General features: G+C 38.3%; 1 pseudogene; it reads left to right on the top strand.

The window, feature by feature from the left end:
- The first annotated feature begins 26,601 nt into the window (after window positions 1-26,601).
- On the top strand, window positions 26,602-60,634 carry LOC127672473 (vomeronasal type-2 receptor 116-like; annotated as a pseudogene).
- Window positions 60,635-72,089: the final 11,455 nt, after the last annotated feature.

The following is a 72,089-nucleotide window of genomic DNA, read 5'->3' as shown; positions in this document are numbered from 1 at the left end:
TGGTCAAGGTTAACTTCTTCCAGATAGCCAGGATCCTGCTCCACCTATGATGGAGTGCTCATTGTTCCTCCAGGTCTAGGAATTCCTGAATTAAGCAGGTGACCCACCCAGCTGCTGGAGCAGTCAAGACAAGGACCTCCAAGAGAAGCTAGACAACTTCCACCGGAACTCAGCCCGGAGTCTGGGGGGAAGGGTTTGCCCAAACTGTTAAAAGGTCTGGTGCCATTAAAGTTTCTGGTCTCGATCAGTGAAATATTGTCCTGGCCTTTCTTTCTTTTCGCCCCTTCCCTATCCATCCCTCAGTTTCTGTTCCAGAAACCCACTTCGTAATAGCTGCAGGCAGCTATGGAATCCAACAAGGAAGCAGCAATCACTATTCCTTAATATCTCTTAATATCAATGGACCCAATTCCCCAATAAAAAGACATAGACTAGCAGACTGGAGTCTTAAACAAGACCCAACATTGTGCTGCATACAGGAAAAGCATCTCAGTGTCAAAGACAAACACTACCTAGGAATAAAATGCTGGGAAACAGTTCTCTAAGCAAATCGTCCCAGGAAACAAGACCTAGTAGCCATTCTGATATCAGATAAAATAGTCATCAAAAAAGTCATCAAAAAAGATACAGAAGGCCACTTTATATTCATCAAAGGAAAAATCTACCAGAAAGAACTCTCAATTTTGAACATTTATTTCCAGGAGCCATCCTCACTTAGATCTCAATGCCAAGAACTCTCCATACCAGGAGTCATTCTCACTTAGATCTCCATGCCAGGAACCATTCCTATGTAAATCTCAAAACCCCCTCCTTTTGAAGTTCATCTGTGGATAGGTTACTATAGCAATCCCTTTCCACTTCACCTCCGCATAATCCCCTTTTACTATGCCAAAATTCCAGCAGCAATAACTAGCTTTACCCAGAAGGTATGAGAAACTCTTTCTTAGAAATGATGCCAACCCCTTGAGCTTGTTCCGCCTTTGCCCCTCCCAAAACTTGTAAGCTTCCCTTTATATTGACTTGTGTAAAATAAAAATTTGACAGCTTGATCAGAATTAGACTTGCTGTCGATCTCTTTGTTTCTTTTGCCCCTCACCTTCTTTTTAGGTAGTTCCAGGGACCCTGTTGACTGTCCTGCAGGTCGGGACAATCTATGCCCCAAGTACAAGGGCACCTGCATTCGTAAAGGAAACATTACTAAAGCTTAAAACATACATTGCAACCCACACAATAATTGTGGGGGACTTAAACACCCCAGTCTCTTCAATGGACAGATCAGGGAAACACAAACTAAAAAGAGTCACAGTGAAACTAACAGAAGTTTTGGACCAAATGGACTTACTAGATATCTATAGAACATTTCATCCTAATCAAAAGAATATACATTCTTCTCAGCACCTCATGGTACCTTCTCCAAAATTGACCATATAATTGGTCACAAAACAGACATCAACATCATAAGACGATCGAACTAATTCTAGGCCTCCTATTAGATCACTATGGAATAAGGGTCATCTTAAATAGCAACAAAAACAACAAAAAACCCTAATACACATGGAAGCTGAACAATTCTCTGTTCAATGTCACATTGTTCAAGGAAGAAATAAGGAAAGAAATCAAAGACTTTTTAGAACTTAATGAAAATGAAGGCACAACATACCCAAATTTATGGGACACAATGAAAGCAGTGCTAAGAGGAAAATGCATAGCTCTGAATGCCTACAAAAAGAAGCTGGAGAGAGCATACACTAGCAGTTTAACAGAACACCTGAAAGCTTTAGAACAAAATGAAGCTAATACACCCAAGAGGAGTAGAAGACAGGAAAACATAAAACTCGGGGTGAACAAAAAGAACTATAAAAAGAATCAACAAAAGTAGGATGTGGTTCTTGGAGAAAATCAGCAAGATAGATAAACCTTTAGCCAGACTAACCAGAGGGCTCAGAGACAGTACCCAAATTAACAAAATCAGAAATGAAAAGGGTGATAAAACAACAGAAACTGAGGAAATCCAAAAAATTATCATATCCTACTACAAACAGCTATACTCAACAAAACTGGAAAATCTGGATGAAATGGACACTTTCCTAGACAGATACCAATTACCAAATTTTAATCAGGATCAGATAGACCATCTAAACGGACCCATAACCCCTAAAGAAATAGAAGTGGTCATTGACAGTCTCCCAATCAATAAAAAGCACAGGACCAGATGGCTTTGGTGCAGAATTCAATCTGACAATCAAAGGGGACCTATTGCCAATACTCGTCAAACTATTACACAAAATGGAAACAGAAGGAACATTACCCAACTCATTCTAGGAAGCCACAATTTCACGGATACCAAAACCACACAAAGATCCAACAAAAAAAAAGAGAACCTTAGAGCAATTTCCCTTATGAATATCGTTGCAAAAATACTCAATAAAATTCTTCCCAAGCGAATCCAAGAACACATCAAAACAATCATTCACTACAATCAAGTAGGCTTCATCCCAGGGATGCAGAAATGGTTCAATATATGGAAATCCATCAATGTAATCCACCACATAAACAAACTCAAAGAAAAAAAACCACATGGTCATTTCATTAGATGCTGAAAAAGCATTTGATAAAATTCAGCATTCTTTCATGTTAAAAGTCTTGGAAAGAACAGGAATTCAAGGCCCATGCCTAAACATAATAAGAGCAATATATAGCAAACCAGTAGCAAACATCAAACTAAATGGAGAGAACCTTGAAGCAATCACACTACAATCAGGGACAAGACAAGGCTCCTCTCTCTCTCCATATTTATTCAATATACTACTTTAAGTTCTAGCTAGAGCAATTAGACAACACAAGAACGTCAAAGGAATACAAATTGGAAACGCTATTTGCAGATGATATGATAATATAATTAAGTGACCCAAAAACTCCACCAGAGAACTCCTACAGCTGATAAACAACTTCGGCAAGGTGGCTGGTTATAAAATTAACTAAAGCAAATCAGTAGCCTTCCTATACTCAAAGGATAAGCAGGCTGAGAAAGCAATTAGGGAAATGACACCCTTCACAATAGCCACAAACAGCACAAAGTATCTTGGGGTGACTCTAACCAAACAAGTGAAAGATCTGTATGACAGAAACTTCAAGTCTTTGAAGAAAGAAATTGAAGAAGACTTCAGAAGGTGGAAAAATCTTCCTTGCTCTTGGATTGGCAGGATTAATATAGTAAAAATGGCCATTTTGCCAAAAGCAATCTACAGATTCAATGCAATCCCTATCAAAATCCCAACTCAATTCCTCATAGACTTAGAAAGAGCAATTCTCAAAATCATCTTTAATAACAAAAAACCTAGGATAGCTAAAACTATTCTCAACATTAAATAACTTCTGGGGGAATCAGGATCTCCGACCTCAAACAGTACTACAGAGCAATTGTGGTAAAAACTGCATGGTATTGGTACAGTGACTGGCAAGTAGATCAATGGAATAGAATTGAAGATCCGGAAATGAACCCACAGAATTATGGTCACTTGATCTTTGATAAAGGAGCTACAATCATCCAGTGGAAAAAAGATAGCCTCTTCAACAAATGGTGCTGGTTCAAATGGAGGTCAGCATGCAAAAGAATGCAAATTGATCCATTCTTTTTTTTTTCTTTTCTTTTCTTTTTTTCAGTATTGCATTTTTTTCTTCTTTTTTTTATTCGATATAATTTATTTACATTTCAAATGACTTCCCCTTTTCTAGCCCCCCCACTCCCCGAAAGTCCCGTAAGCCCCCTTCTCTTCCCCTGTCCTCCCACCCACCCCTTCCCACTTCCCCGTTCTGGTTTTGCTGAGTACTGTTTCACTGAGTCTTTCCAGAACCAGGGGCCACTCCTCCTTTCTTCTTGTACCTCATTTGATGTGTGGATTATGTTTTGGGTTAATATCCCAGTTTTCTAGGTTAATATCCACTTATTAGTGAGTGCATACCATGATTCACCTTTTGAGTCTGGGTTACCTCACTTAGTATGATATTCTCTAGCTCCATCCATTTGCCTAAGAATTTCATGAATTCATTGTTTCTAATGGCTGAATAGTACTCCATTGTGTAGATATACCACATTTTTTGTATCCACTCTTCTCTTGAGGGATACCTGGGTTCTTTCCAGCATCTGGCAATTATAAATAGGGCTGCTATAAACATAGTAGAACATGTATCCTTATTACATGGTGGGGAGTCTTCTGGGTATATGCCCAGGAGTGGTATAGCAGGATCTTCTGGAAGTGAGGTGCCCAGTTTTCGGAGGAACCGCCAGATGGATTTCCAGAGTGGTTGTACCAATTTGCAACCCCACCAGCAGTGGAGGAGTGCTCCTCTTTCTCCACACCCTCTCCAACACCTGCTGTCTCCTGAATTTTTAATCTTAGCCATTCTGACTGGTGTAAAATGAAATCTTAGGGTTGTTTTGATTTGCATTTCCCTAATGACTAATGAAGTTGAGCATTTTTTAAGATGCTTCTCCGCCATCCGAAGTTCTTTAGGTGAGAATTCTTTGTTTAACTCTGTACACCATTTTTTAATAGGGTTGTTTGGTTTTCTGGAGTCTAACTTCTTGAGTTCTTTATATATATTGGATATTAGCCCTCTATCTGATGTAGGATTGGTGAAGATCTTTTCCCAATTTGTTGGTTGCCGATTTGTCCTCTTGATGGTGTCCTTTGCCTTACAGAAACTTTGTAATTTTATGAGGTCCCATTTGTCAATTCTTGCTCTTAGAGCATACGCTATTGGTGTTCTGTTCAGAAACTTTCTCCCTGTACCGATGTCCTCAAGGGTCTTCCCCAGTTTCTTTTCTATTAGCTTCAGAGTGTCTGGCTTTATGTGGAGGTCCTTGATCCATTTGGATTTGAGCTTAGTACAAGGAGACAAGGATGAATCAATTCTCATTCTTCTGCATGCTGACCACCAGTTGAACCAGCACCATTTGTTGAAAAGGCTATCTTTTTTCCATTGGATGTTTTCAGCCTCTTTGTCGAGGATCAAGTGGCCATAGGTGTGTGGGTTCATTTCTGGATCTTCAATCCTGTTCCATTGATCCTCCTGCCTGTCACTGTAACAATACCATGCAGTTTTTAACACTATTGCTCTGTAGTATTGCTTGAGGTCAGGGATACTGATACCCCCAGATTTCCTTTTGTTGCTGAGAATAGTTTTAGCTATCCTGGGTTTTTTGTTGTTCCAGATGAATTTGATAATTGCTCTTTCTAACTCTGTGAAGAATTGAGTTGGGATTTTGATGGGTATTGCATTGAATCTGTATAGTGCTTTAGGCAAAATGGCCATTTTAACTATATTGATTCTACCGATCCATGAACATGGGAGGTTTTCCCATTTTTTGAGGTCTTCTTCCATTTCCTTCTTCAGAGTCTTGAAGTTCTTGTCATACAGATCTTTCACATGTTTGGTAAGAGTCACCCAAAGATACTTTATACTGTTTGTGGCTATTGTGAAGGGGGTCATTTCCCTAATTTCTTTCTCAGCCTGCTTATCCTTTGAGTATAGGAAGGCCACTGATTTGCTTGAGTTGATTTTATAACCTGCCACTTTGCTGAAGTTGTTTATCAGCTGTAGGAGCTCTCTAGTGGAGTTCTTTGGGTCACTTAGGTAGACGATCATGTCGTCTGCAAATAATGATAGTTTGACTTCCTCCTTTCCAATTTGTATCCCCTTTGACCTCCTTATGTTGTCGAATTGCCCGAGCTAGTACCTCAAGTACAATATTGAAAAGATAAGGAGGAAAGGGGGCAGCCTTGTCCTGGTCCCTGATTTCAGTGGGATTGCTTCAAGTTTCTCTCCATTTAGTTTGATGCTGGCTACCGGTTTGCTGTATATTGCTTTTACTATGTTTAGGTATGGGCCTTGAATTCCTGTTCTCTCCAAGACTTTAAGCATGAAGAGATGCTGAATTTTGTCAAATGCTTTTTCAGCATCCAATGAAATGACCATGTGGTTTTGTTCTTTGAGTTTGTTTATGTAGTGGATTGTATTGATGGATTTCCGTATATTGAACCAACCCTGCATTCCCGGGATAAAGCCTACTTGATCATGGTGGATGATCGTTTTGATGTGTTCTTGGATTCGGTTGGCAAGAATTTTATTGAGTATTTTTGCATCGATGTTCATAAGGGAAATTGGTCTGAAGTTCTCTTTCTTTGTTGGATCTTTGTGTGGCTTTGGTATCAGCGTAATTGTGGCTTCGTAGAAGGAATTGGGTAGTGTTCCTTCTGTTTCTATTTTGTGGAATAGTTTGAAGAGTATTGGTGTTAACTCTTCTTTGAAGGTCTGGTAGAATTCTGCACTGAAGCCATCTGGTCCTGTGCTTTTTTTGGTTGGAAGACTTTCTATGACTCCTTCTATTTCTTTAGGCATTATGGGACTGTTTAGATGGTCTAGTTGGTCCTGATTTAATTTTGGTATTTGGTATCTGTCAAGGAAATTGTCCATTTCCTCCAGATTCTCCAGTTGTGTTGAGTATAGGCTCTTGTAGTAGGATCTGATGATTTTTTGGATTTCCTCAGTTTCCGTTGTTATATCTCCCTTTTCATTTCTAAGTTTGTTAATTTGGATACTTTCTCTGTGCCCTTTGGTCATTCTGGCTAAGGGTTTATCTATCTTGTTGATTTTCTCAAAGAACCAGCTCCTGGTATTGTTGATTTTTTGTATGGTTCTCTTTGTTTCTACTTGATTGATTTCGGCCCTGAGTTTGATGATTTCCTGCCTTCTACTCCTCCTGGGCGAAATAGCTTCTTTTTGTTCTAGGGCTTTCAGGTGTGTCATTAAGCTGGTAATGTATGCTCTCTCCATTTTCTTTTTGGAGGCACTCAGGGCTATGAGTTTTCCTCTTAGCACTGCTTTCATTGTGTCCCATAGATTTGGGTATGTTGTGTTTTCATTTTCATTGTGTTCTAAAAAGTCTTTAATTTCTTTCTTTATTTCTTCCTTGACCAAGGTATCATTGAGTAGAGTATTGTTCAGTTTCCACGTGTATGTGGGCTTTCTGTTGTTTCTGTTGCTATTGAAGACCACTTTTACTCCATAGTGATCAGATAGGAGGCATAGGATTAGTTCGATCTTCTTATATTTGTTGAGGTCTGTCTTGTGACCAATTATATGGTCGATTTTGGAGAAGGTACCATGAGGTGCTGAGAAAAAGGTATATTCTTTTGTTTTAGGATAGAATGTTCTATATATATCTGTTAAATCTAATTGGTCCAAAGCTTCAATTAGTTTCATTGTGTCCCTGTTTAATTTCTGTTTTCCTGATCGGTCCATTGAGGAAAGTGCAGTGTTGAAGTCACCCACAATTATTGTGTTAGGTGCAATGTGTGCTTTTAGTTTTAATAAAGTGTCTTTTACGAAAGAGGGTGCCCTTGCATTTGGGGCATAGATGTTCAGGATTGACAGTTCTTCTTTTTGTATTTTTCCTTTGACCAGCAAGAAGTGTCCCTCAGGGTCTCTTTTGATGACTTTGGGTTGAAAGTCAATTTTATCTGATATTAAAATGGCTACTCCAGCTTGTTTCCTGACACCATTTGCTTGTAAAATTGTCTTCCAGCCTTTTACTCTAAGGTAGTGTTTGTCTTTGACCCTGAGGTGTGTTTCCTGTAAGCAGCAAAATGTAGGGTCCTGTTTACGTATCCATTCAGTTAGTCTGTGTCTTTTTATTGGGGCATTAAGTCCATTGATGTTAAGAGATATTAAGGAATAGTGATTGTTACTTCCTATCATTTTTGACGTTATTTTTTAAATTTGAATGCTTAACTTCTTTTGGGTTTGATGAAAGGTTACTATCTTGCTTTTTCCAGGGTGAAGTTTCCCTCCTCGTATTGGTGTTGTCCTCCTATTATCCTTTTTAGGGCCGGGTTTGTGGATAGATATTGGGTAAACTTGGTTTTGTCATGAAATATCTTAGTTTCTCCATCTATGGTGATTGAGAGTTTTGCTGGATATAGTAGTTTTGGTTGGCATTTGTGTTCTCTTAGAGTCTGCATGAGATCTGTCCAGGACCTTCTAGCCTTCATAATCTCAGGTGAAATGTCTGCTGTGATTCTGATAGGTCTTCCTTTATATGTTACTTGGCCTTTTTCTCTTACTGCCTTTAGTATTCTTTCTTTGTTTAGAACATTTGGTGTTTTGATTATTATGTGGCGGGAAGTATTTCTGTTCTGGTCTAGTCTGTTTGGAGTTCTGTAGGCTTCTTGTATATTCATGGGCATCTCTCTCTTTAGGTTAGGGAAGTTTTCTTCCATAATTTTATTGAAGATGTTTGCTGGCCCTTTAAGTTGTAAATCTTCACTCTCATCTATGCCTATAATCCTTAGGTTTGGTCTTCTCATTGTGTCCTGGATTTCCTGGATATTTTGGGTTACAAGCTTTTTGCATTTTGCATTTTCTTTAACTGTTGAGTCCATGGTTTCTATGGAATCTTCAGCATCTGAGATTCTTTCTTCTATCTCTTGTATTCTGTTGTTGATATTTGCATCTCTGTCCCCTGATTTCTTCCCAAGGCTTTCTATCTCCAAAGTTGTCTCCCTTTGAGTTTTCTTAGTTGTTTCTAATTCTGATTTTAGATCCTGGATGGTTTTGCTTAGCTCCTTCACTTGCATGTTTGTGTTTTCCTGTAATTCTTTAAGAGATTTTTGTGTTTTGTCTTTCATGACCTCAGCCTGTTGACCAAAGTTCTCCTGTATTTCTTTAAGTGTTTTTTGCATTTCCTCCTTGTTGGCTTTTGTATTCTCCTGGATTTCTTTCAATGATTTTTGTGTTTCCCTTGCAAGGGCTTCTAACTTTTGATCCATTTTCTCCTGAATTTCTTTATGTATTTCCTTCATGTGTTCCTGTACCAGCATCATGACCAGTGATTTTAAATCCAAATCTTGTTTTACTGGTGTGATGGGGTATCCAGGACATGTTGGTAGAGGAGAATTTGGTTCAGATGTTGCCATATTGCCTTGATTTCTGTTAGTGACGTTCCTGCGTTTGCCTTTTGCCATCTAGTTCTCACTGGTGTTAGTTTATCTTGTCAGTGCTGGACTCACCAGTGCAAGCTGCCCCTTCCCAGTTGGCCTCTGGTGCACAGCTTACCTCCTGCACTGCTTGTAGACAGTGTGCTGCTGCCCAGGCTGTTCAGATCCCAAAGCAGGCACCCAAAGGCTCCCGCTGGGGCCCGCTGGATTCACTGGAGCACACTGACTTCTCCCAGCTGGCCGCCCGGAAGCCTGGCTAGCCACTTGCAGGACTTGGAGATGTAATGCTGCCGCCCAGACTGATCTGGATCCAGAAGCGGAGAGAGTAGAGCTAAGGGCTTCTGCCTGAGGCCTTGCCCCAGATTGTGTCTGTGTACCAGATGGAGCCTGTGTGCACCCCCAGGGAGTGCCGACGGTGTATGCTACTGTGACCTCCCCTGTGTTCCGCTCACTCTGCTGGGCAGCCGATCCGCCAACCGGGCTGTCGCACACAAGGTTAGCCTGGCCGCCCAGTCCCTGAGTCCAGGCACAAGCCTGGGAGGCCAAGGTCCGAGCAAAGTTCCCCTAGGGCTATGACTGTAAATTGGGTCTGCCAGGTGACTAGGATGGCGGGCGTGCGCGCCCGCACTCCCTGAAAGCGCCGGGAGAGTCTGCTTTGCTAACAATCACCTGGGCGGGTTGACTCACAGATGGCCCACGAAGCCGCCCAGTTCTTGGGGTCAGTCCTGTGCCTTTTGGGGCCTGGACCCCCGCTTTGTTAGCCTTAGGCTATGCCTGTTACAGGTCTGCCCGCCTGAGCTCTCTGTCGTCCTGCAGGCAAAATGGCGGCGGCGCACTCGCAGGCCTGGGCAAAAAACCTCCTGGCTGGGTTGGCACCCCGATGGCCCCCCAACCCACCCAGGCCACCGCGGTGTTGGCCTCGGATTATGTTTGTGTACCTCAGTCTGTCCGATCCCTGGAGTACGGAACCAAGATGGATACACCTCTCCTGACTGGTGGGAGGCCGAGTTCTGAAGTGGCCTCCGTGCAGGAAAGGCGCCGCACAACTGCAGCTGCTTGCTGCCCGGCTGGTCAGCGAAGGTCAGTGGTCGTGGGCGCAGGGCCTAACTGGTCCCTGTGATGCCTTGGTTCCACTGCTGATGGCCCTTCAGCTGGAGCAGCCACTCTGGAGTCTAACTTCTTGAGTTCTTTATATATATTGGATATTAGCCCTCTATCTGATGTAGGATTGGTGAAGATCTTTTCCCAATTTGTTGGTTGCCGATTTGTCCTCTTGATGGTGTCCTTTGCCTTACAGAAACTTTGTAATTTTATGAGATCCCATTTGTCAATTCTTGCTCTTAGAGCATACACTATTGGTGTTCTGTTCAGAAACTTTCTCCCTGTACCGATGTCCTCAAGGGTCTTCCCCAGTTTCTTTTCTATTAGCTTCAGAGTGTCTGGCTTTATGTGGAGGTCCTTGATTCATTTGGATTTGAGCTTAGTACAAGGAGACAAGGATGGATCAATTCGCATTCTTCTGCATGCTGACCTCCAGTTGAACCAGCACCATTTGTTGAAAAGGCTATCTTTTTTCCATTGGTTATTTCATTGGATGCTGAAAAAGCATTTGACAAAATTCAGCATCCCTTCATGCTTAAAGTCTTGGAGAGAACAGGAATTCAAGGCCCATACCTAAACATAGTAAAAGCAATATACAGCAAACCGGTAGCCAGCATCAAACTAAATGGAGAGAAACTTGAAGCAATCCCACTGAAATCAGGGACCAGACAAGGCTGCCCCCTTTCTCCTTATCTTTTCAATATTGTACTTGAGGTACTAGCTCAGGCAATTCGACAACATAAGGAGGTCAAAGGGATACAAATTGGAAAGGAAGAAGTCAAACTATCATTATTTGCAGACGACATGATCGTCTACCTAAGTGACCCAAAGAACTCCACTAGAGAGCTCCTACAGCTGATAAACAACTTCAGCAAAGTGGCAGGTTATAAAATCAACTCCAGCAAATCAGTGGCCTTCCTATACTCAAAGGATAAGCAGGCTGAGAAAGAAATTAGGGAAATGACCCCCTTCACAATAGCCACAAACAGTATAAAGTATCTTGGGGTGACTCTTACCAAACATGTGAAAGATCTGTATGACAAGAACTTCAAGACTCTGAAGAAGGAAATGGAAGAAGACCTCAAAAAATGGGAAAACCTGCCATGCTCATGGATCGGTAGAATCAATATAGTTAAAATGGCCATTTTGCCTAAAGCACTATACAGATTCAATGCAATACCCATCAAAATCCCAACTCAATTCTTCACAGAGTTAGAAAGAGCAATTATCAAATTCATCTGGAACAACAAAAAACCCAGGATAGCTAAAACTATTCTCAGCAACAAAAGAAAATCTGGGGGAATCAGTATCCCTGACCTCAAGCAATACTACAGAGCAATAGTGTTAAAAACTGCATGGTATTGGTACAGTGACAGGCAGGAGGATCAATGGAACAGGATTGAAGATCCAGAAATGAACCCACACACCTATGGCCACTTGATCCTCGACAAAGAGGCTGAAATTGATCCATTCTTATCTCCTTGTACTTAGTGCAAGTCCAAGTGGATCAAGAACCTCCACGTAAGACCAGACACACTGAAAATAATAGAAAAGAAATTGGGAAGACCTTTGAGGTCATGGATACAGGGGGAAATTTCCTCAATATAACACCAATCGCTTATGCTCTAAGACCAAGAATTGAAAAATGGGACCTCATAAAACAACATAGTTTCTGTAAAGCAAAGGACATTGTCAAAAGGACAAAACATCAACCAACAAATTGGGAAAAGATCTTTGCCAACACCACATCCGACAGAGGGCTGGTAGACTACAGAGAGCCAAATATCCCCCTTAAAGTGGGGTACAGAGCTAAACAAATAATTTTCACCTGAGGAATATCGAATGGTTGAGAGGCACCTAAAGAAATGTTCAACAGCCTTAGTCATCAGGGAAATGCAAATCAAAACAACCCTGAGATTTCACCTCACACCAGTCAGAAGGGCTAAGATCAAAAAGTCAGGGAAAACAGGTGCTGGCAAGGATGTGAAGAAAGAGGAACACTCCTCCACTGATGGTGGGGTTGCAAACTGGTACTACCACTCTGGAAGTCAATATGGCGTTTCCTCAGAAAACTGGGAATGATACTTTCAGAGGACCTGGATATACAACTCCTGAGCATATACCTAGAGGATTCCCCAGCATGTAACAACAATACATGCTCCACTATGTTCATAGCAGCCCTATTTATACTAGCCAGAAGCTGGAAAGAACCCAGATGGCCTTCAACAAAGAAATGGATACAGAAAATGTGGTATATATACACAATGGAATACTATTCAGCCATTAGAAAAAATGAATTCATGAAATTCTTAGACAAATGGATGGAACTGGAGAACATCATCCTAAGGGAGGTAACCCAGTCTCAAAAGAACACTCATGGTATGTACCCACTGATAAATGGATATAAGCCTAGAAGCTTGGAATAGCCAAGACACAATGCACATATCAAATGCTGCCCAAGAAGAGGGAAGGAGTGGCCCCCGGTCCTGGAAAAGCTCAGTGCAGCAGTGTTGAGGAATACCAGGACTGGGAAATGGGAAGAGCTGAATTGGAGAACAGGAGGAGAGAAGAGGGCTTATGGGACTTTCAGGTAGGGGGGATCCAGGAAAGGGAAAATCACATGAAATGTAAATAAAGAATATATCGAATAAAAAATCTACAAAAAACTATAATAATGCTCAAAGCACACATTGCAATCCCCACAATAATAGTAGGAGACTTCAACCCCCCCCACTCTCAAATATGTAGAAATCATGGAATCAGAAGTGAAACAGAGATACAGTGAAACAGTCTGAAGCTATGGATCAAATGGATCTAACAGATATTTATAGAACATTCCACCCTAAAGCAAAGCAAAATGCCTTCTTCTCAGCACCCCTTGGTTCCTTCTCAAAAATTGACCATATAATTGGTCACAAAACAGGCCTCAACAGATACAGAAATATTGAAATTATTCTATGTATTTTTTTCAGTTCATCACTGCCTAAGGCTGGTCTTAAGCTCAAACAAAAGCAATGGAAAACACACATACACATGGACCTTGAAAACTGCTCTCCTCAATGATAGCATGGTCAAGGAAGAAATAAAAAAAAAAGTAAAAACTTTTTAGTATTTAATGAAAATGAAGACACATCATACCAGATTTATGGGACACAATGAAAGCAGTGCTAAGAGGAAAATTCATTACTCTGAGTGCCTCCAAAAAGAGACTGGGGAGAGATTACACTAACAGCTTGACAGTGCACTTGAAAGCGCTAGAACAAAAGGAAGCAAATACCCCCAAGAGGAGTAGATGGCAGGAAATAATCAAACCTAGGGCTGATTCAACCAAAGAGAAACAAAAAGAACTATATAAAGAATCAAGAAAACAAGGAGCTGGTTCTCTGAAAAAATCAACAAGATAGATAAACCCTGAGACAGACTAATCAGAGGGCACAGAGACAGTATTCAAATTAATGAAATCAGAAATGAAAAGGGAGACATAACAGAAACTGTGGAAATTCAAAAAAAATCATCAGATCCTACTACAAGAGCTTATACTCAACAAGGTTTGAAAACCTGGATGAATTGGACATCTTTCTAGATACTTACTAGGTGCCAACGTTAAACAGGATCAGATATATCATCTAAATAGTCACATAAGTCCTGAGGAAATATAAGCAATCATTAATAGTCTCCCATCAAAAAACAAAACAAAACAAAAAAACAAAACACCCAGGACCTTATGGGTTTAGCGGGGAATTTTATCAGATCTTCAAAGAAGAGTTAAAAGCAATACTCTTCAAACATTTCCATTAAATAGAAACTCAAGGGACACCACCTAACTCATTCTATTAAGCCACAATAATGCTTATACCTAAACCAAACAAGGAAGGAGAACTTCAGAACAATCTCCCTCATGACATTGATGCAAAAATATTGAACAAAATCCTGGACAACTGAATCCAAGAATGCATCAAAACTATAATTCACCACAATCAGGTAGGCTTCATCCAAGGGATGCAGGGATGGTTCAATATACAGAAATCTGTCAATGTACTCCACTACATAAACAAACTAAAGGATAAAAACCACATAGTCATTTCATTAGATGTAAAAAGGCTTTTGACAAAATCCAGCATCCCCTTAATGATAAAAGTCTTGGAGAGATTGGGAATACAAGGCCCATAACTAAACATATACATTGCAAACCAGTTGCCAACATCAAGGTAAATGGAGAGAAACTTGATGCAATCACACTAAAATCGGGGACCAGACAAGGCTGCCCACTCTCTCCCTATCTATTCAATATAGTACTTGAAGTCCTTGCCAGAGCAATCAGGCAACAAAAGGATGTCAAAGTTATACAAATTGGAAAGGAAGAAGTCAAACTACCACTAATTGCAGATGATATGATAGTATACTTAAGCGACTACAAGACTTCCACCAGAGAACTCCTAAAGTTGATAAACAACTTTAGCAAAGTGGCTAGATATGAAATTAACTCAAGCAAATCAGTGGCCTTCTTCTACTCAAAGGATAAACAAGAGGAGAAAGAAATTAGCAAAATTACACTCTTCACAATACTCCCAAATAATATGTCATACCTAGGTGTGACCTTAACAAAGCAAGTGAAAGATCTATATGACAAGAACTTTAAGTCTCTGAAGAAAGAAGTCAAAGAAAGTTTCAGAAGGTGGAAAGATCTCCCATGTTCATGGATTCGTAGAATCAATATACTAACAATGGCCATGTCACCAAAAGAAATCTACAGAATTATTGCAATCCCCATCAAAATCCAAAATCAATTCTTCATAGATATAGAAGGAACAAATCTCAAATTCATCTGGGATAACAAAAAACCCAGGATAGCAAAAACTATTCTCCACAACAAAAGATCTTCTGGAGGAATAACCATCCCTGATCTCAAGCTCTACTACAGAGCAGTAGTGATAAAAAACTGTTTGGTATTGGTATGCAGACAGGCAGGAAGATCAATGGAATACTACTAAAGACCCAGAAATGAAGCCACACATTTACGGTCACTTGATATTTGACAAAGAAGCCAAAAACATCCAGTGGAAAATGATAGCATTTGTAACAAAGGGTGCTGAATCAACTGGAGATCTGCTTGCAGAAAAATGCAAATCGACCCATTCTTATGTCCTTGTATAAAGCTCAAGTTCAAATGGATGAAAGATCTACACATAAAACCAGATACACTGAAGCTTATAGAGGAGAAATCTTGAACACGTGGGCACAGGGGAAAAGTTACTGAATAGAACACCAATGGCTTATTCTCTAAGAACAACAATCAACAAATGGGACATCCTAAAACTGCAAAGCTTCTATAGAGCAAAGGACACAGTTAATATGACAAAACAGCAACCAACAAATTGGGAAAATATCTTTACCAACCTTAATTCCGATAGAGGGTTAATATTCAATGTATACAATGAACTCAAGTAGTTAGTCTCCAGAGAGTCAAATAAATCTATTAACAAATGGGATACAGAGCTAAATAGGGAATTCTCAAATGAGGAAACTCAAATGGCTCTAAAGCACCTAAAGAAATGGTCAGCATCCTTAGTTATCAGGGAAATGCAAATCAAAACAATACTGAGATTCTACCTTACACCAGTTAGAATAGCTAAGATGAAAAACTCAGGGTACAGCAGTTTCTGGAGAGGATGGGGGGGGGAAGGAATACTTCTCCATTGTTGTTGGGATTTCAAGCTGGTAAAACCACTCTGGAAATCAGTTTGGCAGTTCCTCAGAAAATTAGACATAGTACTACCAGCGGACCCGAATATACCACCCCTGGGCATATGCCCATAAGATGCTCCTACATGTAATAAGGACACATGCTACACTATGTTCATAGCTGCCTTATTTATAATGGCCAGAATATGGAAAGAACTCAGATGTCTCTAAACAGAGGAATGGATATATATATATATATATATATATATATATATATATATATATACACACACACACACACACACACACACACACACACTCAATGGAGTACTATTCAGCTATTAAGAACAATGAATTCATGAAATTCTTAGGCAAATGGATGGCACTAGAAAGTGTTATCCTGAGCCAGGCAACCCAATCACAAAAGAACACACATGGTATGCACTCACTAATAAGCGGATGTTAACCCAAAAGCTCAAAATAAACAAGTTACAATTCACCAGTCTCAAGAAGGAGGACTTATGTGAGAGTGCTTCGGTTCCTCTAAGAAAGGGAACAAAATAGTCACAGGAGCAATAAGGGAGACAATGTGTGGAGCAGAGACTGAAGTAAAGGCCACCCAGAGACTGCCCTACGTGGAGATTGAGGTATTCTGAGCTATCACATGGTGGGTTGAATATGTGAGCTCTTATATATTTTATGAAAATGAAAATGTTTGATTAAATATGTTGCATTGTATGTGAAACATAAATAGGGTATTAAGCTATTTAAATGGATATATAGGGATGAATAAAGATTTTATAGTGAGTTCACCATTGGAATTAAAAAAAGAAAAATCAGCACAGTATTTCAGAGTTCACAGTATGGTAAATGAATACCATAATCTACACATTGTTACTAGGGTGTTCATTTAGAATTCATGAATTCAATATATTTGCTATTAAGGATTGATTCATAGCATTTTTGGTAATCAAGGAAGACAGTGGAGGAATACTGGTTTTCAAAGAGGGGTAATTGATAGGGAATGTGTTTTAAGACTCCTCCACTAGATGACAAGTTAGACAGGACTAGGCAATAATCAGATTTAGAGAACAGGATGGTCTACTTATTTTAACTGCATAATTTCTGGTTCTTAGGTTTTGTGCTGGTTTTCCATCTCAAAGTCTGTGACACCCTCTTCCTGAAGACGTTTGAACAATTCCAAGTCAGTCACAGTTGAATATCAAAATTATGCCTCTCTCTTTTAGACAAGTCTAAACCCAATTAATTGTTGCATGTAATGATTATGGTACTGAATTGTGGACATGTCTCCTCAAGAGGAGTTGTCCCTGGTGTCTTGCTGTCTATCCTCTTAGATAAAATCCACAAATGTAATGGATAAAATCCACAAATGTGTTTTGAAACGTGTTTATAGCTGAATATATGTTCTCAGGTGAGAAGTCTGAGTGAAGAACATTTTGAGAGTTCTCTAGAGAGTAGAAGAGTATTGCCTAAAAATAAGTGATTAAAGTGATGACTTCACTCACCAAGAATATTACAAACACCTGAGCTGAGAACCACAGGAGCTGTGTATATAACTGATGGCCACCTGCAGATCTACGTAGGCACACTTACTCTCTTCTAGACACTTCTATTTTATGATGTTCTCACAGGTATTTATACTCTGGATCCTACAGATTCTTAGAGTTTTGTGCAACTTTAACAAGGATGAGTGCGTTTTTAAAGCAGAAGGGAAACGACACAGTGAAGGAAATGTGATGATTGCTGCATTTGTTCCTTTTCTTAATATTTTCCTGAGTCAAATGAACGATTATATTCATAAAGAAAAATTTGACAGCAAGTAAGTGTTTTTTAAACCATCATTCATTTTATGAACTTAGTTTTTAATTGTCTTCAATTAACATTGTATGTACAGAAAGGTAAATTTTATATTCTATTAAGGTGAGATTCTCTACTGGAAACATAACTATTTTACATGTTTGTTTTCCTCTTCACTCATTTTCTCTCTTAATGAAAGAAAACCAGTTGGATCTAATTAATGTTCTTTACATATTTTTTGCTCTGAGCCTCTCTACCTGGCTTTCTCTAGACCTTAGCTGCTAGTGCTGAAATACATCATGGTTTTCTCTCCAAAATCAATGTTGCAAAAGAAAAATGGATACATTGCTCTGGAAAATTTTTCAAGGGCTGTTTTTCCATGAGAAATAATGCCAATGATTTCAGTATCTAAATACATGATGGCCTTTGAAAGCTGCTGCTGATTTCAGATCCCAGCTATCATGAATAGAATAATTTGGAATTTAGACTTCTTTTTCAAAATGCTCTCAGATAACTTACATATTTATTTTTCTTACAAATTTTATAGGCTCTATTAATTTAGCCTCATTCTCTCCTTGATGCCTTTTTCTAAGTATCTGAACATGGATAGAGTTCTGTACGGTATGAAAGACACATGAGGTTGATGGTTGAAATTGAGAGTGGTTTTTTACTTTAACACCTATAGGATTAGAGAACAGTGTCAGAACAATTGACAGAATTACCTGGACTCTTTTGAAGAAAACACCTATGTAATAATCTTTGCAGAGGAGGCAAAATTTATTTCATGCAGTCAATCCTATACCTATAGAAACTTTGTACTGGCAACTGAGATAGAAATTACTGAAATAAGAATGCTAATTTGATGCTAATTCCATTTATTTATTACCAGCTTAAATGATAGCTACTTTTGAATTTCCTTCAAATATTAATAGTTTAATAAGACAATAATTTGTCTACTATAAACCTTATTTGCAAAGCAGACTTGCTAAAATATTCTATATGGTTTGAGTTTTTACTCTTTTTTTTTGTTTTATTTGTATTTTTTGATTTGCATTTCCCTAATGACTAATGATGTTGAACATTTCATAAGGTGATTCTCAGCCATCCCAAGTTCTTCAGATGAAAATTGTTTGTTTAGCTCTGTATCCCATTTTTATAGGATTATTTGGTTTTCTGGGGTCTAACTTCTTGAGTTCTTTGTATATATTGGATATTATCATTCTTTCAGATGTGGGATTGGTGAAGATCTTTTCTCAATTTGTTGGTTGCCCATTTCTCCTTTTAACGTGTCCTTTGCCTTACAGAAACTTTGTGATTTTATGAGGTCCCATTTGTCATTTCTTGATCTTAGCGCAAAAGCTATTGGTGTTCTGTTCAGGAACTTTCCCCCACAAAGCAACTGTGCCGATGTCCTCAAGAGTCTTCCCCGGTTGCTTTTCTATTAGTTTCAGTGTGTCTGGCTTTATGTGGAGGTCCTTGATCCACTTGGAGTTGAGCTTAGTACAAGGAAATAAGAATGAATCAATTCACACTCTTCTGCATGCTGACCTCCAAGTGAACCAGCACCATTTGTTGAAAAGGCTATCTTTTTTCAGTGTCTGTTAACTCCTGCGGTCCCAGGTTATTTTACTCTTGGGTCCTCTTGTGTTACTCTTGTCCCCTCCAACTTGATCCCTGCTGTGGATTTCTAATGGAAATCATATAATTCAGGAAATATTAAAGGATCTACAGCAGTTATTTCTGCTCTTCCTTGTTTTCCATTGATGTATATGTGTAACTTTTATCATTATTGCTCTGTTCAACATCCTAGAAATATTCAGTTCTTAAGAGTTTTAGTTTTGCTTTTACCTTATGATTGGGAAGTTTGAAAACATATAAAAACTTTTAAAACATTTTAAAAACTTGGTGGTTGTTTTAGCCTTTTTTTTCCTATACTTTATGTCCTTGAGATTATTCTATTTTGGATTGGCTTTTCTAATAGCTTCTTGTAAAATCTCTATTAATTGAAAATTTTGTAATTGATCTACTGTTTAAACAATAATAAAAAAAGGTTTGCTATTATCCTCTGATGCTCTAAGGAAAGTTTGCTGTGGAGAAAATGTTTTCAAATTTAAACCTTTGATACTTCGAGCTAATTTGTGGGATATTTAAGTCCTTTTCAGTACGTACTGGCCTAGATTGATATCTTGAGAAGTCTCTGTTGAATGTTTCTTCGGCAATTTCAGAGTCCCTTATTCTATGTTAAAGGCTCTTAACCATTTTTTTTTTATTCAATCCTATACAATTTTAAGTATTGTGATTTGACCTTTAGCAGGTCTACTTATTGTATAGGCCTCTGTCCTTACCTGACTTTACCATATATGACTCTTTACATTTTACCTGCCTGTACAAATTTAAAATAAATTATAAGTATTTACTAATGCCACCTGACCTGTGGGTAATAACTATTGTCCTAAAATATAGCCAAAGTACTTCAGATTCTTCTAGGAAAGAAAAATCTTTATATTCTGTTGGTGGGCATGAAAACTTATTAGTATAATATAAAAAATAATTTTGGAGGATAATAAAATGTGAACAGGAAAGAAAATACTATATGACCCATTTATTCTACTGCTGTCTTCATCCTTACTAAACTCCAAATCATGCTGTGAATATTATCTAATGTTGTGAATGAAGGTAATTATAGGGGTTTTTTTATTATAAAATGTTTCAAATTCATTTCACTGATAATTTCAGTATGTTAATTTTTTAATCTCAATGTATTTACATGACTAGGGACAGATTTCTGCAAGTTTTAACCATGTATTTGTGTTAAAAACATTTTAGTGTTCTTTACTAGTTCTTTAGATGCCTAGTTCTTTTGTAGAATGTTTGTGTCATATGACATAGCATAATTTTCTTAGGTACTTTGGAGCAAGTACAGAGTTCCAAGCATATTATTACTTCTTCTCTTTATGTATATGGTATCAATTTAATTATTTTGTTCCATAATATGACTTATTCTCTATATTTCAAATATATTTACTTTTGTGTGCATTAATCACCAATAGATACCTTCAGCTTTTGCTTTAAACATGGAGTTTAAAGACCCTGATAAGATTAATAGTTTGTAATTTCTGATTACTGTCTCCAAAGTTCTGTCGTGGGTCACAAGTGCCACATAATTTATGCTTAGTACTTTGCCTATAACTCTATGTTGTAAAAGTTGGAACAAAAAGAAAAAATAAGAAAAATCTTAGATATATTTTTATTTACATTTCAAATGTTATCCAGTTTCTTGGTCCCTGCCTCCCAGAATACACGTATCCCCTACCCTCCTTCCTTGCTTCTGTGAGGGTGTTCTACCACCCACACAATTACCTGCCCTTGAATTCTCCTACAGTGAGACATCAAGCCTTCACAGAACCAAGGGCTTCTCATCCCATTGATGCCCGACAAAGCAAACCTCTACCACATATACAGCTGAAGCCATGGTCCTGCATGTGTATTCCTTGGTTGGTTGGTTGTTCACTCTCTGGGATTTCTGTGGGGTCTGGTTGGTTGATATTGTTGCTCTTCCTATCGGGTTGCAAACCCCATCAGCTCCTTCAGTCCTTTCTCTAACTCCTCCATTGGAGAGCCCTTTCTCAGTATGATGGTGTGCTGCAAGCATCTGCTTCTGTGTTTGTCAGGCTCTGGCACAGTCTCTCAGGAGACAGTGATATTAAGCTCCCTCCTATCAGCATGCACTTTTTGGCATCCACAATAGAGTCTGGGCTTGGTGACTATACAAGGAATGGATCCCCCGGTAGGGCGGTCTCTGAATGGCCTTTGCTCCAGTCTCCACTCCACGTTTTGTCTCTGTATTTGTTCCTGTAAATCTTTTGTTCCCCTTTCTAAGAAGGACCCAAGCATGCACACTTTGGTTTTCTTTTATATTGAGTTTCTGTGTGGTCTGTGAATTGAATTTTGGATATACCAAGCTTTTAGGTTAATGTTTACTCATCAGTGACTCCATATCATGTGTGTTCTTTGTGATTGGGTTACTCCAAGTAGGATGATAGTTTATAGTTCTTTCCATTTGCCAAGAATTACATGAATTCACTGTTTGATAACTGAGTAGTACTCCATTGAATAAATGTACCACATTTTCTGTATCTATTACTCTGTTGAAGGACTTCCGGATTATTTCCAACTTCTGGCTGTTATAAATAGGGGTGCTATGAACATAGTGGAGAAAGTATCCTTGATATGTGTTGGAGAATATTTTGGGTATATGCCCAGGAGTAGTATAGCTGGGTCCTCAGATAATACTTTGTCCAATTTTCTGAGGAATGGTCATACTGATTTCCAGAGTAGTTGTACCAGCTTGCAATCCCAACCACAATGGAGGAGTGATCCTCTTTCTCCACATCCTCATCAGTTTATGCTCACCTGAGATTTTGATCTTAGCCATTCTGACAGGTATGAGGTTGAATCTCAGGGGAGTTTTGATTTGAATTTCCCTGATGACAGAAGATGTTGAATATTTCCTTAGGTGTCTCTATGCCAGTCAGTGCTCCACAGTTGAAAATTCTTTGTTTAGTTTTGTACCCCATTTTAAAAGTGTTATTTAATTGTCTAAAGTCTAACTTCCTGAGTTCTTTGTATATACTGGACACTAGCCCTCTGTTGGAGGGAGGATTAGTAAAGATCTTTTCGCAATCTGTTGGTTGCAATTTTTTTAACTTTTTTTTTATTATTCGATATAATTTATTTACATTTCAAATGATGTCCCCTTTTCTAGCCCCCCCACTCCCCGAAAGTCCCGCAAGCCCCCTTCTCTTCCCCTGTCCTCCCACCCACCCCTTCCCACTTCCCCGTTCTGGTTTTGCTGAATACTGTTTCACTGAGTCTTTCCAGAATCAGGGGCCACTCCTCCTTTCTTCTTGTACCTCATTTGATGTGTGGATTATGTTTTGGGTATTCCAGTTTTCTAGGTTAATATCCACTTATTAGTGAGTGCATACCATGATTCACCTTTTGAGTCTGGGTTACCTCACTTAGTATGATATTCTCTAGCTCCATCCATTTACCTAAGAATTTCATGAATTCATTGTTTCTAATGGCTGAATAGTACTCCATTGTGTAGATATACCACATTTTTTGCATCCACTCTTCTGTTGAGGGATACCTGGGTTCTTTCCAGCATCTGGCAATTACAAATAGGGCTGCTATGAACATAGTGGAGCATGTATCCTTATTACATGGTGGGGAGTCTTCTAGGTATATGCCCAGGAGTGGTATAGCAGGATCTTCTGGAAGTGAGGTGCCCAGTTTTCGGAGGAACCGCCAGACTGATTTCCAGAGTGGTTGTACCAAGTTGCAACCCCACCAGCAGTGGAGGAGTGTTCCTCTTTCTCCATACCCTCTCCAACACCTGCTGTCTCCTGAATTTTTAATCTTAGCCATTCTGACTGGTGTAAGATGAAATCTTAGGGTTGTTTTGATTTGCATTTCCCTAATGACTAATGAAGTTGAGCATTTTTTAAGATGCTTCTCCGCCATCCGAAGTTCTTCAGGTGAGAATTCTTTGTTTAACTCTGTACCCCATTTTTTAATAGGGTTGTTTGGTTTTCTGGAGTCTAACTTCTTGAGTTCTTTATATATACTGGATATTAGCCCTCTATCTGATGTAGGATTGCTGAAGATCTTTTCCCAATTTGTTGGTTGCCGATTTGTCCTCTTGATGGTGTCCTTTGCCTTACAGAAACTTTGTAATTTTATGAGGTCCCATTTGTCAATTCTTGCTCTTAGAGCATACGCTATTGGTGTTCTGTTCAGAAACTTTCTCCCTGTACCGATGTCCTCAAGTGTCTTCCCCAGTTTTTTTTTTCTATTAGCTTCAGAGTGTCTGGCTTTATGTGGAGGTCCTTGATCCATTTGGATTTGAGCTTAGTACAAGGAGACAAGGATGGATCAATTCGCATTCTTCTGCATGCTGACCTCCAGTTGAACCAGCACCATTTGTTGAAAAGGCTATCTTTTTTCCATTGGATGTTTTCAGCCTCTTTGTCGAGGATCAAGTGGCCATAGGTGTGTGGGTTCATTTCTGGATCTTCAATCCTGTTCCATTGATCCTCCTGCCTGTCACTGTACCAATACCATGCAGTTTTTAACACTATTGCTCTGTAGTATTGCTTGAGGTCAGGGATACTGATTCCCCCAGATTTCCTTTTGTTGCTGAGAATAGTTTTAGCTATCCTGGGTTTTTTGTTGTTCCAGATGAATTTGATAATTGCTCTTTCTAACTCTGTGAAGAATTGAGTTGGGATTTTGATGGGTATTGCATTGAATCTGTATAGTGCTTTAGGCAAAATGGCCATTTTAACTATATTGATTCTACCGATCCAGGAGCATGGGAGGTTTTCCCATTTTTTGAGGTCTTCTTCCATTTCCTTCTTCAGAGTCTTGAAGTTCTTGTCATACAGATCTTTCACATGTTTGGTAAGAGTCACCCCAAGATACTTTATACTGTTTGTGGCTATTGTGAAGGGGGTCATTTCCCTAATTTCTTTCTCAGCCTGCTTATCCTTTGAGTATAGGAAGGCCACTGATTTGCTTGAGTTGACTTTATAACCTGCCACTTTGCTGAAGTTGTTTATCAGCTGTAGGAGCTCTCTAGTGGAGTTCTTTGGGTCACTTAGGTAGACGATCATGTCGTCTGCAAATAATGATAGTTTGACTTCTTCCTTTCCAATTTGTATCCCTTTGACCTCCTTATGTTGTCGAATTGCCCGAGCTAGTACCTCAAGTACAATATTGAAAAGATAAGGAGAAAGGGGGCAGCCTTGTCTGGTCCCTGATTTCAGTGGGATTGCTTCAAGTTTCTCTCCATTTAGTTTGATGCTGGCTACCGGTTTGCTGTATATTGCTTTTACTATGTTTAGGTATGGACCTTGAATTCCTGTTCTCTACAAGACTTTAAGCATGAAGGGATGCTGAATTTTGTCAAATGCTTTTTCAGCATCCAATGAAATGACCATGTGGTTTTGTTCTTTGAGTTTGTTTATGTAGTGGATTGTATTGATGGATTTCCGGAAGTATATTGAACCAACCCTGCATTCCCGGGATAAAGCCTACTTGATCATGGTGGATGATCGTTTTGATGTGTTCTTGGATTCGGTTGGCAAGAATTTTATTGAGTATTTTTGCATCGATGTTCATAAGGGAAATTGGTCTGAAGTTCTCTTTCTTTGTTGGATCTTTGTGTGGCTTTGGTATCAGCGTAATTGTGGCTTCGTAGACGGAATTGGGTAGTGTTCCTTCTGTTTCGTACTATTGACAGTTTCCTTTACCTTACAGAAACTTTGCAATTTTATGAGGTCCCATTTGTCGATTCTTGAACATAGAGAATAAGGCAGGAAATTCTCCCGTGAGAACATATGTTCGTGGCTCTTCCACACTATCTCCTCTATTAGTCTCTCTGTATCTGGTTTTATGTGGAGGTCCTTGATCCATGTGCACTTATGCTCTACACAAGGAGAAAAGGATCAATTTTGTGTTCTTCTACATGCCAACCTCCAGGTGAACCAGCACCATTTGTTGAAAGTGCTAACTTTTTTATACTGAATAGTTTTACCAGCTCTCTCAAAGATTAAGTTACCATAAGATCATGGATTCATTTCTGGGTCTTCAATTCTATTACCTTGATCTTCCTGTGGATCTCTGTACCAATAAAATGCAGTTTTTATCTCTATTGCTCTGTAATATATCTTGAGGTCAGGAATGGTGGTGATTCCCCCAGACTTTTCATTTTGAGAATTATTTTTGCTAACCTGGGTTTTTAGTTATTCCAGGTGAATTTTCAGATTGAAAATTCCTTCTAACTCTATGAAGTATTAGAGTTGAAATTTTAATAGGAATTCCTTTGAATCTGTAGATTCCTGTCATCAAGATGGCCATTTTTACTGTATTAATCCTGCCAATCCTAGAGCATGGGAGATCTTTCCATCCACTGAGGTCTTCTATGATTTCTTGTTTCAGAGATTTGAAGTGCTTGTCATACACGTCTTTCACACTCTTGGTTAGAGTCACACCAAGATATGTTTTATTATTTGTGACTATTGTGAAGGATAACATTTCCCAAATATCTTTCTCAGCCTGCTTATTCTTTGAGTAGAGGAAGGCTACTGATTTGTTTGAGTTAATTTTATATCTAGCACATTGCTGAAGTTGTTTTTCAGCTGTAGGGCTTTCCAGCTCTGGTGGAATTTTTGGGATCACTTAAATCATATCATCTGCAAATAGTGATATCTTGACTTAAAACATATCATCTGCAAATAGTGATATCTTGACTTCTTCCAATCCAATTTGTATGACTTCCTTTTGTTGTCTAATTGCTGAATTTAGTGAGATTTCTTCAAGAAAACTTTATACAAAATTAAATCAGTTTGCAGTCAACCTGATTTACATTTTATCAATAAAAATAGTCATTGAGAACAGCAAATAGACAATATCCAGGACTCCCCCAATTGCAATTGTCAGTTTTGTGACACTAGTTTTCATGCTTATCTCTGGGAATCTAAATGCTTAAAGTCTTGGTGGTTCTCTTCTTTTTCATATTTATTGGCCAGTGTTGTCCTCGAAGGTACAGTAATGATTTTCATACTCAAATATACTAAATATTGTGATGTTACAAACAATCTTTATACCTATTCTGTTTTGAACCAAATTTCTCATTATATAAATTCCATAGGCATCTTAAACTCATACAAAAGAAAAGAACACTAATTCACAGCACATCTCATGTCAGTTTATGTGTTAATTGGGTGAGTACCTGACAATGAAGAGACATTTATCATGAGAAAAATCTTTTATATGTGTGCTTGGGCATGAGTATGAGTGTACGTTTGGAGGTATTCATATACTCATTTGTTCCTAGGATCAGGATCGATATAACAAGACAAATCACAGGGCAGATATACCACAGCCACATATATTAATCTGTAGTATTAGAAGCTACCATTGGTCACCATGCTCAATGGATTTGCATAAAATCACATACCTCAGAGACTATCAGATCCCATCATCTTATCAGGCTCTCTTCAATGACCTTTCGATGGAGATCAGGAAAACTGGTTGTGACGGAAATGAAAAATACGTGAGCTACATTCCTAACTCAATATTTCATTATGAGATGCTAAAACTTAAGAAATTTTTCAATCCTTGCTTTCAGCTTTTTTGGTAATTATTATTTGACAGGTTTCTATTTTCATATTTTTCACTATGAAGGGGTAACTTAACATAGATATCCTTAGTATACATAGTTTTACCTTTGGCACTAAGTAGGAGCATGAAATAAAATGGTGCCCCCCCTCCATTTTACATGTGCTACATGGTCACATGAAGCATGTGTGTATTGGAGTCATAGGTTACATGTTCTTTTTATATCATTATGTAAAATTGCCACCAAGTCCCATGGTGACTTCTGTGTTGAGTATCTCCAAGTGAAGCATACAGCAAATAAAACAGTTGTTTACTGTTTTATGTGACCTCAGCCCATAGAAAAAAAGACATATTTTTCATCATGAAATTCGAGTGTCATGTGCAATCTGATTTCTTTGGAGTAGTAAAGTACTGTGAGAGAGAAAGAAAAAAGAAATATAAATGAGGAAAAATAGACAAACTGATCTCACACAGAACAGCAAACACCAGAGGATTCAAGTCATGACTGTAGACTGTAAATCCGGATAAGCTCCCTCTGCTATCATGTTCTCAATTATATGGGTCTGCAAAAAGAGAATATGGCAGTGGGATTGAAGAAAATCCATTCAGAGTAGTATGCTATCATTGGATATTACAAATTCACCAGAATCACATCCTCATGTTGATTTGGTATTTATGTATATATACATGAATAAAAGACACAGGGAGATGTTACCAGAAGCAGCATTGTGTGTTAATTAAAAAAAAACTGACAGAAATAAGTTTTTCTAGGTAAGTGCTTTTGAAAGGAACGCATGGGGGAGGGGGAGCACTGTGGCTTTAGAGTACAATGCATTAAGGATTTGGTGAATCCCAAATTCAGATTCTTTAAAACTTCAGAGGAGAGATGGATGCAAATAAAGTGTGTGAGGCGTTTCTAAAAATGATGCCAAGAAATTTGAATGGCTTTGATTATAGATCCATAGATACTATCCAGCTAATCATGACATCAGCTGCATATTTTGTTATTATTCATAATGGCACTGAATCTTTACCTCTTATGATTTGAAATCAGATAAAATAGTAAATAACATGGAAAATACGATTCGTATTTCACAATGGTATGTAAGCTGTGGTACAGATGATTTTATGTTTGGTTCTAGAAGATACAATTTGCTGATTACTTCCTTTCAGCTGAAAATTCTAGTAGATACACAATATGAATCTATTCATGAAGATTCCACAGATTCTATTGACCCAATAAATAGGTCCTCTTCAGAATTATAAATTTACCAGAATTTGCAAAATTAACTATCATTTGCTTAATATGAGGGCCATTTTAAATTTAACCAATAATGTGAAGAAATTATTTATTTTAAAAAGATGGCATTGAAATTTTAAAAGTCATCACATTGAACTTTAAGATAGTATGGTATGATTCATTGTCATCCATGTTGAACAATTTTTTTCGGTAGGTTCAGTTTCAAAATCTACCTATATTTGTTGGCCTTCATATTTGCCATTGAAGAGATAATTAGGAACCCACATCTTTTATCCAACACATCTCTAGGATTTGAACTTTATATTGACCAAAGAAGGAAAGAGATTATTATTCTGCAAGCTTTGACTTGGCTCACAGGAATGGGAATAAACATTCCAAATTATTCCTATCAAAGGAAGAACAAGGCTGTTGCTGTACTAACAGGAACATCCTGGACAACATCTGCAAATATTGGGAGACTGCTGGGTCTCTACAAATATCCACAGGTGAGAAACAGAGGTCTGAGAAAATAGAAAACCATATTAAACTTTTGATATTAAAGATGATTTGTAATGGAAGGGAACAAGACCAAACTATCATCAACCAGAGAGAAGTGAGGCATTTGTTCATGTAGTCTTTGTTTAGGATAAAGAAGAAAAATTTGGAAGCTACACTGAATATTTTCAAATGTTTTATCTTGTCAAAAATTTCTCAATAAATTTGACCAGGATGATAAGAGAATTTAAACACAAAAAAACACCATTCCAAATATTCCTTCAAGTCTATTATTGGTCCTATATTAATGTATTCATTCCTGTTTCTGATTCAGCTTGATTTTGGGCCTTTTCAGATGACCCTAACTGATAGAAGCCAGTTCTCCTCTCTTTACCAGACACCCACAAAGGACACATTACTTGCATTTGGCGTTGCATCTTTGACGCTTCATTTCAGCTGGACCTGGGTTGGACTCATCCTCACAGATAACAGTAAAGGAACACAGATTCTCTCAGACTTCAGAAGAGAGATGGACAGAAATGGAGTGTGTGTGGCTTTTCTAAAAATTATGCCAGAAATCTTGACATCCTTTAACGTAGGATCTGGAGAGACTCTAAAGATAATCATTAAATCAACTGAAAAGATTGTTGTTGTTTATGATGACACTGAATCTTCTTATATTAAAATGCTTAGTCAGTTTATGCTGTTATTAACATGGAAAGTATGGGTCATGAATTCACAATGGAATATAGGCCTTGTAGCAAATTATTTTCTGTTTGATTCTTTGCATGGGACCCTCCTTTTTGTACAACATCGTGACAAGATACATGATTTTCAAACGTTTGTCAGGAACTATAACCCTTCCAAATACCCAGAAGACCATTTTCTTGCTGTTCTTTGGTATAAAAATTTCAATTGCTCTATCTCTGTGCCTGATTGTAAAATATTGGGAAACTGTCAACACAATATTTCTTTGGAATATCTGCCTGTAAATATTTGGCTCATGGAAGTGACTGAGGGGTGTTACAATGTATACAATTCTGTGTATGCTGTGGCTCACAGTCTCCATGAAATGACTCTCCAGCAAACACAATTTTATTCTCATCAAATCTCAGAGAAGAATGCATATCCATGGGAGGTAATTTCTCTTGCTCTGCCTTTTAACTATAGCACTGTGCTGTATGTAGTCTACATAAATTACTCAATATACTATAATACTTTCTAGAAGATATTACAAATAGCAAAATGAGTTTGTATGCAATTACTTTTCTAAATTTATTGCATACACTTGTGCTATTTTCCATGATTTATGGAGGAAAATAATAAGAAATTGATGCATGATGTCAAAAAACTATTGTATTACAAATAATCACCTTGTTTTCTCATCAGAAAATATTCAACTTGAAATCCACTTATATCTATGAATATTTCAGAAAAAACTAGATTATTGACTCTAAATTGACCAATGATAATAGACCCTTAATTTTCAAATACTGAAGTGATGCCTGTATTACCTAACTGATCATTTTATTACACTTTGGAAATGCAAACCAAAATGTACAAATTGAATCTGACTATCATCTCAAGATTATAAACATTTATCTCATACAATATTGCTTTGATAAATCTGGTGTCGTGTGTGTGTGTTTGTGTGTGTGTGTGTGTGTGTGTGTGTGTGTGTGTGTGTGTGTGTGTGTGAGAGAGAGAGAGAGAGAGAGAGAGAGAGAGAGAGAGAGAGAGAGAGAGAGAGAGAGAGAGAGGAGATTTTTTTGATGCTGACAGCCAGGTTTGAAACATTATGATACTGTTAATTTGGGGACATCTGTCATAATAACAAGTAATAGCTTCCTTTAGCTTACATTTCTAATGAGGGATTATTGTCAATAAGAAACATTTTTTCATTCATATTCTTTTTTTTTTATTCGATGGATTCTTTATTTACATTTCAAATGATTTCCCATTTTCTGGGTCCCCACTCCCCGCAAGTCCCATAAGCCCTCTTCCCTCCCCCTGTTCCTCCATCAACTCCTTTTCATTTCCCTGTTCTGTTATTCCCCTATACTGTTGCATTGAGTCTTTCCAGAACCAGGGGCCACTCCTCTGTTCTTAATCTGTTCTTTTTTGACATCATTTAATATGTGGATTATTTCTTGGGTATTCCAAGTTTCTAGGTTATTATCCACTTATCAGTGAGTGCACACCATGACTGATCTTTTGAGACTGAGTTACCTCACTTAGTATGATGTTCTCCAGCTCCATCCATTTGTCTACGAATTTCATGAATTCATTGTTTCTGATGGCTGAATAGTACTCCATTGTGTAAATATACCCCATTTTTTTTGTATCCATTCCTCTGTTGAGGGACACCTGGGTTGTTTCCAGTTTCTGGCTACTACAAATAGGGCTGCTATGAACATACTGGAGCATGTGTCCTTCTTACATGCTGGGGAATCCTCTGGGTATATGCCCAGGAGTGGTATAACAGGGTCCTCTGGAAGTGCCATGTTTTCTGAGGAGCCGCCAGACTGATTTTCAAAGTGGTTGCACCATCTTACAATCCCACCAGCAGTGGAGGAGTGTTCCTTTTTCTCCACATCCTCGCCAGCACCTGCTGTCTCCTGAGTTTTTGTCCTTAACCATTCTGATTGGTGTGAAGTGAAATCTCAGAGTTGTTTTGATTTGCATTTCCCTAATGATTAATGATGTCGAACATTTCTTAAGGTGTTTCTCAGCCCTCCGAAGTTCTTCATGTGAAAAATCTTTGTTTAGTTCGGTACCCCACTTTTTAATGGGGTTATTTGGTTCTCTATTTGGTTCTTCTTGAGTTCTCTGTATATATTAGATATTAGTCCTCTGTCAGATTTATGGTTGGTAAAGATCCTTTCCCAATCTGTTGGTTGACGTTTTGTCCTTCTGAGAGTGTCCTTTGCCTTAGAGAAACTTTGTAGTTTTATGAGGTCCCATTTGTCAATTCTTGATCTTAGAGCATAAGCTATTGGTGTTCTATTCAGGAACTTTTCCCATGTGCCCATGTCCTCAAGGGTCTTCCCCAGTTTCGTCTCTATTAGTTTCAGTGTGTGAGGTTTTATGTGGAGGTCCTTGATCCATTTGGAGTTGAGCTTAGTACAAGGAGAGAAGAATGGATCAATTCGCATTCTTCTGCATGCTGACCTCCAATTGAACCAGCACCATTTGTTGAAAAGACTATCTTTTTTTCCACTGGATACTTTCAGCTCCTTTGTCAAAGATCAAGTGACCATAGGTATGTGGGTTCATTTCTGGGCCTTCAATCCTATTCCATTGATCCATTTGCCTGACATTGTACCAATACCGTGCAGTTTTTTTTTTTTTTCACTATTGCTCTGTAGTAAAGTTTGAGGTCTGGGATACTGAATCCCCATGAAGTTCTTTTACTGTTGAGAATAGTTTTAGCTATCCTGGGTTTTTGTTATTCCAGATGAATTTGAGCATTGCTCTTTCTAGCTCTATGAAGAACTGGGTTGGGATTTTGATGGGGATTGCATTGAATCTGTAGATTGCCTTTGGCAATATGGCCATTTTAACTATATTAATCCTGCCAATCCATGAGCATGGAAGATTTTTCCATTTTCTGAGGTCTTATTCGATTTCCTTCTTCAGAGATCTGAAGTTCTTGTCATATAGGTCTTTCACTTGTTTAGTTAGAGTCACCCCAAGGTACTTTATGCTGTTTGTGGCTATTGTGAAGGGTGTCATTTCCCTAATTTCTTTCTCAGTCTGTTTATCCTTTGAGTATGTAAAGGCTACTGATTTGCTTGAGTTGATTTTGTAGCAAGCCACTTTGCTGAAGTTCTTTATCAGCTGTAGGAGTTCTCTAGCAGATTTTTGGGTCACTTAAGTGTACTATCATATCATCTGCAAATAGTGATAGTTTGACTTCTTCCTTTCCAATTTGTATCCCTTTGATCTCCTTATGTTGTCTAATTTCTCTAGCTAGGACTTCAAGAACTATATTGAAAAGATATGGACAGAGGGGACAGCCTTGTCTAGTCCCTGATTTTAGTGGGGTTGTATCAAGTTTCTCTCCATTTAGTTTGATGCTGGCTACCGGTTTGCTGTATATTGCTTTTACTATGTTTAGGTATGGGCCTTGAATTCCTGTTCTTTCCAAGACTTTTAGCATGAAAGGATGCTGAATTTTGTCAAATGCCTTTTCAGCATCTAATGAAATGATCATGTGGTTTTTTTCTTTGAGATTGTTTATGTAGTGGATTGCATTGATGGATTTCCTTATATTGAACGATCCCTGCATCCATAGAATAAAGCCTACTTGATCATGGTTGATGATCATTTTTATGTGTACTTGGATTCGGTGTGCAAGAATTTTATTGAGTAATTTTGCATCGATATTCATAAGGGAAATTGGCCTGAAATTCTCTTTCTTAGTTGGATCTTTGTGTGGTTTTGGTATCAGTGTAATTGTGGCTTCATAGAAGGAGTTGGGTAGTGTCCCTTCTGTTTCTATTTGGTGGAATAGTTTGAAGAGTATTAGTATTAAGTCTTCTTTGAAGGTCTGTTAGAATTCTGCACTGAAACCATTTGGTCCTGTGCTTTTTTTGTTGGAAGGCTATCTATGACCCCTTCTATTTCTTTAGGGGTTATGGGTCTGTTTAGATGATCTATTTGATCCTGGATTAATTTTGGTATTTGGTATCTGCCTAATATTGTCCATTTCCTCCAGATTCTCCAGTTGTGTTGAGTACAGGCTTTTGTAGTAGGATCTGATGTTTTTTGAATTTCCTCAGTTTCTGTTGTAATATCTCCCTTTTCATTTCTAATTTTGTTAATTTGGATACTTTCTCTGTGCCCTTTGGTTAGTCTGGCTAAGCGTTTATCTATCTTGTTGATTTTTTCAAAACACCAGCTCCTGGTTTTGTTGATTCTTTGTATGGTTCTCTTGGTTTCTATTTGATTGATTTCAGCTCTGAGTTTGATGATTTCCTGTCTTCTCCTCCTCCTGGGTGAATTAGCTTCTTTTTGTTCCAGGGCTTTCAATTGTTCCGTTAATCTTCTAGTGTATGCTCTCTCGAATTTCTTTTTGGAGGCACTTAAAGCTATGAATTTTCCTCTTAGCACTGCTTTCATTGTGTCCCATAGATTTGTGTATGTTGTGCCTTCAATTTCGTTAAATTCTAAAAAACATCTTTGATTTCTTTATTTCTTCCTTTACCAAGGTATCATTGAGTAGAGTATTGTTCAGTTTCCATGTATATGTGGGCTTTCTGTTGTTTTTATTGTTATTAAATACCACTTTTACTCCATAGTGATCTGATAGGAGGCATGGGATTATTTCAATCATCTTATATTTGTTGAGGTCTCTCTTGTGACCAACTATATGATCGATTTTGGAGAAGGTACCATGAAGTGCTGAGAAAAAGGTATAATCTTTTGCTTTGGGATGAAAAATTTATATATATATATATATATATATATATATATATATATATATATATATATATATATATATAAAATCCAATTGGTCCAAAGCTTCAATTAGGTTCACTGTCTCCTTGTTTAGTTTCTGTTTTCCTGATCTATCCATTGATGAGAGTGGAGTGTTGAAGTTACCCACAATTATTGTGTTAGGTGCAATGTGTGCTTTGAGCTTTAGTAAAGTTTCTTTTATGAATGAGGGAGCCCTTGTATTTGGGGCATAGATGTTCAGGATTGAGAGTTCTTCTTGGTGTATTTTTCCTTTGACCAGCAAGAAGTGACCTTCCATGTCTCTTTTGATGACATTAGGTTGAAGGTCAATTTTATCTGATATTAGAATGGCAACTCCAGCTTGTTTCCTGAGACCATTTGCTTGTAGAATTATCTTCCAGCCTTTTACTCTAAGGTAGTTTTTGTCTTTGACACTGAGTTGTGTTTCCTGTATCGAGCAAAATGTAGGGTCCTGTTTACGTAACCAGTTTGTTAGTATATGTCTTTTTATTGGGGAATTGAGTTCATTGATGTTAAGAAATATTAAGGAGTAGTGGTTATTGCTTCCCATCATTTTTTGATGTTAATTTTATACTAGTGTGGTTATCTTCTTTTGGGTTTGATGAAAGAAGCTTAATATCCTGCTTTTTATAGTTTCCCTCATTATAATGGTGTTTTCCCCCTATTATCCTTTGTAGGGCTGGGTTTGTGGAAAGATATTGTGTAAATTTGGTCTTGTCATGGAATATCTTGGTTTCTCCTTCTATAGTGATTGAGAGTTTCACCTGGTATAGTAGTCTTGGCTGGCATTTGTGTTCTCTTAGAGTCTGCATTAGCTCTGCCCAGGATCTTCTAGCTTTCATGGTCTCTGGTGAGAAGTCTGGTGTAATTCTGATAGGTCTTCCTTTATATGTTACTTGCCCTTTTTCTCTTACTGCCCTAAGTACTCTCTCTTGGTTTAGTACATTTGGGGTTTTGATTATTATGTGACGGGAGGTATTTCTGTTCTGGTCCAGTCTGTTTGGAGTTCTGTAGGCTTCTTGTATATTCATAGGCATCTCTCTCTTTAGGTTAGAGAAGTTTTCTTCCATAATTTTGTTGAAGATATTTGCTGGCCCTTTAAGTTGTGAATCTTCACTCTCATCAATGCCTATAATCCTTAAATTTGGCTTTCTCATTGTTTCCTGGATTTCCTGGATGTTTTGGGTTACAAGCTTTTTGCATTTTGCATTTTCTTTGACTGTTGAGTCCATGGTTTCTATGGCATCTTCGGCATCTGAGATTCTTTCTTCTATCTCTTGTATTCTGTTGTTGATATTTGCATCTATGGTCCCTGATTTCTTCCCAAGGTTTTCTATCTCCAAAGATGTCTCCCTTTGTGCTTTCTTAGTTGTTTCTACTTCTGTTTTCAGATCCTGGAAGTTTTTGATCAGTTCTGTCATTTGTTTGTTTGTGTTTTCCCCTAATACTTTGAGAGATTTTTGTGTTTCCTCTTTCATGACTTCTGCCTGTTGATCAAACTTCTCCTGTATTTTTTAAGTGAATTTTGCATTTCCTCCTTATTGGCTACAAACTTCTGACCCATATTTTCCTGAATTTCTTTAAGTGATTTTTGTGTTTCCCTTGTAAGGGCTTCTAGCTTTTGATCATTTTTCTCCTGAATTTCTTTAAGAGATTTATGTCCTTCATGTGTTCCTCTAACAGCATCCTTACCAGTGCTTTTAAATCCAACTCTTGTTTTTCTTGTATGTTGGGGTATCCAGGACTTGCTATTGTTGGGGAATTGGGTTCAGATGCTGCCATAATGCCTTGGTTTCTGTTAGCAATGTTCCTATACTTGCCTTTAGCCATCTAGTTCTCACTGGTGTTAGATGGTCTTATTGTCACTGACTAGTGCCACAACCTATTGTGGACCTTTAGGGCTATTTCTGAGACACTGGATGACTATGTTTCCTCTGGCACAAATTACTGATATGCTGCCTTTCTCTTTTGTGCCTTTGGAGCCCTGCTCAGTCTTGCCTCAGGAAATGTTATACTTGGGTTTTCAAGGTGAACCAGGTGTTCTCAGACTGCTCTGTTATAGAACAAAGATGGTGAGTGGGGGGGTCACTCCCTCTGTATATTCTTTTTAAAAAATGATTCTATTGAATATTTACTGGGAATAATTCTACTAGAATGCTTTGCATCTATTTTAGCTCAACCCTTTTCTCCAGAATGTCAATTTTAAAAGTGGTGATGGAAGTCAAGTGGAAATTAGATGCAGAATATGAAATTTTTAATTTTGTTAATTTTCCAAATGTCCTCAGAAAAAAGATTAAAATTGGAGTCTTTTCTCCCAAAGGTCCACAATGGCAACAACTGTCTTTCTTTGATGACATGATATAATGGGCTACAGGATTTACAGAGGTATGTTGGATCTTATATCATTGGACTGACTGCTGCATAAATAAACACTTGTGAATGAAATGAATACTGGTCCCTTATGCAGTGTCCATTAATACAAACAAAAACAAGAAGCCTGTCAATAGAAAGTCTTTGTTGCCTCATAATGAACAATCACTTTTTTCATACATTTCTCCATGGTTAATATGTATGATATCTGTTTATTACTAACTAAGGTATTACTATGACTTCCAGAGTAGAAAATGTCAGTCAGTGCATTGCCATTTGACTTTTAGTGTTCTTGCACAGGGAAATGCACAGCAGCATGGAGATGCATGTGCATGTGTTATCTGCATGTGTTCCTGCTGAAAGAGGAAACAATTGCTCAGAAAAACAAAGTTTACTTGTACCTCATGACATGGAACAAGTCTTTCAATATTTAAGTAATCATGGATACAGGCACCTAAGAAATTCACCTTGCTTTTTCTGTCAATTGGAAAATAGATTGAAGTGTATAGTGGTGTTTGCAACCCTTACTGTTTTACATTCTGTTCAAGATAAAAAAAACCAATAAAATGGAATTGTCAGCTTTTAGAGTAAGTTTTGCTTCTTCAAGAAACTTGGTGTCGGTTCTTTTTCACCTGAAGGTCTAAAGAATTGTTTGTATTGTAAATCTGAACCTTACAAGGTTATATTCAAACAGATATTAACTACCACTATTATGAAAACTCTTATCTGGCCCATGATAACAAAACACACAGTTGGAAATGGTTGTCACTCTAGATACTATTGTAGATATGGACTCAGGTGACCTAATGGCCTCTTATTTTGCCCTATGTCTTACACTTCCACAATTGTTCAGAGATATGTTTTCACTAGATGATGGTTTTAACACACTGAATTTTGGAAAGAATACCATTTAAAAGGAGGAGTGAAAAATCTACATTTTGAAATTATAAATATAAAATATGCTCTTATTATTAATTATTTTATTATATTTTTAGTGGCTTAAAACTGTGCAAACTGAATATTTTCTTTTGGGCATTTAATTCTCAGATTCCTCATTTTTGTGCAGTGAGAGCTGTGTTCCTGAATTCAGAAAATCCCCCCAGGAGGGTAAGGCTGCCTGTTGTTATAAATGTACTCCCTTTGCTAAAAATGAGGTTTCCAATGAAACAGGTAAATATCACTGTGGTATTAGCACCTATCCATAGTGTTCTGTGAAGTATGTGTACATTGAAACCTTTGATGAAACAACAGCAGTTATGAGTTTTGTTCACCTTTTATTTAGATGTAAAAATAATTATATTTATTATGTTATCATGTTAAATGGCTCCTGGCCTTTAAAACTTATGCTTGATCTTTGATGCTTTGTTCTTGGAAGACATTGTTAGCTGTATAGAATCTCCTTATTCATCTAAGAATATAATACTTCAATTTATCATGAAATTGAACTCATAGAGAATAAGTTATCAACTTTGCATGGTTTTGAACACATAGTTCACAAATTAGCACAAAATAGTCATTGAATCCTTACCAATTCTCCTTTTATAATTACTGTCATGATTCTAGATTCATCAAAAATGACCTAAAAGGAATTTGATTTATACTTGGAAGTTTTTAAATGTTGTAAATAAGATTTATTCACTTTATTTTGTCTGTGAGTATTTGCCTACATGCATGTATGTGAACCATTGGTTGGTATGATCCACATCAAAGTTAAAAGGCATCAGATTCCCTGGATGTGGATAACAGACAGCATTGACACGCTATGTGGCTTCTTACAACAAAATATGGGTTTTCATTTAGGATAATACTTGTTGATTACCAAAGAACCATTACTCTCATCTACAATAAATAACGGGTAGCACTCCTTTAAGGAAAAATTCTGCTACACCTCCCAGTTTTCTCTAGTATCCCTCTGTATACAAGTGCCATCATGGATTGGCATTGGCAGAGTTAGATTTTACATATTTCTATATTTATTTCTGTTTGTATTTTGGTATTTATTTATGCAATTATTTATTTATTCATTCATTCATTTACAAACCAAACTCTCCCACCTGCCAGTTCCCCCTCACAGAGTACCTTCTTTTTTCTCTCATTCTCCTCTGAAAGGATGCTCCCTTGGTATCTCCCCCCCCCCCCACCCCCCATCTAACAGATAAATTCTCTGTAGCTTTAGCTGTATTTCTACCATCAAGGCCAAACCAGGCGAAACTGCTGGGAATGGAATTCAAAATCAAGCTGCAGTTTTCAAGGCAGATGCTACTCCAGTTGTTGGTGAACCCTTATGGAGACAGAATTGCACACCTGCTACATATATGACTGGGCCATCGGACCAACTTGTGTATGCTCTCTGCTTGGAGTCTTAGTCTCTTAGAGCACCCAGGTATTCAGATTAGTTGACTCTGTTTGGTCTTCCTATGGAGTTTCTATCAATGTCAGGGCCATCAATCCTTCCAACTCTTCCATAAGAGTTCTCCAACTCCATCCAATAAATGTCTATGGGTATCTTCATCTCTTTCAGTCAGCCCCTGGGTAGAGTCTTTCAAAGGTCAGTTATGCTAGGCTCATGTATTCAAGAAAATGGAGTATTATTAATAGTGTCTGGGATTTGTGCTTGCCCATGTGATGGGTCACAATTTGGATTGGTTATTGGTTTTTACTTTAATCTCTGTTCAAAATTTATCCCTGAATTTCTTTTAGAAAAGAAAGTTTTTGGGTCACCAGTTTTGTGGGTGGGATAGAGTCCTTATTCCTAAACTTGGGTTCATGCATGTCTACACAGGGTGGAATCTTCAGGTTCCATATCCACACTACTATGTTACTCAGCAAGGGTCACCCAAATTGTGTCTCCTGTGAGACTACCCCCCCATCTCAAGTCTCTGGAACTGACTAGTTAGTCCTGCTACACTGCAACTCAGGCACCTTCAGATTTTGATTCATGCTCCTTGCCTTTCTCCTTTCTTTCCCACACCTGATTCTGACTTCCTTATTCCCATAACCATCCCTATGACCACACATTCTGTCCTTCTTCCTTCCTCCTAAGACTATTTTATTGCCCTGTCTAAGTGAGATTCAGTGATCTGCTCTTGGAATTTCCCTCTACTATAACATCTTATAGCCTGAGTGATGTATCATGGGTATATTGCAGTTTATATTTAATAACCACTTATCTGTGTGTACATATCCATTTTCTTTGCATCTGAGTTCCCTCACTCAGGATGATATGTTCTAGTTCCATCATTTTACCTGCAAAATTTATGATGCTCTTTTTTTTTATTCGATATATTTTTATTTACATTTCAAAGGATTTCCCCTTTTCTGGACCCCCACTCCCTGAAAGTCCCATCAGTCCCCTTCCCTACCCCTGTTTTCCCACACAAAACTTCCCATTTCCCTGTTCTGGTTTGTCCTATACTGCTTCACTGAGTCTTTCCAGAACAAGGGGCCACTCCTCCATTCTTCTTGTACCTCATTTGATGTGTGGATTATGTTTTGGTTATTCCAGTTTTCTAGGTTAACACCCACTTATCAGTGAGGGCATACCATGACTCATCTTTTGAGTCTGGGTTACCTCACTTAGTATGATGCTCTCCAGCTCCATCCATTTGCCTAAGAATTTGATGAATTCATTGTTTCTAATGGCTGAATAGTACTCCATTGTGTATATATGCCACATTTTTTGCATCCACTCTTCTGTTGAGGGATATCTGGGATCTTTCCAACTTCTGGCAATTATAAATAGGGCTGCTATGAACATAGTGGAACATGTAACCTTATTACATGCTGGGGAATCTTCTGGGTATATGCCCAGGAGTGGTATAGCAGGATCTTCTGGAATTGAGGTGCCCAGTTTTCGGAGGAACCACCAGACTTATTTCCAGAGTGGTTGTACCAATTTGCAATCCCACCAGCAGTGGAGAAGTGTTCCTCTTTCTCCACATCCTCACCAACACCTGCTGTCTCCTGAATTTTTAATCTTGGCCATTCTGACTGGTGTAAGGTGAAATCTCAGGGTTGTTTTGATTTGCATTTCCCTAATGACTAATGAAGTTGAGCATTTTTTAAGATGCTTCTCCGCCATCCGAAGTTCTTCAGGTGAGAATTCTTTGTTTAACTCTGTACTCCATTTTTTAATAGGGTTGTTTGGTTTTCTGGAGTCTAACTTCTTGAGTTCTTTATATATACTGGATATTAGCCCTCTATCTGATGTAGGATTGGTGAAGATCTTTTCCCAATTTGTTGGTTGCCGATTTGCCCTCTTGATGGTATCCTTTGCCTTACAGAAACTTTGTAATTTTATGAGGTCCCATCTGTCAATTCTTGATCTTAGAGCATATGCTATTGGTGTTCTGTTCAGGAACTTTCCCCCTGTACCAATGTCCTCAAGGGTCTTCCCCAGTTTCTTTTCTATTAGCTTCAGAGTGTCTGGCTTTATGTGGAGGTCCTTGATCCATTTAGAGTTGAGCTTAGTACAAGGAGACAAGGATAGATCAATTCCAATTCTTCTGCATGTTGACATCCAGTTGAACCAGCACCATTTGTTGAACAGGCTATCTTTTTTCCATTGGATGTTTTCTGCCCCTTTGTCGAGGATCAAGTGGGCATACGTGTGTGGGTTCATTTCTGGATCTTCAATCCTGTTCCATTGATCCGCCTGTCTGTCACTGTACCAATACCATGCAGTTTTTAACACTATTTCTCTGTAATATTGCTTGAGGTCTGGGATACTGATACCCCCAGAATTCCTTTTATTGTTGAGAATAGTTTTAGCTATCCTGGGTTTTTTGTTGTTCCAGATGAACTTGAGGATTTCTCTTTCTAACTCTGTGAAGAATTGAGTTGGGATTTTGATGGGTATTGCGTTGAATCTGTATATTGCTTTTGGCAAAATGGCCATTTTAACTATATTAATCCTGCCGATCCATGAGCATGAGAGGTTTTTCCATTTTTCGAGGTCTTCTTCCATTTCCTTCTTCATAGACTTGAAGTTCTTGTCATACAGACCTTTCACATGTTTGGTAAGAGTCACCGCAAGGTACTTTATACTGTTTGTGGCTATTGTGAAGGGGTTCATTTCTCTAATTGCTTTCTCAGCCTGCTTATCCTTTGAGTATAGGAAGGCTACTGATTTGCTTGAGTTGATTTTATAACCTGCCACTTTGCTGAAGTTGTTTATCAGCTGTAGGAGTTCTCTAGTGGAGTTTTTTGGGTCACTTAGGTAGACTATCATATGATCTGCAAATAGTGATAGCTTGACTTCTTCCTTTCCAATTTGTATCCCTTTGACGTGCTTATGTTGTCTAATTGCTCTAGCTGATACCTCAAGTACAATATTGAAAAGATAAGGAGAAAGTGGGCAGCCTGGTCTAGTCCCTGATTTTAGTGGGATTGCTTCAAGTTTCTCTCCATTTAATTTGATGCTGGCTACCGGTGTGTTGTATATTGCTTTAATGATGTTTAGGTATGGGCCTTGAATTCCTTTTCTTTCCAAGACTTTAAGCATGAAAGGATGCTGAATTTTGTCAAATGCTTTTTCAGCATCCAATGAAATGACCATGTGGTTTTTTTCTTTGAGTTTGTTTATGTAGTGGATTGCATTGATGGATTTCCGTATATTGAACCAACCCTGCATTCCCGGGATAAAGCCTACTTGATCATGGTGGATGATCATTTTGATGTGTTCTTGGATTCGGTTGGCAAGAATTTTATTGAGTATTTTTGCATCGATGTTCATAAGGGAAATTGGTCTGAAGTTCTCTTTCTTTGTTGGATTTTTGTGTGGTTTTGCTATTAGTGTAATTGTGGCTTCATAGAAGGAATTGGGTAGTGTCTCTTCTGTTTCTATTTTGTGGAATAGTTTGAAGAGTATTGGTGTTAGGTCTTCTTTGAAGGTCTGATAGAATTCTGCACTGAAACCATCTTGTCCTGTGCTTTTTTTGGTTGGAAGACTTTCTATGACCCCTTCTATTTCTTTAGGGGTTATGGGACTGTTTAGATGATCTATTTGGTCCTGATTTAATTTTGGTATTTGGTATCTGTCAATGAAATTGTCCATTTCCTCCAGATTCTCCAGTTGTGTTGAGTATAGGGTTTTGTAGTAGGATCTGATCATTTTTTGTATTTCCTCAGTTTCTGTTGTAATATCTCCCTTTTCATTTCTAATTTTGTTAATTTGGATACTTTCTCTGTGCCCTTTGGTCAGTCTGGCTAAGGGTTTATCTATCTTGTTGATTTTCTCAAAGATCCAGCTCCTGGATTTGTTGATTCTTTGTATGGTTCTCTTTGTTTCCACTTGATTGATTTCAGCCCTGAGTTTGATGATTTCCTATCTTCTACTCCTCCTGGGTGAAATAGCTTCTTTTTGTTCCAGGTCTTTCAGGTGGGTCGTTAAGCTGCTAGTGTATGCTCTCTCCATTTTCTTTTTAGAGGCACTCAGGGCTATGAGTTTTCCCCTTAGCACTGCTTTCATTGTGTCCCAAAGATTTGGGTATGTTGTGCCTTCATTTTCATTAAATTCAAAAAGTCTCTGATTTCTTTCTTTATTTCTTCTTTGGCCAAGGTGTCATTGAGTAGAGTGTTGTTCAGCCTCCATGTGTATGTGGGCTTTCTCTTGTTTTTGTTGCTATTGAAAACCACTCTTACACCATAGTGATCTGTTAGGAGGCATGGGATTAGTTCGATCTTCTTGTATTTGTTGAGGTCTGTCTTGTGACCAATTATATGGTTGATTTTGGAGAAGGTACCATAAGGTGCTGAGAAAAAGGTATATTCTTTTGCTTTAGGGTGAAATGTTCTATAAATATCAGTCAAATCCAATTGGTCCAAAGCTTCAATTAGTTTTACTGTGTCCCTGTTTAGTTTCTGTTTTCCTGACTGGTCCATTGAGGAGAGTGGAGTGTTGAAGTCCCCCACAATTATTGTGTTAGGTGCAATGTGTGCTTTGAGCTTTAGTAAAGTTTCTTTTATGTATGAGGGGGCCCTTGCATTTGGCGCATAGATGTTCAGAATTGAAAGTTCTTCTTGGTGGATTTTTCCTTTTACCAGCAAGAAGTGTCCCTCAGTGTCTCTTTTGATGACTTTAGGTTGAAAGTCAATTTTATCTGATATGAGAATGGCTACTCTGGCTCGTTTCCTGAGACCATTGGCTTGTAAAATTGTCTTCCAGCCTTTTACTCTAAGGTAGTTTTTGTCTTTTACCCTGAGGTCTGTTTCCTGTATGCATCAAAATGTAGGGTCCTGTTTCCTTATCCAGTCTGTTAGTCTATGTCTTTTTGTTGGGGAATTGAGTCCATTGAAGTTAAGAGATATTAAGAAATAGTGATTATTACTTCCTGTCATTTTTGATGTTATTTTTATTTTTGAGTGGTAATCTTCTTTTGGGTTTGATGAAGGAAGGTTACTATCTTGCTTTTTCCAGGGTGTAGTTTCCCTCCTTGCATTGGAGTTTTCCTCCTATTATTCTTTGCAGAGCTGGGTTTGTGGAAAGATATTGTGTAAATTTGGTTTTGTCATGGAATGTCTTGGTTTCTCCATCTCTTGTGATTGAGAGTTTTGTTGGGTATAGTAATCTTGACTGACATTTGTGTTCACTCAGAGTCTGCATGAGATCTGCCCAGGATCTTCTAGCTTTCATGGTCTCTGGTGAGAAGTCTGGTGTGATTCTGATAGGTCTTCCTTTATATGCTACTTGCCCTTTTTCTCTTACTGCCTTTAATATTCTTTCTTTGTTTAGTGCATTTGGGGTTGTAATTATTATGTGGCGAGAGCTATTTCTGCTCAGATCCAGTCTTTTTGGAGTTCTGTAGGCTTCTTGTATATTCATAGGCATCTCTCTCTTTAAGTTGGGAAAGTTTTCTTCCATAATTTTGTTGAAGATATTTGCTGGCCCTTTCAGTTGTAAATCTTCACTATCATCTATACCTATAATCCTTAGGTTTGGTCTTCTCATTGTATCCTGGAATTCCTGGATGTTCTGGGCTACCAGCTTTTTGCATTTTGCATTTTCTTTGTTGAGTCAATGGTTTCTATGGTATCTTCGGCATCTGAAATTCTTTCTTCCATCTCTTATATTCTGTTTTTTATATTTGCATCTATGGCCCCTGATTTCTTCTCAAGGTTTTCTATCTCCAAAGTTGTCTCCCTTTGTGATTTCTTAGTTGTTTCTACTTCTGTTTTTAGATCCAGGATGGTTTTGCTCATTTCTATCATTTGTTTGTTTGTGTTTTCCTGTAATTCTTTAAGAGATTTTTGTGTTTCCTCTTTCATGACTTCTGCCTCTTGACTCAAGTTCTCCTGAATTTCTTTAAGGTTTTGTGTGTGTGTGTGTTTCTTCTGTATTGGCTTCTATCTCTTGAGCCTTATTCTCCTGCATTTCTTTAAGTGATTTTTGTGTTTCCATTATACGGGTTTCTAGCTTATTCATGTTCCCCTGTATTTCTTTAAAAGATTCATTTATGTCCTTTTTGTGTTCTTCTAGCAGCATCATGACCAGTGATTTTAAATCCAAATCTTGTTTCTCTGGTGTGTTGGCATAACCAGGACTTGCTGATGTTGGAGTGTTTGGTTCAGATGCTGCCATATTGCCTAGATTTCTGTTAGTAGCATTCCTGCGTTTGCTCTTTGTCATCTTGTTCTCTGGAGTTAATTGGTCTTGTTTCTGGCTGGTGTTTGGGCCTCCTGAGGGGCTCTGGGGCTATTTCTGCAACACTGGATGGCTGGGTTTCCCCTGTAGCAGATTGCTGATGTGCTGTCCTCCTCTTGGGTGCCCTTGCAGCCCTAGTGTGCTTTGCCCCAGATTGTGTCTGTGAACCAGATGGTGCCCATTTGCACCTTTAGGGAGTGCTGATGGTTGTATGCTGCCGGGACCTTTTCCGTGTGCTGATCACTCTGCTGGTCAGCCGATCTCCCAACTGGGTTGGTGCACCTAAGGCTAGCCTAGCTGCTCAGGCCCTGAGTCTTGGCAAAAGCCAGGGAGGCCAAGGTCTGAGCAAAGTCCCACGCCCCCACCCCCTAACCCCGGGCTCTGACTGTTAATTGGTTCTGTCAGGTGGCCAGGATGGTGGGCATGTGCACATGCTCCCTGAAAGTGCTGGGAGAGTCTTCTGGGCTAACAACCTCCTGGGTGGGTTGACACATAGATGGCCCACTGAGCAGCCCAGTTCTTGGGGTCAGTTCAGGGCCTGTTGGGGCCTAGACTCCTGCTATGTTAGCCTCAGGCTATGCTAGAGCTGCTAGAGCTCTCTGGCATCCTGTAGGCAAAATGGCGGCACGCGCACCGGGCCCAGGCAAAAAACTCCTGGCTGGGTTGGCACCCTGATGGCCCCCCCTGAACAGCCCAGGGCCTGGGTGCAGGCCAACGCCTGTTGGCCTTAGACCCCTGCGATGTTGGCCTCGGGTTATATTTGCGTACCTCAGTCTGTCTGATCTCTCTGGAGTCCCAGAACCAAGATGGAGGCGAGTCTCTCGTGACTGGTGGGAGGCAGAGTTCTGAAGTGGCTTCTGTGCAGTGAAAGGCACCATAAATCTGCTGCTGCTTGCAGCCCGGCTGGCCTGCGAAGGTCAGTGGTCATGGGCACAGGGCCTAACTGGACCCTGTGTCACCTTGGTTCCACTGCTGATGGCCCTTCAGCTGGACCAGCCACTGCTGTACTGCCACCGCCATGGCCGTCGCCGCAGCCCTCGCTCGATGCTCTTGTTTTTAAGGGTTGAATTATATTCCATTGGGGGGGAAATAGAGTTTCTGTATCCATTCTTCAGTTGAGGAACATCTAGTTTGTTTCCAGGTTCTGGCTATTTTGAATAAAGCTGCTATGGAACAGTGGAACATATGTCTTTGTGGTATGGTCTAGCACCTTTTGCCTATTGGTCAGGAAATCATAGAGTTGACTGGGCAGTAATAAGCATTTCCTATTTTCTAATCAAACCCCAGATTGATTTCCAGAGTGGTTATATAAATTTGAACTATCACCTACATTGAAGGAGTATACCCCCATCCTCACCCTTCCAGCATGCTCTGTTCCTTGAGTTCTTGATCTTTGCAATTGTAATTGGTATGTGGTAGAATCTCAAAATCAGTTTGATTTGCATTTCCCAGATAAATAAACTGGTAGAACATATCTTTAAGTTTTCCTTGGCCATTCAAGATTCTGTTGAGATATCTCTATTTAGTTATGTACACCATTTTTTAATTGTGTTATTTGATTTTTGGGAATGATTTTTTCTATATTATGAATATTGGCTCTCTGTGCAATTGAGGACTAATAAAGATATTTCTCAATCTGAAGGTTCTCATTTTATCCTATTGACAGTGTACTTTACCTTACAGAAGCCTTTCATTTTCATGTGGTACCCTTTATCAATTGTTGATCTTAGACCCTGAACCATTGTGTTATGTTCAGGAAATTGCTTCCATTACCAATGAGTTCAAGGCTATTTTCCACTTTCCCTTATATTATATTAAGTGTGTCTTGATTTATTTTGAGATCCTTGTTCCATGTCTACTTGATTTTTATACAGGGAGATATAGATCTACTTACATTCTTCTACATGCAAACATCCAGTTAGACAAGCACCATTTGTTGAAGATATTTTCTTTTCTGAGTTACATTGTTTTTGAATCCTTTGTCAGACAGCAAGTGTCATTTCTTGGTCTTAAATTTGTTTCCATACTAGTAGTATCATGTGTTATCACTATCACGCTGCAGAGCAGTTTGATATCAGGAATAAGCATCCTCTAGAAGTTCTTTAACATTTTAGGACTGTTTTAACTACATTGATTTTTTTTTGTTAATTTTGTTTTCCAAATCAAGTTGGGAATTGCCCTTTCACATCCTGTGTAAGGAATGTTGGTAATTTCTTGGAAATTGCCTTGAATCTGTAGATGGCTTTTGGTAAGGTGACCATGTTAACTATGTCAACACTACTGATCCATGAACATGGAATATCTTCCATCTTCTGATGTCTTCTTCAATTTCTTTTTTTCAGGGACTTGATGTTATTGACATACAGGTCTTTCAGTTACTTAATCATGTTACAAGAGGAGATTTTATATAGTTTGCAGCTACAGGGAAGTGTGTTGTTTCCCTAATGTCTTTGCCAAACTGCTGATCTTTAGTATAAAAAAGGTCTACTGTTTTCTTTGATTTAATTTTGTATTCAGCTACTTTTCTGTAGTAGTTTATCAGTTGTAGTTCTCTGTTAGAGTTTTGGGAGGGCTTATGTATATTATTATATCATCTATGAATAGGAATATCTTGACTTCTTCCTTTTCAATTTTTATCCTTTTAATCGGTTTTCATTGTCTTATTGTTCTATCTAGAATTCACAGTACTGTATTGAAGAGGTACAAAGAGTGACAACCTTACCTTGTCTCTCACTTTAGTGGAAATGATTTAAGTTTCTCTACATTTAATTTTATATTGGCTATTGACTTGCTATATGTTGCTTTCATTATGTTTAGGTATGTGCCTTACATGTATTATCTCTGCAAGACTTTTGACATAAATAGATGTTGAATTTTGTCAATGTTTTTCAACATCTAATGAGATGCTCGTGTGATAATTTCTTCCATTCACTTTGCTTAAATGGAGGAATACACTGACTCATCTAATATCATGACTGGATCTCCATGATGATGTCTACTTCATGTTGATTAAAGTTTTTGTTGTGTTTTTGGATTTGACTTGCAAGTATTTTAATGAGCAGTGTGTGGGTGTTGTGGTGTGTGTGTGTGTGTGTGTGTGTTTCCATGGTCATAAGCTAACTTGGATTGGAGTTCTCTTTTTTATATTCCTTTTTTATTAGTTATATTTTTTACTTACATTTCAAATGTTGTCCTCTTTCCTGGTTCCCCCCTCCCCCAAAATTCCTGTAAGCCATCTCCCCTTCCCCAATCAACCCACCCCTGCTTCCCTGTCCTGGTATTCCTCTACACTATGGCATCAAGTCTTTCCAGGACCAAGGGCCTCTCTTCCTTTTGGTGCCTAACAAGACCATCCTCTTCTGTCAATGTGTCTCAAGCCATAGATAACACCATGTGCACTCTTTGATTGATGGTTTTGTCCCTGGGAGCTCTGGGAGTACTGGGTGACTCATATTGTTGTTCCTCCTGTGGCACTGCAAACCCCTTCAACTCCTTGGGTCCTTTCTCTAGCTCCTCCACTGGAGACCCTCTGCTCAGTTCAATGGCTGACTGAGAGTGTCCCCTCTGAATTTGTCATGTACTGGCAGAGTCTCCTATATACAATTACAAAACCCAGGCACTATTGTGGGTGCCCACATGTGCTGTCTGACTGGGGCCAGATATAGCTATCACCTGGGAGGCTCTCCTAGTGGGTTTCTCTTTCTTAGCAGAATATGTGTATGGGTTGGTTTCCAGGGTGACTGTGGCTCATAAGTTCCTTACGTTGATATTTTGTGGAATAGTTTGAGCTTACCTTTTGTTTATATTTTGTGGAATTGATTTTAATTTTTCTTTGAATCCTGCCTTAAAACCAATTTACCCCATACTTTTTGGATTGGGAGGATTTAATGATTGCTTCTGTTGCTTTACTGGTTATAAGAAAGTTCAGATAGTTTGCCTAATTTTGATTTAATTTTGGTAAGTGGTATCTTCTAGAAAATCATCCATTACACTTAAATTTTGTAGTATGGGGTATGGTCTTTTGAAGTAGAACCTTTGAATTTTCCTCAGTTTCTATTTCTATGTTGTCCTTTTTATTAAATTGGATACTGTCTCTGGGTCTTTTAGATAGTTTGGCTAAGGTTATTGTTTCTTGTAAATTTTTGCAAGAATCAGCTATTGATTTGTTGATTTTTTGTATTGTTCCTTTTGATTTTCTTGAAAGATATCAAACCCTGAGTTTACCTATTTAGCTTTTAGGTGTGCAGTTAATTTGTTATTATGTGATCTCTCCAATTTCTTTTTTCTCTGTTTTGCTTTTCTTTTTTATTGATATATTTTTTATTTACATTTCAAATGATTTCCCTTTTTTTCTTCATTAAGAATTAGTGGGACGAATTTTTCTCTTTCTATTCCTTTTATTGTGTTGCATAAATTTATATATATTGTGCCTTAATTTTCATTAAGTTTAGAAAGTTTTTAATTGCTTTCTTTATTTCTTCATTGACCAAGGGATTACTCACAAGAGACATGTCCATATTCCATGAGCATTTGAGCTTTCTCTTGGTTCTGTTGTTGTTGAAGTCTAATATTTTCCATGGTGATCTGATAATATGAATGGTGTTATTTCAATTGTCTTGTACTTATTGTGGTTTACTTTGTGCCCAATTATATTCTCAATATTTTGAGAAGTTTCTGTGAGGTTTTGAGAAGAAGGAATATTTTTTTTTTTTTTTGGTTTTGTGGAGGAATGTTTGTAAATACTATATATCTTTATGCTGAGGTATTGTTTATTTTTGTTGCTGACTTGTCTTTTTTGTATGCATCAGAATGATGGAGCCTCTTTACATTTCATATCTGTTAATGCCTGTGTTTTTATTGGTGAATTATGGTCACTGATGTTGAAGTATATAATGTTCAATGATTCTTACTTTGTATTATGTTGATTATGGTGTTGGTACTCTCTCTCCTCTGTCTCTCTGTCCCTCTCTGTCTCTTTGTCTGTGTGTGTGTGTCTGTGTGTGTGTGTGTGTGTGTGTGTGTGTGTGAGAGAGAGAGAGAGAGAGAGAGAGAGATACTCTTCTTTTGATTTCATTATGAGATGACTAATTTCTTGTGTTATGGGGCTGTAGTTTCCTTGTATTGAAGTTTTTTTACCTAGTATCCTCTGCAGGATTGAATTAGATTAGCAGAAAGACTATTTAGATTGTGTTTTGTCATTGAATATCTTGGTTTCTATATCTACACTGATCAAGGTTTTGGGGGTACAGTATTCTGGGCTGGAATTTCTGATCTTTCTCCAGGAATTTCTGACTTTTGGATTCTCTGTTGAGTAGTCAGGTGTAACACAGATGACCAACATTTATTTCTTACATGGTAATTTCCCATGCAATTTTTAAAATTCTTTATTTCTTTGGGTACTCGGTGTTTCAATTATTATGGGGCAGGTAGACTTTCTTTGCTGGTCCGATAGATATGATGTCTGTAAGCTTCATGAACTTTTTACACGCATCTCGTTTTTTCTTTATTGATCATTTTCTTCTATGATTTTACAGAAGATATTTTACACCCTATGAATTGAGACAGTTCACTCTCTTTTATTTGTATTATTTTTAGGTTTCATTTATTCACAGTGTACCAAATTTCCTGGATGTTTGAGTTAAAAACATTTACGTTTGTCATTTGCTATGACTGATGCATTAATTTCTTCTGTGGTATCTTTTACCTCTCCTGCAATTCTCTATTCTGTCTCACCCATTTTGTTGGCAATGCTTGCATCTCTAGTTCTTGTTCTCTTTCCTAATTTTTCTATCTCCAGTGTTGCCTCTATTTTTGTTTTATTTATTGCTCCCATTTTTCTTAGACCATTTTATTCATTTCGTTCACAAATTTGATTATATTTTCCTTTGTTTCTTTAGTGTTATATTTGTTACTTTTTAAAGGACTTCTTCCTCTAAGATTGCGTTTTCATTAGTTGATTTATGTCCTCTTTAAAGGCCCCCATCATCTTTATAAGATGATATTTAAGGTCTTAATATTATTTTCAGGCATATTAAGATATCCAGGACTTCATTTAAAAGAAGAGCTACTTGAAGATGGTGCATTTTGCATTAGCTTCTATTGTTTATGTTCTTCCACTTACCTTTAGCCATGAGGTTGTCTCACGTGTTGGCTGGCCTGGAATTAGAAATCCTCTGAAACTCATTGTTCTAGATTGTTGCAAAGATCACAAAAGATAGACAGGTCTTTGGTATAGGATGTGGGGTACACACATTTGATTGCAGGTGGAGGATGGACTGGAAGGTGGATTGCCCTGTGTATTTCAGGATTGAGATGGCCTACTTTGGGGGTGGGGAGGGCATTGCAATGTTCATGTTAGAGTGGTGTTTCAATGATTACAAGTAGGATGTGGACTTGTAGGATGATGAAGCTCTGATAGGATGGTATAGGATACACAGATGCTAAACTGACTGAGGTCCTAGCAGGATGTGGGATGCAGCTCAGGAATCTTACCTGGATGTTCTGCTTTAGACGTGCCCTCCCAGGAGGCAGGCAGAGCTATGGGGTAGGGATCAGGTGCCAATTCTCAATTTCAGATATATAAAAGAGATTATAAATTCCTAAATATTTTCTGGTCTACAAAATATACTTACTTAAATCTCTATAATATATTGACATGTTTTATATACCACACATGTTTCTGGTAAGTATGACCTGGTAGGTATCATGGATGAAAAGAATCCATAATCATTTAGAAAATACAGAAAGAAAATACATGGAAAACTGATGTAAAAGATTGCCTTGAGCTTGAGACAGTGGCTTGAAAACACATATCAAAAGAATACTCCATAACAAAAAAGACTAAAACATGGACTGTTTTTTCAATGTTAAATGTACCTCTGCTTTCTACAAACTCCTAAACATATCACAAAGGAATCTCGTCGACTTGTCAAGAACCAAATAAGACTCATTTAGTATTGACGTTCTAAGAATAAAGACACAAGAAATGCAATGAATATCATGAAAATAGGCAATTGCAGGGAGACCTGTGCCACATCTGACAGGGAGAGGACACCACTTCCTGATGCTCTCTAGAGAACCGACAGGAGCAGTGTATTCTGCTCCCTCTACCCCTCCTTCCTCCCCCATTGCCACCCCTTGCCCTTGGAGGTGGGAGACCTGCACCACATCTGGCATGGAGAGGACACCGCTTCCTGATGGTCTCAAGAGAACCAACAGTAGCTGGGTATTAGAGAACCTACAGGAGCAGGGCATTCGAGAATTGGCAGGAGCCGGCATTTGACCCTTGCCAAGTCTGCTACAGGGGAGATACCATTGCCTGATACTTCCTGGAGAATCAGCTGTTTGCAGGGCATTGGACAGAAAGAGAATCCCAGGAATACAGAAACACAGGTTGGCAAGATAGAGAACATAGTGTCAGCAAGACCATCTAACACAAGAAATAACGAGATGGCCAAAGGCAAATGCAAGATCATTACCACTAGAAACCAATGCAACATGGCACCATCAGAACCCAGGTCTCCCACAACAGCAAATCCTGCATACTCTATCACATCAGAAAAGCAAAAACCAGATTTGAAATCACATCTCATATCACTGATGGAGGACTTCAAGAAGGACATAAATAACTCCCTTAAAGAAATACAAGAGAATATGGGTCAACAGGTAGAAGCACAAAAATCCCTTAAAGAAGACAAGAGAATATGGATCAAAAGGTAGAAACCCTTAAAGAGGAAATACAAAACTCTCTTTAAAAAATACGGGATAGGGTTGTTAGGTTTTCTAGAGTCTAACTTCTTGAGTTCTTTATATATATTGGATATTAGCCCTCTATCTGATGTAGGATTGGTGAAGATCCTTTCCCAATTTGTTGGTTGCCTATTTGTCCTCTTGATGGTGTCCTTTGCCTTACAGAAACTCTGTAATTTTATGAGGTCCCATTTGTCAATTCTTGATCTTAGAAAACTGGAATACCCAAAACATAATCCACACATCAAATGAGGTACAAGAAGAAAGGAAAAGTGGTCCCCTGTTCTGGAAAGACTCAGTGAAGCAGTATTTGGCAAAACCACAATGGGGAAGTGGGAAGGGGTGTGTGGGAGGACAGGGGGAGAGAAGGGGGCTTGCGGGACTTTCTGGGAGTGGGGGGCTAGAAAAGGGGAAATCATTTGAAATGTAAATTTAAAAAATGCTATAACACGGAAAAAAATACAGGATAATATGGGTCAACAGGTTGAAACCCTTAAAGAGGCAATATAAAAATCCAATAGGGAATTATGGGAGAACATGGGTAAACGTGCAAAACCCCATAAAGAGGAATCACAAAAATCCCTAAAAGAAACACAGGAGAACATGGATCAACAGGTAGAACCCCTAAAAGATGTAACACAAAAATTCCTTAAAGAATTTCAGGAAAAAGCAAACAAGTGAAGGAAATGAACAAAACTATCGAGGATCTAAACCTGGAAATAGAATCAACAAAGAAATCACAAAGTGAGACATCTCTGAAAATAGAAAACCTTAGAAAGAATTCAGGAATCATAGATGCAAGCATCAACAACAGAATACAAGAGATAGAAGAAAGAATCTCAGATGCTGAAGATTCCATAGAAATCATTGACTCAACAGTCAAAGAAAATGCAAAATGCAAAAACTTGTAACCCAAAACATCCAAGAACTCCAGGACACAATGAAAAGACCAAACCTAAGGATTATAGGAATAGAAGAAAGTGAGGATTTACATCTTAAAGGCCCAATAAATATCTTCAATGGAATTATAGAAAAAAACTCCTCTAACCTAAAGAAAGAGATGCCCATGAACATACAGGAAGCCTACAGAACTCTAAATGGATTGGAGCAGAGCAGAAACTCCTCCCATCACATAATAATCAAAACACCAAATTCACTAAACAAAGGAATAATATTGAAAGCAGTGAGAGAAAAAGGTCAAGTAATATATAAAGGCAGACCTATCAGAATTATACCAGACTTCTTACCAGAGACTATGAATGCCAGAAGAGCCTGGGCAGATGTCATACAGACCCTAAGAGAAAATAAATGTCAGCCCAGACTACTATACCCAGCAAAACTTTCAGTTACAATAGATGGTGAAAACAAGACATTCCATGACAAAAGCAAATTTACACAGTATCTTTCCACAAATCCAGCTCTGCAAAGGATAATGGGTGGAAAATACCAACACAAGACAGCGAACCATACTGTAGAAAAAAATCAATAAGGTAATCTTTCATCAAACCCAATAGAAGATAGCTACACAACCAGAATGTCAACTTTAACTAAGAAGATAACAGTAAGAAACAATCACTTTTCCTTAATATCTCTTAATATCAATGGTCTCAATTCCCCAATAAAAAGACATAGACTAATGGACTGGATATGTAAACAGGACCCAACATTTTGCTACAGACAAGAAACCCACCTCAGTGACAAAGTCAGGCACTATTTAAGAGTCAAAGGATGGAAAACAATTTTCCAAGCAAATGGTCCCAAGAAACAAGCTGGAGTGGCCATTCTTATATAGGATAAAACTGATGTTCAACCAAAAGTTGTCAAAAAAGATAAGGAGGGACACTTCATACTGGTCAAAGGAAAAGTCTACCAAGATGAACTCTCAATTCTGAATCTATGTTCCAAATGCAAGGGGACCCACATTGATAAAAGAAACTTTAATAGAGCTCAAAGCACACATTGCACCCCACACAATAAGAGTGGGAGACTTCAACACCCCACTGTTGGGGTGGACAAGTCATGGAACCAGAAATTAAACAGAGGTACAGTGAAACTAACTGAAGTTATGGACCAATTGAATCTAACAGATATTTATAGAACATTCTACCATAAAGCAAGAGAATATGCCTTCTTCTCAGTACCTCATGGTACCTTCTCCAAAACTGATCATATAACTGGTCACAAAACAGGCCTCAACAGATATAGAAATATTGAAATTATCCCAAGTATCTTATCATAATACCACGGCCTAAGGCTGGTCTTAAGCTCAAACAAAAGCAATGGAAAACACACATACACATGGACTTTGGACAATGCTCTTCTGAATGATAGCTTGGTCAAAGAAGAATAAAGAAAGAAATTAAAGACTTTTTAGAATTCAATGAAAATGAAGACACATCATACCAAAATGTATGGGACACAATGAAAGCAGTGCCAAGAGGAAAACTCATAGCTCTGTGTGCCTCCAAAAAGAGAATGGAGAGAGCTAACAGTTTGACAGTGCACTTGAAGGCTCTAAAAGAAAAGGAAGCAAATACCCCCAAGAGGAGTAGACAGCAGGAAATAATCAAACTTAGAGCCGAAATCAACCAAGCAGAAACAAAAAGAGCTATACAAAGAATCAACAAAGCAAGGAGCTGGTTCTTTGAAAAAATCAACAAGATAGATAAACACTCAGAAAGACTAACCAGGGGGCACAAAAACAGTATCCAAATTAATAAAATCAGAAATAAAAAGGGAGACATAACAATGGAAACTGTGGGAATTCAAAAAATCATCAGATCCTACTACAAGAGCTTATACTCAACAAAGTTTGAAAACCTGGATGAAATGGAAAACTTTCTAGATACATACCAGGTGCCAATGTTAAAATAGGATCAGATAAACCATCTAAATCGTCCCATAGGCCATGAGGAAATAGAAGCAGTCATTAATAGTCTCCCATCAAAAAAAACCCAGAAACAGATGGGTTTGGCTGGGAATTCTATCAGATGTTCAAAGAAGAGTTAATACGGATACTCTTCAAACTTTTCCATGAAATAGAAACTCAAGGAACACTACCCAGCTCATTCTATGAAGCCACAATCATGCTTATACCTAAACTAAACAAAGATCAAACAAGGAAGGAGAACTTCAGACCAATCTCCCTCATGACCATTGATGCAAAATTACTGGACAAAATCCTGGCCAATCGAATCCAAGAATACATCAGAACTATAATTCACCATGATCAGGTAGGCTTCATCCCAGGGATGCAGGGATGGTTCAACATACAAAAATCTGTCAATGTACTTCACTACATAAACAAACTAAAGGAAAAAAACCACATGGTCATTTCCTTAGATGCTGAAAAGGCTTTTGACAAAATTCAGCATCCATTCATGATAAAAGTCTTGGAGAGATCGGGAATCCAAGGCCCATACCTAAACATAGTCAAAGAAATATACTGCAAACCGGTAGCCAACATCAAACTAAATGGAGAGAAACTTGAGGCAATCCCACTAAAATCGGGGACCAGACAAGGCTGCCCACTCTCTCCCTATCTATTCAATATAGTACTTGAAGTCCTAGGCAGAGCAATCAGGCAGCAAAAAGAGTTCAAAGGAATACAAATGGGAAAGGGAGAAGTCAAACTATCACTATTTGAAAATGATATGATACTATACTTAAGCAACCCCAAGACTTCTACCAAAGAACTCCTAAAGTTGATAAACAACTTCAGCAAAGTGGCTGGATATAAAATTAACTCAAGCAAATCACTAGCCTTCCTCTACTCAAAGGATAAACAAGAGGAGAAAGAAATTAGGGAAATGATACCCTTCACAATAGTCCCAAGTAATATTTCATACCTAGGTGTGACCTTGACAAAACAAGTGAAGGGTCTATATGATAAGAACATTAAGCCTCTGAAGAAAGAAATCGATGCAAGTCTCAGAAGATGGTAAGATCTCCCCCTGCTCATGGATTGGCAGGATCAATACAGTAAAAATGGCCATCTTGACAAAAGCAATTTACAGATTCAATGCAATCCCCATCAAAATTCCAAATCAATTCTTCAGAGATCTAGAAAGAGAAATTCTCAAATTCATCTGGAATAAGAAAAAACCCAGGATAGCAAAAACTATTCTCCACAACAAAAGATATTCTGGGGGAAATCACCATCTCTGGCCTCAAGCTCTACTACAGAGCAATAGTGATAAAATACTGTTTGGTATTGGTATGCAGACAGGCAGGAAGATCAATGGAATAGAATTGAAGATCCAGAAAAAAACCCACACATGTACGGTCACTTGATATTTTACAAAGGAGCTAAAAAAAAATCCAGTGGAAAAAAGACAGCATTTTTAACAAATGGTGCTGGATCAACTGGAGGTCTGCATGCAGAAAAATGCAAATCGACCCATTCTTATCTCCTTGTACAAGCTCAAGTCCAATTGGATCGAAGATCTACACATAAAATCAGACACACTGAATCTAATAGAGGAGAAAGTGGGGACAAATCTTGAACACATGAGCACAGGGGAAAAGTTTCTGAACAGAACACCAATGGCTTAAGCTCTAAGAACAAGAATCAACAAATGGGACCTCATAAAACTGCAAAGATTCTGTAAGGCAAAGGACATAGTCAATAGGACAAAACAGCAACCAACAAATTGGGAAAAGATCTTTACTAACCCTACATCCGATAGAGGGCTAATATCCAACCTAAACAAAGAACTCAAGGAGTTAGTCTCCAGAGAATTAAATAACCCTATTAAAAATGGGGTACACATCAAAATCATAACTCAATTCTTCATAGAGTTAGAAAGAGCAATTCTCAAATTCATCTGGAATAACAAAAAACCCAGGACTGCTAAAACTATTCTCAACAACAAAAGAAATTCTGGGGGAATCAGTATCCCTGTCCTCAAGCAATACTACCGAGCAATAGTGTTAAAAACTGCATGGTATTGGTACAGTGACAGGCAGGCTGATCAATGGAACAGGATTGAAAATCCAGAAATGGGTGGGTGGGAGAACAGGGGCAGGGAAGGGGGCTTATGTGACTTTCAGGGAGGGGGGCAGAAGGGGGAAATCATTTGAAATGTAAATAAAAATATATTAAATAAAAAATGGGGAGCAGAGCTAAACAGGGAATTCTCAACTGAGGAAACTCAAATGGCTCTAAAGCACCTAAATAAATGTTCAGCATCCTTAGTTATCAGGGAAATGCAAATCAAAACAACACTGAGATTCTACCTTACACCAGTCAGAATGGCTAAGTTGGAAAACTCAGGTGATAGCAGATGCGGGAGAGGATGTGGGGAAAGAGGAACACTTCTCCATTGTTGTTGGGATTTCAAGCTAGTAAAACCACTCTGGAAATCAGTTTGGCAATTCCTCGGAAAATTAGACATAGTACTACCTGTGGACTCAGCTATGCCACTCCTGAGCATATACCCAGAAAGTGTTCCTACATGTAATAAGGACACATGCTCCACTATGTTCATAGCTGCCTTATTTATAATAGCCCGAAGCTGGAAAGAACCCAGATGTCCCTCAACAGAGGAATGGATACAGAAACTGTGGTATATATACACAATGGAGTACTATTCAGCTATTAAAAACAATGAATTCATGAAATTCTTAGGCAAATGGATTGAACTAGAAAGTGTCATCCTGAGCGAGGTAACCCAGTCACAAAAGAACGCACATGGTATTCAGTCACTAATAAGCAGATGCTAGTTCAAAAGCTCAAAGTAAAACAAGTTACAATTCACCCAGCACATGAAGTTCAAGGACGACTTAAGTGAGGGTGCTATGGTTCCTCTGAGAAAGGGAACAAAATGCTCACAGAAGCAACAAAGGAGGCAATGTGTGGAGCAGAGTCTGAAGTAAAGGCCACCCAGTGAGTGCCCTACCTGGGAATTCATCCTATAAATAGTCAGCAAACCACAACACTACAACGTGAAGCATGTACCAAAAGGAGCATGCCACGGCTGTCTCCAGAGGGGCCCTGCCAGAGCTTTACAAATTCAGAGGCAGAAACTAGCAACCAACTATTGGACTGAGCTTGGGGTCCCCAATGGAGGATCTGGAGTGTGATCCAGAGGAGTTGAAGGTGTATATAGCCCCATGGGAAGAAAAATGATTTCAGACACCCAGACACCCCAAGACTCCAAGGGACTAAAACATCAACCAAGGGGTATAAATGGTTCCAGCCAAAAATGTGGCAGAAGAATGCCCAGGTAAAGGCTCAATAGAGGCTACAACGAAGGGAAACAGATGGGGGGAGTTGGGGGGAAGCGGGAATGTGTCGGGTAGAGGGTCATATACATGGAAGCAGGGGGTGGGAGGAAGGCTAGGGAATCATTGGGGAGGGAAGCTTTTGGGAGGGGGGAAATTGAGAAAGGTTTTACCATTGGCATTGTAAATGAAGACGATACTCAATAAAAAAAGTAAAAAAAAAAAAAAGAAAGATAATAGGCAACTGTGGGAGCAATAACTAAGAACAACAGTAATTTAACAGTAATTTGAAAATATATTCTCCTCCTTGTCTTGAACTCACATACACAGTGTATACTTGAAGTTTTTCAAAAAGAGCATATCCTAGGACCATGAACTTTTATAGAAATTTAAATTTTTCATGAATTTAAAAATGTATGACTATATACATAAGGAAAATTATCACTTAAATACAAGAATGTTTATGTACATGTATGATGAAAATAAACCCCTTCCTTGAAGTCCGTTTAAAGACAATGTAAAGAATATATTTGTAATTATTGATTAGAAAATATTTTGGCATTTATACTATTGAGCACTAATTTTCTTGACTCTGAAATAACAAAGAATGAGATGAACTTACATCACAGGCCAGAAATGTGAAGATAAAACTGACTTGGGATAACAATTGCTGCCTAACCTTAGATTCATGAGCATTTTCATTCTTAAACAGATGTGGATAACTGTGTAAAATGTCCAGAGAGTCACTATGCAAACAGACAGCAGAACCACTGTCTCCAGAAAGCTGAGACATTTCTGGGTTATGAAGACCCCTTGGGGATGGTGCTCACATGCTTGTCTCTGAGCTTCACTGTCATCACAGCTGGTGTCCTTGGAGTTTTTGTAAAGTATCATAACACTCCCATTGTCAAGGCCAATAATCGGGCTCTAACTTATATCTTGCTCATCACTCTGATCTGCTGCTTTCTCTGTCCCTTGCTCTTCATTGGATATCCCAACACAGCCACATGTATCCTACAGCAGAGCATATATGAAGGTCTGTTCACAGTGGCACTCTCCACAGTCTTGGCTAAAACTCTTACTGTGGTTCTTGCCTTCAAGATCACACTTCCAGGGATAGTGCTGAGATGGTTTATGTTGTCAAGGGCCCCTAACTTCACCATTTCCATTTGTATCCTCATCCATGTTGTGCTCTGTGGAATTTGGCTGAGCACTTCTTCTCCCTTTGTAGATTCAGGTCCACACTCTGAACATGGACACATCATCATTGTGTGCAACAAGGCCTCAGTTATTGCCTTCTACTGTGTCCTGGGATACCTCTGCTGCTTAGCACTTGGGAGTTACATTATGGCCTACTTCTCCATGAATCTGCCTGACACATACAATGAAGCCAGGTTCTTGACATTTAGAATGTTGGTATTCTTCAGTGTCTGGGTCACATTCTTCCCTGTCTACCATAGCACCAATGGAAAGGTCATGGTGGCCATGGAAATCTCCATTTTGGCTTCCAGTGTAGGGCTGCTGAGCTGCATCTTTGCCCCCAAGTGCTACATTATTTTGTTCAGAGCAGATAGGAACTCACTTCACTGCATCACGGACAAAATACATTCTAGTGGAAATTTCATCTTACAGACTAGGTTATAAATTCTTAATTACATAGAAATCTTCAAACATATTCACCAACATATTCATGTATCTGTTGTCATTGACAGATCAAATAAATACATTGTGCTTTCATTTCAATTGTGCTTTTTTTCTGAAGAAAAATACCTTGTAAACATGGATGAAATATTTTGCAAACTAATTGCACAGTGAGGTGCATACTATAGGAGAATAAATATAAATTTAAAATTTTATAAATAAAACAAATTTGATAGCCAACAACTAGGATTCCATTTCTGGTGGCTAGCTGTATTCAGTTCATCAGAACCTGTATTCCTGTCTCTACTAGGTTGTAATTACATTGGATATTTTGCAATTGCACATGTAAAGATTTTTTGTTTTGGAACTCTCTATTTTGGATCCATTATATTAGTATATTCAATTACATACATATCAAAAAATTGACATTTTCTCATTTCTTTTCTAAATGCTCCATTTTACTCACATGGGCCATGAACTATTTTCCATCTACATAACATAACTTTTCTATATAGTACTTTTAATATCTTTAACAGTTACAGGTACTTTCTTGCAAATTTTCCAACAATTTTAAACTCACCAGGTTTGACCCAGGATTAATGAATTATCTATTTATTTTTATAAGTTCTTTGAGATTGCTGTACGGTGGATTTAAAGACTTTAACAGCTTTCATCAACTGACTCTAAGATTATACCCATTGAACACTCTTCTATATTTTTCAAAAATCTAGTAAAATGAGTCTTCTCAACATTTCCCTAGAAATATTCTTTCTCTGGAACCTAGATGCAATGCTATAATAATCAATCTTGAAGAAACTTGTCTGCATCTTCTGCCAAACTGATTTCCAGAGTGGTTTTACCAGCTTGCAATTCCACCAGCAATGGAGGAATGTTCCTCTTTCTACACATCCTCTCCAGCAATTGCTGTTCCCTGAGTCTTTGATCTTGGCCACTCTTTTGGGTGTGAGGTAGAATCTCAGGGTTGTTTTGATTTGCACTTCCCTGATGATTAAGGATGTTGAACATTTCTTTAGGTGTTTCACATATATCTTGTATTCCTCAGTTGAGAATTCTTTATTCAGCTCTGAACAGCATTTTAATAGGGTTACTTGGTTCTCTGGAGTCTAACTTATTCAGTTCTTTGTGCATACTGGATATTAGTCCTCCATCAGATATAGGATTGGTAAAGATCTTTTCCCAATGTTTTGGCTGCTGTTTTGTCCTATGGACAATGTCCTTTGCCTAACAGAAGCTTTGCAATTTTATGAAGACCCATTTGTCAATTCTTGATGATAGAGCATAAGCCATCGGGGTTCTACTCAGGAAATTTTCCCCTGTACCCTGGTGTTCAGTGTATCTGGTTTTATGTGTAGGTCTTAGTTATACATGGAATTGAGTTTGTACAAAGAGATAGGAATGGGTAAATTTACATTTTTTAAAATGCTGACCACCAGTTGAACCAGCACCATTTCTTAAAAATGCTGGCATTTTCCCACTGGATGGTTATTAGCTCTTTTATCAAATATCAAGTGATCATTGGTGTGTGGATTCATTGCTGGGTCTTCAATTCTATTCCTTTGATTTTCCTGACTATCTGAGTAATAATACCATACAGTTTTTGTCCCTATTGCTTTGTAATATAGCTTGAGGTCAGGGATGGTGATTCCCCCAGAAGTTCTTTTATTGTTGAGAATAGTTTTCACTCTCCTGTGTTTTGTATTATTCCAAATGAATTAGCAAATTGCATTTTCTAACACTCTAAACAATTGATTTGGAATTTTGATGGGTATTGCATTGAATCTCTAGATTGCTTTCAGCAAGATGTTCATTATTACTGTATTAATCCTACCATTCCAAGAGCATGGGTGTTCTTTCCATTTACTGAGTTCTTTGATTTCTTTCTTCAGAGACTTGAAGTTCTTCTCATACATATCTGTTACTTGCTTGGTTAAAGTGACACCAAGTTATATAATATTATTTATGAATATTGCAAAGTGTATCTTTTCCCTGATATCCTTTTCAGCTTGTTTATTCTTTGAGTACAGGAAGGCTGCTGATTTCTTTGAGGTAATTTTTTATCCAGCCGCTTTGCTGAAGTTTTTATCAGTTTTACAAGTTCTCTGGTGGAATTTTTTGGGATCACCTAATTATATAATATCTTCTGCAAATAGTGATATTTTGACTTCTTTCCAATTTGTATCCCTTTGACCTCCTTTTGTTGTTTAATTGCTCTAGCTAAAACATCAAGTACTATATTGAATAAATATGGAGACAGAGGGGAACCTTCTCTAGTTCCTGATTTTAAAGGGATTGCTACAATTTTCTCTGCATTCAGTTCAATGTTGGCTACTGGTTTGCTATATATTGCCCTTAGTATTCTTAGGTGTGGGCCTTGAATTCCTAACCTTTCCACACTTTTAACCTAAAGGTATGCTGAATTTTGTGAAATGTTTTTCAGCATCTAAAGAAATACTCATGTGGTTTTTCTATTTCAGTTTGTTTATGTAGTGGATTACATTGAGGGATTCTTTTTATTGAACCATCCCAGCATCCTGAAGATGAAACCTACTTGATCATAATGAATGATCTTTTTGATGTGTTCTTGGATTTGGTCAGCAAGAATTGTATTGAGTTGTTTAGCCTCAATGTTTATAAGGGAAATTGGTCTTAAGCTCTTTCTTTGTTTGGTCATTGTCCAGTTCAGATATAGGCATAATTGTGGCTTTGTAGAACTAATTAGGTAGTGTTCCTTCTTTTTCTATGTTGCAGAATACTTGAAAGGGTATTGGTATTGGATCTTCTTTGCGGGTCTGATACAATTCTGCACTAAACCCATCTGGTCCTGGGCTTTTTTTTTTTTTTTTTTTTTGATTGGGAGACTGTTTATGACTGCTTCTATTGCTTTACCTGATATTGGACTGTTTAGATTATTTATCTGATCCTGTTTTAACTTTGGCAGCTGAAAAGTGTCTAGAAAATTGTCCATTTCATTCATATTTTCTAGTTTTGTTTAGTATAAGCTTTCGTATAGGGATCTGATGGTTTTTTTTTTTTTAATTTGCTGAGATTATGTTGTTATGTCTCCCTTTACATTTTCTGATTTTATTAATTTGGATACAGTTTTCCATGCCCTCTGGTTTATGCCCTTTGGATACAGATTTTGGGCCATCTATCATGTTGATTTTCTCAAAGAAACAATTCCTAATTTTGTTGATTCTTTGTATAGTTATTTTGATTTCTACTTGGTTGTTTTCAGCCCTGAGCTTGAATATTACCTGGTTGTCTATTCCTTATGAGTATATTTGCTTCTTTTTTTTCTAGAGCTTCCAAATGTGCTATTAAGCTGCTAGTGTACGATCTCTCCAATTTCTTTATGCATGCATTCAGAGCTATATGTTGTCCTCTTAGCCTCATATTTACGGTATCTCATAAGTGTGAATATTTTATGTCTTCTTTTTTAAAAAAATTCTAAAATGTCCTTAATTTCTTTCTTTATCTATTGGCTGAAAAAATTTATCATTGAGTAGAGAGTTGTTGAGCGTCCATGTGTTTGTTGGATTTTTGTTGATTTGCTGTAATTTAACACCAGCCATAGTCCCTGTGGTTTAATGGAATACATGGGATTAATTATATCTTATTGTGACTGTTGAAGTCTATTTTGACGGAATTTCTTTTCTGGCCCAGTGTATCTGCAGTTATGTGTGCATCTTGCATTTTCATTGGCATCTGTTTCCTTAGGTAAGGGAAGTTTTCTTCTATAATTTCATTGAAAATATTTACTGGCCCTTTAAGTAGGGAATTTTGCTCTCTTCTATACCTATTATCCTTAGGTTTGGTCTTCTCATTGTCCTGGATTTCCTGGATGTTTTGGGATATATCATTTTCCATTTTGTATTTTCTTTGACTGTTTTGTCAATGTTTTCTATGGTATCTTCTATACCTGAGATGCTCTCTTCTGTCTCTTGTATTCTCTTGGTGATTCTTGCATCTATGACTCCTGACTAATTTCCTTGTTTTTCTAACTCCAGTGTTGTCTCCCTTTGTGAGTTCTTTATTATTTCTATTTCCATCTTTAGATTTTAGATGGTTTTGTTCATTTCCTTCACAAGTTTGATTGTGTGTTCCTATAATTCTTTAAGGGATTTTTGTGCTTCATCTTTGCAGGCTTCTACATATTTACCTGTGTTCTCCTGTATTTTTAAGGGAGTTACTTATGTTCTTTGTAAAGTCATCTATCATCATCAAAGAAGTAATTTTTATCTGAATCTTGCTTTTCCAGTGTGATGCTTTATCTAAGACTTGCTATGATGGGAGAATTGGGTTCTGATGATGCTAGGTTACCTTGTTTTCTGTTGTTTATGTTCTTACACTTGCCTCCTGCCTTCTGATTATTTCTAGTGTTACCTGTCCTCCATATACCTTACTGGCTCCTATCCTTCCTGTGATCCTAATTATGCTAGAACTCCACAGAGTTCAGCTGCTGCTGTGGTTCTGTGATTCTGGGTTCAAGGGATTCTGAGATCCTGGGTGTGTCAGAGACCATGGGAGTGAAGCTGCCTCTGGAGCCCTGAGTTCCTTGTGTGATAAATCTCCTGGGATCCTAGGGTCCTGAGTGTGTTAGAGAACTAAGGAGAGGAGCTTCCTCTGGGTGTTATAGGACTGCCTGCAGAGTTTTCACCCAAGGTAAACCAGCCCAGTCCCAGGCACCAACTTCTGTCGTATTCATTCTTCTTATATAAAGAAATGCCATGATGGCCAGGCAGTGGTAGTACACACCTTTAATCCAAGCACTTTGGAGACAGAGGCAAGCACATTTCTGTGTTCAGGGCTAGCCTGATCTATAGAGTGAGTTTCAGGATGCTCAGGGCTATACAGAGAAACCCAGTCTTCATGGTATGCACTCACTGATAAGTGGATATTAGCCTAGAAACTTTGCATACCCAAGACATAATCCACAAATTAAATGATGTCCAAAAAGAATGGAGGAGTGGCCCCTGGTTCTGGAAAGACTCAGTGCAAGAGTATACGGGAATTCCAGAACAGGGAAGTGGGAAGGGGTAGATGGAGGAACAGGGGGAGGAAAGAGGGCTTATGGGACTTGGGGGGAGTGGGGACCCAGAAAAGAGGAAATCACTTGAAATGTAAATAAAAAATATATCAATAAAAAATAATAATAATAAAAGAAAGAATGGGAAAGAAAAGAAATTTCATGATGGTTCGTTTTGGTTTTCTTGGTTGATTTCAGCAATGAGTTTGATTATTTACATCTGTCTACTGCCCTTGGGTGTATTTTCCTCTTTTTGTTCTAGAGCTTTTAGGTGTGCTGTCAAGCTACTAGTGTATGCTGTCTCCAGTTTCTTTGTGGAGGCACTTAGTGCTATGAGATTTCCTCTTGGCACTCCTTTTATTGTTTCCCAAAAGTTTTGGTATGCTGAGTGTTCTTTTCATTAAATTCTAAAATATCTTCAATTTTATTTCTTTATTTTTACCTTGACTAAGTAATCATTGACTAGAACATTGTTTGGATTATATTTGTATGTGGAATTTCCATTGTTTTAGTTGTTAATTAAGACCAGCCTTAGTCCATGGTGATCTGAAAGGATACATGGGATTATTTCGTTCTTCGTGTATCTATTGAAGACTATTTTATGACCAAGTATATGGCCAATTTTGGAGAAGGTACCATGAGGTGCTGAGAAGAATGTATATACACTTGTTTTAGAATAAAATGTTCTATAGATATCAGTTAAATTTACTTGGTTCATAACTTTTCTTATCTTCCAAGAAGAAACAAAAAGGACTATACAAATGATCAACAAAATCAGGAGCTGGTTCTTTGAGAAAATCAAAAAGATACATAAACCCTTAGCCAGACCAGCCAGAGAGCACTGTGACAGTATCCAAATTAACAACATCTGAAATGAAAGGGAAACATATCAACAAAAACAGAGAAAATTCAAAAAACCATCAGATCCTACACCAAAAGCCTAGATTCAAGAAAACTGGAAAATCTGGATGAAATGGGCAATTTTTTAGACAGATACCAAGTACTAAATTAAAACAGTATCAGATAGAGTATGTAAACAAGCCCATAACACCTAAAGAAATAGAAGCAGTCATTAAAAGTCTCCCAGGACCAGATTGGTGTAGTGCAAAATTCTATCAGACTTTAAAGACGACCTCATACCAGTTCTCTTCAAACTATTCCAAAAAATAGAAATAGACGTACACTTCTTTTTTTACAACTAAATCACACAAAGACCTAACAAAGAAAGAGAAATTCAGAACAATTTCCCTTGAGAATATCAATGCAAAAATATTCAATAAAATTCTCACACACCAAAACCAAGAACATATTAAAACAATTCTTCATTATGATCAAGTAGATTTCATCCCAAGGATGAAGGGATGGTTAAATATATGGAAATCCATCAATGTACTCCAATACATAAGCAAACTCAAAGAAAAAAAACCACATGGTAATTTAATTAGATGCTGAAAAAGCATTTGACAAAATTTAGAATCCATTCATGGTAAAAATCTTGAAAGGATCAGGAAGTCAAGGTCCATAGTTAACCATAGGAAAAGCAATAGACAGCAACACAAAACCAACATCAAGCTAAATGGAGAGAAACTTGAAGCAATCCCTAAAATTAAGGACTAGATAGGGCTACCCACTCTCTCCCTGCCTAGCTATTCAGTATGGTATTTGAAGTCCTACCCAGAACAATTAGACAACCAAGGGAGGTCAAAGGGATTCAAATTAGAAAAGAGGAAATCAGACTATCACTCTTTGCAGATGACATAACAGGATGCTTTAGTGACCCCAAAAATTCCACCAGAGAACTCCTACAGCTGACAAACAACTTCAGCAAAGTGCTGAATATAAACTTAATTCAAACAAATCAGTAGCCTTCCTCTACTCAAAGGATAAACAGGCTGAGAAAAAATTAAGAAAATGAAACCCTTCACAATAGTAACAAATATATACAATACCTTGGTGTTACTATAGCCAAACAAGTGAAAATTCTCCATGACAAGAACTTCAAGACTCTGAACAAAGAAATTGAAGAAGACCTCAGAAAACAGAAAGGTCTCTCATGCTCTTGGATTGACAGGATTATTAGAATAAATATGGCATCTACCCTAAAGCAATGTACAGATTCAATGCAATTCCCCCATGTATTAGTTTGAGTTCTCTAGAGTCACACAACATATGGATAGTCTTTATATAGTTCGGGAATTTTTCAGTGACTTACAGTCTATAGTCCAACTCCCCAACAATGATCAGCAGCTGCTGTGAATGGAAGTCCAAGGATCTAGCAGGTTCTCAGTCTCACAAGGCAAGCAGGCAAGGAAGAGTGAGTAAATCTTCCTTCTTCCGATGTCCTTATATATCTCCAGCCAGTATATAGCCCTGATTAAAGGCTGTAGTTCTTCAGCAGAGGGTGTGGCCCAGATTAAAGGCTGTAGTTCTTCAGCAGAGGGTGTGGCCCAGATTAAAGGCATGTGCATCCACGCCTTTAATCCCAAATGATCTTGAACTCGGAGATCTCCTTGTCTTAGCCACTATGCTTCAAGGACTCCATGCCAAGATCCAGGTCAGAAACTTATATCTCTGAGCCTCCAAATTAGGATCATAGGTGAGCCTTCCAAATCTAGACTGTATTTTATTCCAGATATAGTCAAGTTGACAACCAGGAAAAGCCACTACACCCCATGAAAATTCCAAATCCATTCTTCATAGAGTTAGAAAGAGCAATTTGCAAGTTCATTTGGAATAACAAGAAACCCGGCATAGCGAAAAATATTTTCAACAATAAAAGAACTGGGGAAATCACCATCCCTGACCTCAAGGTGTACTACAGAGTAATCATGATAGAAAACTGCACGGTGTTGGTACAGTGACAGGCTGGTAAATCAGTTGAATAGAATTAAAGAGCCAGAAATGAACCCACACAACTATGGTCACTTGATCTATGAGAAAGGTGCTAAAACCATCCAGTGGCAGTTAGCATGTAGAAGAATGCAAATAGATCCATTTTCGTTTTCTTATAAAAAAAACTCAAGCCCAAGTGGATCAAGGGCTGCCACATAAAATCAGATGCACTGAAACTAATATAGGAGAAGGGGTTGGGGGAGAGCCTCAAGCTCTCACAGGGGAAATTTTCCTGAACAGACCACCAAAGGCTTATGCTCTAAGGTTAAAATTGACAATTGGGACCTCAAAAATTGCAAAGCATCTGTAAGGCAAAGGGCACTCTCAATAGGACAAAACAGCATCCAAAGAGAGGTAAAAAATCTTTACCACTCCTTCATCCAATATAGGACTAATATCAAATATAACCAAAAAACTCAAGAAGTTAGACTCAAGAGAACCAAATAACACTATTAAAAATGGGGAGGGCCAAGCATCCAGCTCAGTCAGGTATGCAGGGACCAAAAGAGTGAAATATCTGCTCTAGACACAGTCTGCCTGGGTTCCTTCTGCACATAGGAGCTGGGCAGTTCTACAGCTGTCTAGGCAAGTATCCTGCAAGGGAGCATTTAACCTGCAGGGAGTCCTGCTCTTAGAGGGTGCCCAGCTCTCAGAGACTTGTGCCACATCTGACAGGGGGAAGATACCACTTCCTGATACTCTCTAGAGAACTGGTAGGAGCAGGGTAATTGCCACTGCCCTGATCCATTGGATGTGGTAGACCTGTGCCACATCTGACATGAGGAAGATCCTGTTTCCTGAAACTCTCTGGAGAACTGGCGGGAGCAGGTTATTTGAACTGTATTTCTTCTGAAGAGGGGAAGAGCCTACTTCCAGATACTCTCTAGAGAATGGGCAGGAGCATGGCATTCAAGAACTGGCAGGAGCAGGTCATTCAAGACATAGTACCAGTAGGTGCATTGGAAGTGGTAGAAGTGGGGCATTTGATAACCAGCATCAATAGAGCATTTGAAACCCGGCAGCAGAACATTTGAAAAATAGCAGCCTGCAGGACATTTGACCCTTGCCAAGTCTGCTACAGGAAAGACCCCATCACCTGATACTTCCTGGAGAACCAGCGGTTTGCAGGGCATTGGAGAGAAAAGGAATCCCAGGTGTAGAGAAACATAGGCCAGCAGGACAGAGAAGAGAGAGACAGCAAGACCAGCTAATACCAGAGATGATGAGATGGCCAAAGGCAAACACAAGATCATTACCAAGAGTAACCAAGGCAACATGTCACCATCAGAACTCAGTTCTCCCACAACAACAAACCCTGCATACTCCATCACATCAGAAAAGTAAGAGCAAGATTTAAAATCACATCTCATATTGTTGATGGAGGACTTCAAGAAGGGCATAAATAATTGCCTTATAGAAATACATAAGAACATGGGTCAATAGGAAGAAACAAAAAAAAAATCCCTTAAAAAAGGGCAAGAGAACATGGATCAAAAGGTAGAAGCCTTTAAAGAGGAAACACAAAAATCCCTTAAAGAAATATGTGAGAACATGGGTTAACAGGTAGAAGCCCTTAAAGAGGGAATGCAAAAATCCCATAGGGAATTATGGGAGAACATGAGTCAACATGTAGAAACCCTGAAAGAAAAACAGGAGAACATGGGTCAACAGGTAGAAGCCCTTAAAGAGGAATCACAAAAATCTTAAAGAATTTCAGGAAAAAACAGACAAACAAGTAAAGGAACTGAACATAACTATCCAGGATCTAAAACTGGAAATAGAATCAATAAAGAGATCACTAAGTGAGACATCTCTGAAGATAGAAAACCTTGGACAGAATTCATGAGTCATAGATGTAAGCATCAACAACAGAATACAAGAGAGAGAAGAAAAAATCTCAGATGCTGAAGATTCCATAGAAAACATTGACTCTAGAGTCAAAGAAAATGCAAAATGCAAACAGTTTGAAACCCAAAAATCATCCAGTAAATCCAGGACACAATGAGAAAACCAAACCTATGGAGTATGGGTATAGGAGAAAGCAAGGATTTACATGTTAAAGGCCCAGGAAAAATCTTCAAAAAATTATACATGAAAACTTCCCTAACATAAGAAAGAGATGTTCATGAACATATAAGTGACAGAACTCCAAACAGACTGGACCAGAGCAGAAATACCTCCTGTCACACAATAATCAAAACAACAAATGCACTAAACAAAGAAAATATTAAAAGCAGTGAGAGAAAAAGGTCAACTGTCATATAAAGGCAGACCTTTCAGAATTACAACAGACATCTCACCAGAGACTGTGAAAGCCAGAAGAACCTGGGCAGATGTTATACAGACAGTAAGAGAACATAAATGTCGGCCCAGGTTACTATACCCAGCAAAACTTTGAATTACCATAGATGGAGAAAACAAGACATTCTATGACAAAAGCAAATTTAGACAATATCTTTCCACAAATCAGCTCTGCAAAGGATAATGGGTGGAAAACACCAACACAAGGCAACAAACCACACCATAGAAAAATCATCAAGGTAATCTTTCAACAAACCCAATAGAAAATAGAAACACAACCAGAATTTCACCTTTAACTAAGAAGATAACAGTAGGCAACAATCACTTTTCATTAATATCTCTTAATATCAATGGACTCAATTCCCCTATAAAGACATAGACTAACACACTGGATAACTAAAGAGGACCCAACGTTTTGCTGCATACAAGAAACCCATCTCAGTGACAAAGACAGTCACTATTTAAGAGTCAAAGGTTGAAAAACAATTTTCCAAGTAAATGGTCCCAAGAAACAATCTGGAGTGGCCATTCTTATATCGAATAAAATTGACTTTCAACCAAAAGTTGTCAAAAAAGATAAGGAGGGACACTTCATACTGGTCAAAGGAAAAGTCTACCAAGATGAACTCTCAATTCTAAACATCTATGCTCCAAGCACAAGGGCACCAAGCTATACACCTAGCAGTGGGCTAGGAAGAGGCAGCCTGCACTGGTGAGTCTGGCCCTGCAGAGCAGAGGATCCAGTCTGGAGGCCTCTGGCAAGAGTCTTTCTGTCTCTGTCTCTAGATCATGAACAGCCTTGGCCACATTGTGCTATCTCCAAGCAGTGCAGGAAGCCAGCTATACACACAGCAGCCAGATAGGAACAGGCAACCTTCACAGTTGACTCTGGCCCTGCAGAGTAGAGGATCTGCCTGCACAGCCTGCATTCAGAGCTGATTAGGGCCACAGAGGTACATACACAAATATAACTACAAAAGAGTGGGTCTCGGTTGTCATCTTTGCTTCTATGACTGTGCAACATATTGGTAGGTAGGTTTCCTCAGAGTAGAGGATCACTTGGGACACACTGCACCAGGACTCTACTTGCACCCAGAAACCCTGCAGCACCACAGAAATTTGTGCTAAGAGAAAGCAGCTCACCCAAGGTTGCTGAGATAGGCCTACAGGCACACACACAGGAAGGGCAAGCTCCAGTCAGTGACAGCAGACCCAGCT

This window comes from Apodemus sylvaticus, chromosome 22 (genome assembly GCF_947179515.1).
Source record: "Apodemus sylvaticus chromosome 22, mApoSyl1.1, whole genome shotgun sequence".
NCBI lineage: Eukaryota > Metazoa > Chordata > Mammalia > Rodentia > Muridae > Apodemus > Apodemus sylvaticus.
This window is presented reverse-complemented; position numbering and strand designations above follow the sequence as displayed.